This window comes from Pinus tabuliformis, chromosome 1_1, assembly GCF_031772625.1.
Source record: "Pinus tabuliformis cultivar Carrire ecotype Pingquan chromosome 1_1, CPIR1, whole genome shotgun sequence".
NCBI classification, from domain to species: Eukaryota; Viridiplantae; Streptophyta; class Pinopsida; order Pinales; family Pinaceae; genus Pinus; species Pinus tabuliformis.
In genome coordinates, this window is record NC_142297.1 from 880,703,421 (window position 1) to 880,775,509 (window position 72,089).

Below are 72,089 nucleotides of genomic sequence, written 5' to 3' on the forward strand. Positions count from 1 at the left end.
GAACTAAATGAGAACTTTGTTTTGGGGTGTTTCGGGTTTCATACCTCGAATCTATTGATTCATTGGCTCTAACAAAGTCAGTGAACTGTAGAAAATCAGTATTGAGTTTGTGGTTTTCAGGATATTTGTAATTATTATTTTTCTAAATCATGATCATATATTTTTAATTATATTTAATTTAAAACACTAAATTAAAAATTAAATAAAATTTCATCGAATTTTAACTTTTTATTATAATATAAACTCCTTATATATATTACATGGACGTATACTACTTTTTATAATAAGTTGCAAAGTTTTTTACGACTGTATACTGTTGGAAGCTTTGATATTGCATCACCCTCTTCTTAATGGGCTTTATACCAAATTGAAGAACATATGAAGCCTTTTTTGTTGGTTTTTATATTAAACTAAAGAAGTTAGGTTTGAATCACAGTTGCCATTTTATCTCTGGAATTTGTTTTTTCCTTATATAGAATTTACTTTTTTCCTCTTACCTAGAATAAACATATAATGTTGATATTATAATGGTGTTGAACTACACAGCCATTTTTTATGATAACAAGACTCACTTTGATGGACACGGCTCACTTTGATGGACTGACAAGTTTAGAAGCAAAATAAACTAAAAAGATGATCTGAAATACTATTCTATACATTTGAAATAATTATTAATTGGGATTAATATAATTTAATTATTAAATATGTTTAATAGTTTAATTACTATTATTTTTTAATTGTTTTAGTTTTTAATCATAAATATAATTTTTAATTGTGTTATATACACAGGGTTTTACTCAATGAACTTTTGACATATCACGTGGTTTCGTGACATACTAAAAAATACTTCTAATTTCACTACATATTAGAAAATACCTCTAAGAACCATATTATTTAACTCCCTACAATACAAACCCAATATACCTTTCCAATTTAGAAAACCCTTACTTTCACTAGATATTGTACATATCCATTTTTTCATTAACATTTTTTTAACCCCTTTATATTTTTTCATTAAGTGTGGGCTTCATTTTTTATACATGTCAATATAAAAACCCTTTACCCCTTATATATCCCCCAATATATTATGTCATTTTTTCTTCAATATATATCCCCTAATATGAATGGACTTGCTATAGTATTTCTCCCCCAGTGAAGCCCTCATGGTTATATATATAGATATATAAGTTTTAGAGTTTCATACAATTTTAATAAAAAATATATATTTCAATTAATAGTTAAAGAGATAATTGAAAATTGTGTTCAAATTTGAATATGCATACTTTTGTGGGCCACATTGTTAGTAACTTGTTTTTAAATGGTATTTAAGTAAATTATGTCTATATGAAATAGATATATATGATTACTAAAAACCTAAGAGATTAATACTAAAAACCCAAGGGACTATAAATGTAAAGAAATAATATTAAACCCAAGGGATTATAATATTTATCTTAGGGTTTATAATATTAATTTAGATTGGACCATTATGATAATCGTCGTATTTATTATTGTATTATATTTCATATTTATAATTGTATTATATTTCTAGGGTTTAATATCATTTAATTATGGTCAATCATGGTTAATCATGGTCAACAATGGTCCAACGTCACATTGTGACAAAGATTGTCTTAATATGGAAATGAACCATTGTCAACCATGGTCCAATGATGCATTGTGACAAACATTTATCTCAATATAAAAATGAACCATGGTCAACCATGGTTAATCATGGTTAACCATGGTCAACCGTGGTCAAATTGTGAAAAATATTGTCTATTGGTCCAACATCACATTATGAGAAATATAGCCATCGATGCTCAACCATGGTCAACAATGGTCCAACATTGCATTTTGAGAAAGATTGTCTCAATATGCAAAATAAATCATCGTTAAGCATGGTCAATGATGGTCCAACGTCGCATTGTGACAAAGATTGTCTCAATATAAAAATGAACCATGGTTAATCATGGTCAATCATGGTCAACCTAGGTCAATAACCATGGTCACATTATGACAAATATTGTTTCTTAGTCCAATGTCATATTGTGACAACCATGGTCCAATGTCACATTGTGACAAAGATTGTCTCAACATGAAAATCAACCATGGTCCTACGTCGCATTGTGACAAAAATTGTCTCAATAGGAGAATCGACCATGGTTAAAAATGCTCCAACTTTGCATTGTGACAAAGTTTGTGTCAATATGGAAATCAACCATATTTATTTTAGGGTTTATTATAATTATCATTGGGTTTATTTACCTTTGTTTTATAATATTAATCCCCTGGGTTTAATTTTATTCCCTTCGATTTATTATTCACTTGGGTTTATAATATCAATCCCTTGGGTTTATTAATCTAAGGGTTCATATACCTAGGGTATATTATTATTCATATCATTTATAATATTAATCTTAGGGTTTAATATAAATCCCTTGGGTTTATAGTCGTCATCCAACGTCACATTGTGACAAAGATTGTCTCAATATAAAAATCAACCATGTTCAACCATCGTCAACCATGGTCAATAATGGTCAATGTTTGTCAATAATGTTAACCATGTTCAGTCGTGTTTATTTTACCATTGATAATATTTATCGTAGGGTTTATATACCTTGGTTTATAATATTTATCTTAGGATTTATCATAGGATTTTCTCAATATGAAAATAAATCATGGTCAACCATGATTAATGATGGTCAATAATGGTCCAACGTCACATTGCGACAAAAATTGTCTCAATATGAAAATCAATCATGGTCAATGATCGTCCAACGTCACATTGTGACTAAGATTGTCTCAATATGAAAATGAACCATGGTCATCCATGGTCAATCATGGTCAACCATGGTCAATCATGGTCAATAACCATGGTCACATTATGACAAATATTGTCTCTTGGTCCAATGTCACATTGTTTCAACCATGTTATACCATGGTCCAACGTCACATTGTAGCAAATATTGTCTCAATGTGAAAATCAACCATGGCCAACTAGGGTCCAAAGTCGTATAGCGACAAAGATTGTCTCAATATGAAAATCAATCATGGTCAACCATGGTCGAACTTCGCATAATATTATTGCTAAGGTTTAATATTATTCCTAGGGTTTATAATATTAAATTAACCATGGTCAAGCATGCTCAACCATTTCCCAACGTCACATTGTAGCACAGATTGACTCAATATGAAAATCAATCATGGTCAACCATGGTATAATGTGGGATTGTGACAAATATTGTCTCGAGATGAAAATCAACCATGGCTAACCATGTTTAATTTACCGTTTGTAATATTTCTCATTGGGTTTATATATCTTGGTTTATAATATGTCTTAAGGTTTATCATAGGATTTTCTCAATATGATAATCAATCATGGTCATCATTCATCAGACATGGTCGACCATGGTCAATTATGGTCAATCATGGTTAACCATGGTCAACAATGGTATTACGTCACATTGTGACTAAGCTTGTCTCAATATGGAAAGTAACCATGGTCAACCATGGTCCAATGTCCGTTTGTGATAAAGATTGTCTCATTATGAAAATGAACCATGGTCAACCATGATCATCCATGCTGAATAACCATAGTCAACCATGGTCACATTGTGTCAAAGGTTACCTCTTCGTCCAACGTCACATTGTGACAACCATGGTCATCCATGGTCCAACCTCATACTTTGACGAAGATTGTCTCAATGTCAAAATCTATCATGGTCCAACATTGCATTGTGACAAAGATTGTCTCAATATGAAAATCAACTGTAGTTAACCATGATCAATCATGGTCAATAACCATGGTCAGATTATGACAAATATTGTCTCTTGGTGTAAAGTCACATTGTGACAACCATGGTCATCCATGGTTAAGCATGGTCCAACGTCGCACTGTGACAATGTTTGTCTCAATATGAAAATCAACCATGGTCCTACGTCGTATTGTGACAAAGATTGTCTCAATATGAAAATTAATCATGGACACCCATGGTCCAATGTCGCATTATGACAATGATTGTTTCAATATGGAAATGAACCATGGTTAGCCATTGTCAACCATGTTTATTTTAGGGTTTATTATATTTATCTTAGGGTTTATTTACCTTTGGTTTATAATATTAATCCCTTGGGTTTAATATTATTCCCTAAGGTTTTTAGTATTGATCCCTTGGGTTTATAATATAAATCCCTTGGGTTTATTAATCTAAGGGTTCATATTCCTAGGGTAAAATATTATCCATGGGATTTATAATATTAATCCTAGGGTTTAATATAAATCCCTTGGGTTTATAATCATGGTCAACCATGGTCCAACATCACATTGTGACAAAGATTGTCTGAATATGAAAATAAGCCGTGTTCAACCATCATCAAGCATCATTAATAATGGTAAAGCATGGTCCAATGTCACATTGTGACAATGATTGTCTCAATATGAAAATCAACCATGGTCAACCATGTCTGTTTTAGGGTTTACAATATTTACCTTAGGGTTTATATACCTTGGGTTTATAATATTAATCCCTTCGGTTTAATATTATCCCCTTGGTTTTATAATCCCTCAGGATTTTAGTATTAATCCCTTGGGTTTATTAATCTAAGGGTTCATATTGTTGGGGTGTAATATTTTCCATAGGGTTTATACTATTAAGTTTAATATTATGCCTAGGGTTTATAATATTAATGTTATGTTTTAATATTAATCCATTCAGTTTATAATACATTAGGTTTATAATAATAATCCCTTGGGTTTATTAATATTAGGGTTTATATTCTTATGGTTTAATATTAATCCTAGGGTTCAATGTTAATCCCTTGGAGTTATAATCCCTTGGGAGTTTAATATTAATCCTGAGGTTTATAATATTAATGTTAGGGTTTAAAGTTTATTTTAGGGTTTATAATATTTATCTTAAGGTTTATATGCCTTGGGTTTATAATATTAATCCCTTGGGTTTGTGACAAATATTTTCTCAATATGGAAATCAATCATGGTCAACCATGGTCAATAATAGTAACATTAATTATTATTATTGTATCATTATTATATTTATCTATTTATTAATATTAATATTAAATCCATATCCATTGACTCCTTCGGCATATATAAACCACATTTAATAATGTGGTTGTGTATGTGGTTGGTATACACCTATCAGCATATATCAAAAACATTTATTAATGTGGTTGATATACACCTATTTGCGTATATAAACCATGTCCCAATGTCACATTGTGACAAATATTGTCTCAATATGAAAATCAACCATGCTCAACCCTGGTCCAATGTCTCATTGTGACAAATATTGTCTCAAAATGAAAATGAACCATGGTCAACCATGGTCCAAAGTCGCATTGTGACAAATATTGTCTGAAAATGAAAACCAACTATGCTCAACTATGTTCAACCATGTTTATTTTAGGGTTTATAATATTTATCTTCGGTTTTGTATACCTTGGTTTATAATATTAGTCCCATGGGTTTAATATTCTTCCAATGGGTTATGAATACCTTAGGGTTTTAGAATTAATCCCTTGGGTTTATAATATCAATCCCTTAGCTTTATTAATTTAATGGTTCATTCCTAGGGTATAATATTATTCATAGGGTTTAATATAAATCCCTAGGGTTTATAATGATGGTCGACCATGGTCCAATGTCACATTGTGGAAAATATTATCTCAATATGAAAATCAACCACAGTCAACCATGGCCTACCATGGTCCAATGTCCCATTCTGACAAATATTATCTTAATATGAAAATCAACCATGGTCAACCATGTTTATTTTAGGGTTTATAATATTTATACTAGGGTTTTTATACCTTAGGTTTATAATAGTAATCCCTTGGGTGTATAGTCCCTTAAGTTTTTAGTATTAATCCCTTGGGTTTATAATATCAAATCCTCGGGTTTGATAATCTAAGGGTTCATATTGCTAGGGTATTATATTATTCATAGGGTTTAAAATATTGATCCATGGGTTTAATATAAATCCATTGGGTTTATAATCATTGTCAACCATGGTCCAACATCACATTCTGACAAAGATTTTCTCAATAAGAAAATTAACCATAGTCCAACGTCGCATTGTGACAAAAATTGTCCCTATATGAAAATCAACCATGGTCAACTATGGTCCAATGTCCAATTGTGACAAAGATTGTCTCTATATGAAAATAATTAATGTAAACCATGGTCAACCATCATTATCTTAGTGTTTATAATATTTATCTCGGGGTTTATATACCTAGGGTTTATAATATTAATCCCTTGGATTTATTATTCCATTGATTTTATAATCCCTTAGGCTTTTTACTATTAATAAAATTAATTTATTATATTAATATATCTTAATTTATATTTATATAGTTAATATAATTAATTAATGTAAATTAATATAATAAATATAAAATAATATTGATATTAATATTAATATTTATTATAATAGTTATTTTTGTAATATTAATATTATTTTTACTATTATATACTTATCAATATGCATATTAATATTTTCATTAATATTAGATCTATACCATTAACACCTATGGCGTTTTTCAACCACATTTACTAATGTGGTTGTGCTAGCATATATTAAGTTTATGCCTATGACATATATCAACCAAATTTATTAATGTGGTTGTGCTAGTTACTTTTAATCAAGTGGTTGCTAATCGAGATGGATATTTAAAAGTAATGGTTACTTTGAAATGGAAGTGATTGCTAGTATAAAGGATCATTTGCAAGATAATCATTTTTCAAATAAAAATTGTTACTAGTCCACAAAAATCCTATGCGAGAGAATCATTTTATATTTTACAATTATCACATAATCAAAGGAATTGATCCACATGATTATGATTTTTTCGATGATAAACTTAACCATAATTTGAAAACTTGCCTTGAGAAAATAAATCTTTTCATTATAAATATTTCACCAAATATTAATATAAATCTAAACTCCATGCCCAACCTAAATAATGTTGACTCCACTAATGTTAATACTATTATTCATAAACAACTCCTTTTCTATCTTACTTTTATTAAATTTTCAAGACAATATTTTCTTATATATAATATTTTGTTTCATTTTTTTAATCGATGGGAAAATTTATCATAACTTAGTTGTCAAATAAGTAGCGAGGATAATTATCATTCCTTGTTATGTCCAAATACAAGTCTATTCATTATTGTTATTCACAGAAAACCATACCACATAAAATAGCTTGCTAATAATTTGTAAAGAGATAAACTTCTCCTGCTTTCCACTCCTTGAGGACTTATATATTAATTGATTTCTTTATATTAAAAAAAATAAACTCTTAACCCCAAAAATAACTTTTAAATCATTCTCTACAATCAATAACATTATGTACAACTCATTCAAAATATCCATTAGTTTTCATTTGGAATATTTAAGTGAAAATTTTAAGTTATCTTCCGGTCCATTTATGCACTGATTCAATGCCTTTGTTAATTAGTTATTTTGAAATTAAATTAATTTTTTTTGTTATTTATGTATGTATGTATGTATATATATATATATATATATATATATATATATATATATATATATATATATATAGAGAGAGAGAGAGAGAGAGAGATGATTAATTATTGGCCCACACGACCTATAGTAGATGTTGAAAGGTTTTTTGTAAAGGAACAAAGGTCATTAGTTCGAAAACTTCATGGAAAAAATTGAGTCGTTTCAATCATGTCAATATGCATGTAAACTAGCAAAAAAAATATTGGAAATTAAATTTTAATATTTATTGAGAGAGTGTATATTTCCACTGTCATTCATATTGAGAGAAATTTTTCGAATGAAAGTGTGTGGGGGATTTTTAATCATGTCCAAATATATAAAAACAAAATGTTTCAGGTGGACACTCGGTCCACCGTCATGGACCTGAGAATTGAATAATCACAAACAAGCGTTGTGATTTTTTTAATAGAAGGAAGTCTTGAATTAGCTACTAACGAATAATATTAAAATAATAAAATAGTCGTTAGAAAATAACATTAAAATATTAATATAGTCGTTAAAGAATAAAATAAATTAGTGAAATTAAATTAGAATGAAATAATTAGTTTTTAAATGAAAGGGTCGAGTCAATTTTTTTTTTAAATAATTAATTAATTAAAGAAAATTAAATAAATAGATAATTAAAAAAAATGAGGACTATATTGAGACAAAATAGTTAGGATTTAAGAGTAAGGGTCAATACAAAATATTTAAATAGATGATTAATTAATTAAAGGGCAAGATGAGAATTAAAAGAAAATTGAGGATAATAATAATAATTAAGAGAATGAGAGAGAATCAAATCAATGATGCTTGAAAATGAATGAAAATAAACGAAGAAGGAGAAAAAAAATTAACATTGTGAGTGACTGGAGACTTCCACAGTTAATCATATTGTTAGATATTTCTGGACTAACACTGTGTAATGGGTGCAATCTATCCAACGTTTCAGATGGTGGCTCCATCCATCATTGGGGACCACAGAGATCCATATAAGTAAACAAGTGTTGAAGACTTTTTTATAGGAAATAATGGAATGTTGGATAACGGTCAAAATTTGATTTAATTAAATAATATTTGACCAATTTCTGAAATCAGAAATTATTTGAATGTTGGGATAACAGTCCAAATTTGATTTAAATAAATAACTTAAATTTGGTCTATTTTTGAAAATCCCAAAATAATAATGATTAGGATTTGGAGAATTTGAAAAGAATGAAATTAGTAAAAATGGAAAAAGGATATTTTAAATTGAAAATCTAGAGAGTTAATATAAGAATCTAGATAAGAATTAAAAACTTTTATTGTGAATTATAATCATAACTATATGACAATAATAATGATTAGGATCCTAATTATATGAGGCTATAAAAGGGGTAAAAGGATTGATGTCCAATAAGAGGCTATGAATTTAAGGGAAGAAAAAATAAAAAGAGGAAAGGATTAATATAAAAATAAGGTGAAGAATATATGTAACTATAGATATTATATTAAATTTAATAGGATGACCACAAATTTTAATTAAGATGAAGGGAAGGGTAAAGAGGTTAAACATTAAAGAGGTTAGGAGTCATTTGGTGAGATGGTGTATGACAGGTTTCCAGGATTGGCTGAGCTTGTAACCATTCTCCCTATTAAATTTGTTAGGGTTCTTCTCGATTTCGAGGGCTTCTCGATTTCGACAAGAGTTGTAGTATGAAGTAGAGGCTATGATTTTGGATTGATTGAAAAAAGTTAACTGCTTGGATTTACAAGAGTGTTCAGCAATGGAATAATTTGAAAGATAATTGTGGTTGATGTCAGCAAAGTGCTCCTTGAGATGGGCTTTGAAAGGATGACCTGCTTGACTAACGTAAGCTTTACCGCATGAACAAGGAATTTTATAAACCCCTGATCCTTGCATGGGATCCGAAATTTCTTTCACCGATCGGAGAAATTGCTTGATGATTTTCCTATAAAAAGGTCTCCAACACTTGTTTATTCATATGTCTCTTTGGGGTCCCTGATGATGGATGGAGTCACCATATGAAACATTGGATAGATCACACCCATTACAAAATGTTAGTCCGGAAATCTTTAACAATTTAAAATTGAAAAAAAATTATAATTGAATTTTTTTATAATGAATTATAAAAAAATGCATAAATTAAGTATATGATAATTCTAACTCAAGATAATTAAACTAATGATTCCAAAAGTGGATAACTAGTTCCTAAAAATAGCTTAATTTATATCCATTTTCTTGATTAAATTTCTTCAAGTGCTTTTCAATTTCAAGACCTCTCTAATGATTATGGAGTTGTAAAGTGGAATAGAGGTGAGAATTTTGGTTTAATTAAATCAGACCATATGTTTTGAATTGAAAGAGTGCTCAGTTATGGCATACTTCGATAGTCGAAGATGATTGGTGTTTATAATATGTCGAGCTTTGAATGGATTCCCAATATGACCAATGTATGATTTTCCACATGAACAGGGGATATGGTAAACCCCTGAATTCAACATGGGGTCAGACATATCTTTGACTAATCAAAACATCTGCTTAAAATTTTTATGGGGTTTAAAAATGGTCTTAATGTTATTTTTTCACGATATTTTTGTTATAACGTCAATATTTCCTTTTATGTAAGGGAGAGAAACTTGACCTTGAGGAGCAGAGGAAGGAGGGTTAATGGATTTGGAGTTCGAGATGGTCTTGAAAGCTTTATTGAAGGAATAGCCATTAGCTTTGAAGGCTTGGAATAGGTGGGTTTTCTCTGAGGGAAGGAATTAGGGAGCGAAAATTTAAGGGCTTTAAGAATGTCTAATTTTAGGATGGGTGGTGGTGAGAATGGGCATGAAGATAACAATCAATGTGCGTATTTTTTCATAAAATTCTATTTATAATAATTAGTCTAATTTTATATACTTAACCTAATGCATTGATTTAATGTCTTTGTTAATTAGATATTTCAAAGTTAAATTTAAATTCATGTTCATGATTTAGAAAGAATAAAAATAAAATTTATTATAATCTAATGAATGATTAATTATTGGTCCACATAGTGTAGAGTAGATGGTGAAGGGTGTTTTGTAAGGCATTCCATGATGTAAAGGTCACTAGTTGTAAACTCCATGGGAAAAAAATTTGTCGTGATAATCATGTCAACACACATATAAACTAGTAAACAAAAAATATAATTTTAATATTTATGACATATAAATGCAAATTAATCAATTTTTATTATTAAATTTTATGATCTTATTTTTTTTTTCCGAAGGTGGCAAAACCTATCAAACTCAGGTGTCAAACCAACAGTGAGGACAACCATCTCTGGCTGCTATCCGCGAATGTCGATTTGACTCATCACCGTTATCAAGGAAAACCACGCCACCTGTAATAACCCGCTGGTGGTCCGTAAGGGAGCAGGCTTTCACTCCTGCCAGATGCCTCTGGGTCTTGGGCCGTTAACCTGTTTCCTTACGTCCGAGGAAGACGAGCTCTTAGCCAAGCAGAAGCAGTTTTACGGCATACTCCAGGCCAAATTTTATGATCTTATATATATATTAAACTATTTTTTATATTTAATTAATTTTATAATTTTATCAATTAAAATAATTTTTATATTAAAAAGGGCTAAATTTAAATTGATTATGAATACCAATATCATTTGGCAACATGGAAAAGAAGAACTCTCTAAATTCTTACAACACCTTAATAACATCTCTATTGACATTCAAGTTACCATGGAAACTGAAGAGAATGATTACATACCCTTCCTTGACATTTTAATAATAAGGAAACCGGATGGAAATTTAGACCATAAGGTCTACCGAAAGAAGACTCATACCGAAAATTACCTTCATGCTGACTTCCATCACTTCCCTGCCCAAAATATTGGTGTCATTAAAACCCTAGCCACTAGAGCCTTGAAAATATTGTTGAGGATCATAAGGATGATGAAATAAACCATTTGATTGAAGTGTTCAAGTGTCTTGGGTACAACAAAAAAAGATATATTCACTGCCCTTAACAAAGCCACTAATATTATGAATAACAATAACATTAAAACACATGACTCTGGAAAGAAATAATTCCTTCCTTACCTTAAAGGAACCACTGATAAGATTTAAAAAAAATTCAAGCATAAAGATATCATAAATTCTTTCAATCCTATCAAAACTATGAGAAATAATATGAGACATTTCAAGGACAATATAGATAATCTCCAATTTAAAGGTGTTTCTAAAGTCAACTGCTCATGTGGAAAATGCTATATTGGTGAAATTGGACAATCACTAAAGTTAGGATTAAGGAATGTGGTGTTGATATTAAGCATGAAAGGATAAACATTTTTGCATTAACAGAGCATGCCAAGACCACTAAAAATCATATATGTTTGGAAGATGCCAAGATCATCACCAAAGAAGACCACTATTACAAACAAAGAATTAGAGAAGCCTTTGAAATTAAAAAACGCCCTAACAACATTAATAGAGACAATGGCCTTGGTATCAATAATAGTTGGTTTACCTTTCTCTCTAGGAACCATAAATGATAACCTAATATAGAAACCCTTCTATTTTTATTTTTATTTTTAATCCTTCTTTTAGACAACACTTATTAATATTGTTGTCCCTCTATCACCACTCATCCCCTCTCTTCTCCCCTCTATACCTCTCCTCTCTATTTCCCTTCCCTTTCCCAGGTTTACCTCCTTATCTATCCATACCCTTTTAATTAATTGAATGTAATAAATATAACATTAATTATCTGTGTAACATTTAAATTATTTTAATGGTATAAGATATATTATTTAATTAATCAATTAATAATGTAACATTTATTAATTAATTAAATTAAATAACTAAAAATCATTTTCTTTAAATATGTCATAATATGTTATTTTTAATATACATATAAAATTACAAATTCCCGTAGTCAGCTTTAAAACTTAGACTTACCTCTCTACGGTTTATTTTCATTTGCTCTATCTAGTTTTCACATGTCTTGACAATGGAGCAGGATAGTACTCTGAAAGGTCAACAACAAAAATATTATCTGTGGATTTTCCTCTATCAACCAAAACTAAAAACTTTAATAAAATTATATGTATTTAAATAACACATAACCTAATTTTAATTTTAAATTGAATAACACTTTAATTATTTTTTTAAATAATCCTTTTTTGATTTTAATATTGGCTAAAAATAAAATAAATATACACGTGATATACAAATAATAATATTACAATTACAAAGCTTTTGGTTAGGTCCTCAATAAAATTGCAAAGCTTTTGGTTAGGCTTTCTCTTGTCTGTACACATTTTAATTAAAAAGAAATTACACTTGTTGAATGATACTCTATGAAATTTTTAAAGTTTATTATTTTAATTATAATTGATAAATAATAAATTGTATAGATATATCTTAATCACAGATTTAACAAGTGTTCATAAGGATCAAATATCTTAAGGTACAAACTTCTTTTTGAGTGAAAAACTTAAAAAAAGGTCTCATCTAGGATATTTGATTCCTCTCTGCACTTGTTAGATCTATGAGAAAGATGGATCAATACCATTGTTATATTGTTATATATATATATATCTATATATATATATATATATATATATATATATATATAATTCTTATTGAAATATTGTTTTTACAAGCGACATTGTTTACATTAAAATGTTTTTTTTGTTATTAATATATTTTTAAATACATGTTAATATTTCTTAATCTTGTATATTGAAATGTCTTATTTATGGTATATATTGAATTTTTTTATTTATGATTTATATTTTTTTAATGTCACAAATTAATTAAATATTGAGAATTAAATGAATTTTACATTTGTCTCTTATTAAGTAAGTTAGATGATGTAGTTGTGAAAGGTTTAAGTTCTCTGCAAAACCCTAGCTATAAATTATGAAAACCCTGATTATTGTTGCATATTTCATCTTTTCAACCACTCTTCCTATGGTGAATGCCACTAGAGTATTATTCCCTCCTATAGCAAGATTATATCAGAAGGAAAACACCCAAACAACCTATGACTTACATTCTGAATTCTTTAGGGTCTGAGATGGATGGAGATTAGTAGAACCAACAACAAACAACAATCAATGTTAATAAACAAAGACCAATAATTTTATTTCCTAAACAAGCTATAGACGTTATGTTCGAGGTATGATATAGAGTATATGCAATACATGCGAGATCATGCACTCAAAGGAAAGTTTATGGGCACTTGGTTGTATGAAAAATATTTATCCCAATAGGTTTATAACAAATGGAAACCACAAGGTCACGTCAATCTTGAGTTGGGAGCTAAGGATTTTTTTACTATACTTTTCACCATCTTAGAAGATCATAACAGAGTGTTCAAGAAGGGATTGTATATTTTTAAATTTAGCTAGACTCTACTTTTGATTCTAGACTGAATGCTTTGTTATTGACAAATAAGATTTCACGGTAGCCCAAGTATGGATCTGAATGTACTTGGTACAATGGGAGTTCTAGGATAAGGAGACATTGGTTGGAATAGAAATCTCCTTTGGGTGTTTTGTTAAAACATCTGAAACAACTAAGAAAGTGCAGTATAGATCATATTTCCACATATGCATGTACATGAACATTTTGAAGCCTCTCTCGGAATCCCTAGATATTTGTTACCAGGAAAAGTTACAGAGGTAGACGCTTGATTATGAACATATTCCTTTCATATGTTGGAGATATCATAAGTACGGACACTTATACCAACACTTTATGTTGGTAGTCTAGACCGAAACCCCTAAATCAGCATTGAATCAAGAAAATGATGTATTTATAGTGGTTGAGCATATCCACCGAAACCCTAAAATACCCCCCTTGCATTAAAATGAAATAGAGAAGAAGGGAATGCAAGCAAATTGATATTAAACATTTACAACATTGGTCATCTAACAGTACCACTCCAAATCATTTGATGAATGTTGAGATGAAATAACCATCGGGTCCCTCCTCTTCCAAGGAGTTGTCCCTATCTTCAACGACCTCCCCCATGTATCCACTAGAATATTTCATGGTAGCCAAGGAATGGATTTGAATGTACTTACTACAATGGGAGTTCTGGGATGAGGAGACATTGGCTAGAATACGAAATTCCCTTGGATGTTTTGTTAAAAAATCTGAAGCAACTAAGCAAGTGCAGTATAGATCATATTACCACATATGCATGTACATGAAAATTTCCAAGCCTCTCTCGGAATCCCTAGATATTTGTTACAAGGAAGAGTTGCAGAAGTAGACGCTTGATTATGAACATATTCCTTTCATATGTTGCATATAACATAATTATGGACACTTATACCAACACTTTATGTTGGTAGTCCAGACTGAAACCCCTAAATTGACATTGAATCAAGAGAATGATGTATTTACAGTTGTTATGAAACCAGCTCACAAAAAGATAGAAAATATAGATCAACGACTTCAAAATCAATCTCTTCGAGGTGGAAACCTCCTTTACATTACACAAAGGAACAACTATTGGATGATACAAATGAAAAAACCTCATTTCTATATATAGGAGTCTAAGGGGTCACAATATGATCAAAGCCGACATAATAATAATAATATAAGGGCACAACAATAACAATAAGGGCTACAATGACAATAATAATGGGGGAATCACTAGTATTATAGGGACCTAACATGCCCCTCTCCTTCAAAAAAGTCTTGTCCACAATGTTTGAGTAGTTCTAGATGCTTTTGTATAAAATTCTCATCCTACCATGTGGAATCTTCAGTGGGTAAGTTCTTCCACTTTACAAGATACTCTAAAATTGATCGATTTCGTAGCTGTCGAGTTCTTGTTTCTGTGACTACCCTAGGTTCCAATATGATTTTTCCTTCCTCGTCAAGTTCTGGCAATATTGTTTGAACTTGGATCTTATCACCAATAACCTTCTTTAAGCATGAAACATGGAAAACTGGGTACACTCGAGAAGCTGTAAGAAGCTCCAATATGTATGCCATAGTACCAATCTTTTGCAACACCTTGTACGGACCATAATACTTTGGTGATAATTTATTTTCCTTCTTAGCTTGCTTGAGGGACATTTGTTTATATGGTTGTAGTCGTAGAAATACCCAGTCACCTATATCAAAACTTCTTTCATTGTGATGTTGATCTTCCTGTTGTTTCATTCTATTATGTGCCAAAGTTAGGTTATCCTTTAAAAGTTGGAGAACTTGTTGTTGATTGTTGATGTGATTTTCCACTCCTTGAACCTTAGAATTTTCTCTTAACTACGATGTGATGGACGGTGGGTAATATCCATAAATGGGGTCATTTTTGTTGTAGTATGGAAACCATTTGACCCATTGTGTTTTTTTATCATATACAAAGCAACGAAGATATCCTTCCAAACATTTGTTTACAATCTTAGTTTTCCCATTGTTAGGATATTTCGACACATAGGAAATAGTTAAGTATAACTTGGTCTAGTGTAGAGTTAGGTAAAGTGTGTTTCTTTACTATGTACTTTTGTAATTTACAATCCGATGGTCACGATATGTTCTAGACATGAAGTGATCCGATGTTTCATTCTCTCCTCGGTATTAATGACAAAAGATCCATGGCTTAACACCCGATTGGTCCATGATCTTTATTTAAAGACCATGGAGGGTCATTTGTAGGGTGACCATTCATGAGAGAAGCTTATGTAAATTTTCTTTCTTTTATTAATAAATTGCCTGAAGTGTCCGCGTTGGCTCAGGCCGTGGACTGTTTCCCTCTTTGAGGGCTTTAACCACGTCAAGAATACTGGTGTATTGATCTGTGATCTGTTTGTGAACGGTGTGCTTTGGTGTTCTATCTCAGGAACTTACCCTGTAAATTCCAACATGGTATCAGATCTATTTGAGGGCTGCATCCGTTGGTGATACAAATCCGAAGCTGGTACAATTGCATTCGACTATCGTTTCCTAGATCTACTGTTTCTGACTACTTTCAGGCTGAGAGGAGTGCTCTATTGTGTTAGAAGCATTTGTTCTAGTGAGGAACCCCTTTCGTTTCACACGAAAAGGTTTATGTTAGCCCCAGCTACGTCATTTTTAAGATCTAGAGGTATACATTCTTTATTTATAGTTTTAGTTATTCATCTCTCTGTTTATTTCGGTTTATCTAGCTCTCTATTTTTTATTATCGAATCTATACCTTTTAATTCTGTCTATGCTCTTTACTCTGTGAATCTGTGTGATTTGGGCAAATCAGAAACATAAATGAAGGATTTTTCTCATGTGTATGCTCTTTTCCGCCATGCCTTAGTGTGATCTCGGAAAATCAGAAACATTGAGGAAAATATTTAGTTTCCAGTGAAAGCTAACTTCAAGCCATAAGGTTTGGTTTTTTATTTTGCATGTCCATGTTGGGTTGTGTGGTTTTTTGTTTTATAGGGAAAAAGAGTTTTTTCAAGTAAGCACACACCCCAAAGCTTCAGTGACTAAAGAAAAAAAGAAAAAAACCCTTCCTATTTTCCAAAAATTACTAACCTTTTAAACTAGCTCACTTGGTCCAAAGTTACTTTATGAGAATCAAGGTCTTGGGTTCAAGTCTTTCTTTTTGTTGAGTTACTTTTTCAAAAAGCACATATAACTTATGTTTTAAAGTTATTTTATGTAAAACTGTTCTCGCCCATTATAAAAAGTGAGTCACTTATAATTCTAAAGTCTCTTTATCTTTTGTTTAAGTTACAATTTAGTGAGTAGCTCATAAAGTACCATTGTAAAAGTGAATTTCATTTATTTATAAAAGTGGGTCACATAAAAAAATAAAATTAAGTGAGCTAATTAGATTAAGTTTGGAAGGGTGGGGGGGGGGGGGGGGGGGAATTTTTTTAAATATAACATTATCATTTATTTCCACACATTCACACATTTTGTCGGCATCTTCAACAACTTTTCTTCAAAAAGCCATAACTTCTTCATCCAGAAGCCGTTTTCAGAGCCGTTTTTTTAATCGGCTTAATTTTTTGAGATATTTCCATTGAAACACTTAGATTCAACATCTACAGCTTCAGTTTCTATTAAAATGGAAATTCCATGCCAAGTTATTCTTGACAACACCAACTACTTCCAATTACATGGAGGATTTACTAAGAAGTAAAGGTCTTTTTAGAATAGCTTTAGGCCAAGAGTCTAAACCCAAAGATGAAGATAAGGCAGTCAAATGGTAAAATAAGCAAGATCAAGCACGTGAGTTGATAGGGATGTTTATTTCTCCAGACCTTAGATTACATATCGCAAAACTTGATACCCCTGATGAAGCAATGAAACAACTCAATAAAATTTTTGGAATTAAAAATGAAATTAGAGCCCATCAACTCGAAAATGAGTTGCTTACATTGGACCCCAATAATTTTTCTTCCATTGAAGATTTTTTGTCCAAGTTCAAGACCCTTAGACTTCTCTTAGAAGGCTTTAGGGTTAAGAAAGAAGATGGTAGACTTATCTATTCCATTTTTACTAAGTTAGGACCAACCTACTCTATGTTTGTCTCCACCTTCCATTCTACTATAGAAGTCTTTATTTCTCAAGGACAAGCCTACAAGTCCCCCTGTTTTGATGCCTTTTGTGATTCTTTAATAAGAGAACAAGAAAAATTCTTACATCTTGGTCTTCTTAATCTTGGAAACGCTTCTAAGAAAGCCTTAGCCACCCAACAGCAACCAAGTTCAAAGAATCATAAGAAGCAGCTTCCTAAAAGGAATGGTCCCAAACCAACCCACGGGGGCTCCACTGGGGGAGAAATACCATACCACGTGGGTTCATATTGGGGGATATATATTGAGGAAAAAATGGCATAATATATTTGGGGATATATAGGGGGTAAACGGTTTTTATATTGGAAGGTATAAAAAATGGAGTTCAAAGTTAATGAAAAAATATAAAGGGGTATCAAAAATGTTAATGAAAAATGGATACCTACAATATCTAGTGGAAGTAGGGGTTTTTTAATTGGGAAGGTGTATTGGGTTCGTATTGGTAGGGGGTTAAATAATGTGATTTTTAGGGTTATTTTCCAATATGTAGTCAAATTAAGGGTATTGTTTAATATGTTGTGAACGCATGTGATAGGACAAAGGTTCATTGAGTGAAGCCCCCATGAGCCAACCAAGGTTCCTAAGCACTTTCAATCTCAAAATGAAAAATCTATTCAACAAAATGATAAGGAAAATAAAAACAAAGGGAAGAAGACTGATAGACATTGCAACTTTTGTAATCAAAATGGTCACTTAGAATCCAAATGATTTAAGAAGATGGAAGCCTTGGAAGCAACAATGAAGAAGCATAACATCCATTTGGAGCACTCTTCAACTTCAACTTCATCTTTAGGAATAACACTTTTTGCATGTGGTTGTCAAGCATCTCAGTCTGGTTATGCACTAAATGTATCTTCTTCTTCTCATTCTCATAAGTGGCTCAATGATTATGGAGCTTCTTATCACATGGCCAAAAACAAAGCCATGTTTTCTTCTTTCAATGATTGTAACACCAAAAATATGTATGTTAGTGATGATAGATCTCTTAGTGTTGCAAGGACTAGAACTATTCATCTAAGCAATGGTTAATTTAATGATGTATTATGTGTTCCAACCATATCCTGCAACCTTCTATCTGTATATCAGATAACTCATTCAGGTGAAGGTAAAATCATTGAATTTTCACCTCATGATGTTGTAATTAAGGACCTAAGAGATCCTAGACAGATTTTAGCTATTGGAATTGTTGATGATTCTAAAAGGTTGTATAAGTTTAACAACTTTGGTTCATCAACTCTTCCATCGGTATTTGTTGCTCATAATGATGAAGTGAGCAAACTTTGGCATGAGAAAGTTGGTCACTTAAACTATCGCTCCCTTCAAAATCTATGTAAAGAAAATATGGTGACATGTCTTCCTATGGTATCTTGCAGAGATGGTGTTTGTTCCGGATGTGTAGTTAGAAAAAATCATTGGGATAGTTTTGAAAAACGTGCCTCTTGGCACGCCTCAACCCCTTTACAGCTTGTGCATAGTGATTTATGTGGTCCATTTCTAGTTGTTTCATTCTCTGGCTACAAGTATTTCTTATCTTTCATTGATGACGTCTCCACACGCACTTGGGTATACTTCTTAAAACTCAAGAGTGAAGTATTTAACAAGTTCTTGGCCTTTAAGGCCTTTGTTGAGAAACAATTTTGACATCAAACTCTTAAGTTAAGATATGATAATGGCGGAGAATATGTTAACAACAAATTCATCAACTTTTTCACTGAGCATGGAATTCAAATGAAACATATTGTTCCATATAATCCACAAAAAAATGGTGTAGCTAAAAGGAAGAATCACACCTTAAAGGAAATGGCTAATTGTATGCTTCAATCTAAAGGACTTAGTCTTAATTTTTGGGCAGAAGCAATTAACTGTGCAAATTACATAGTAAATCGCACTCCCACTAAGGTTTTAAAGAATATCACTCCAGAAGAAGCTTGGAGCTCAATTAAACCAGATGTAAGTCACTTTCATGTTTTTGGAAGTGAAGCATGGGCCCATATTCCCGATGAGAAACATAAACCCTTAGAACCTAAGAGTAAATAATGTATTTTTTTGGATATTCTGAAGATGTCAAAGGATATAGACTTCTTTCACCAGACTCCAAAAATGTTATCATTAGAAGAGATGTAAATTTTGTTGAAAACATAACGGCCTACGAGCCTAGTTTGGCGAATGTGCCACCTCTCTTTATCCCTTCTACTTTTGAAAATATTTCTTCTTCAGATGATCACAGCGAGGATGACAATCCTCCCCCACCTTCTCAGGATCCTCCTTCAGCTCCTCAGCTTCCAAATGGATCTGTGCTACTCGGGATGCAGCAGGTTCTCTTACAGCTAATCCTACAGATCAACAACATACACATTCTCAGTTCCATAGAGCCTCTTCTTTACTGGCTCAAGCTTTAGCAAATTATGATCCTGACAACTTTGTAGAAACTTCAGGCCATCCAGATTGGGATGTAGCTATGAATGAATAATATTCTTCATTATTGGAAAATGATACATGGGATCTTGTTCCTCTTCCAAAGGGAAGAAAACTTGTTAGATGTAAATTGGTTTACAGAACCAAGTTTGGACCAGATGGAAAAGTTGATAAACATAAAGCTCGTCTTGTTGCTAAGGGTTTTTCACAAGTTGAAGGCATTGACTATATTGAAACTTTCTCCCCTATTGCCAAAATGAACTCTATATGCCTTGTTCTTTCCCTTGCTGCCTCTTTCAAATGGGAAGTCCATCATATGGATGTTAAATCTGCCTTCTTGCATGGGTACTTGCATGAAGAAATCTATATGGAACAACCTCTTGGCTTTATACAAATAGAATCCAGCTTTGTATGTCGGCTTAAGAAATCCCTTTATGGTCTCAAGCAAGCCCCACGAGCTTGGTATGACAAAATGGATAACTTTCTTTTAGATACTAGATTTTGTAGGTGTCATTATGACAATACTGTCTAAACCAAGAAAATGGATAAGTCGCTTATCATTCTTGTTCTTTATGTTGATGATCTTATCCTTACTAGTAGTGATCCCAACCTTATAAACCATGTGAAGTCCAACCTTAAAAACCAATTTGAAATGAAAGACATAGGACACTTGCATTATTTTCTTGGTCTTCGAGTCTTGCAATCCAAGGAAGGTATTTCCTTTTCCCAGTCCAAGTATGCTTGTGATATTCTACGCCACTTCCACATGGAAGACTGTAATCCAACCCCTTCTCCCTTTGAGTCTAGAGCCAAACTTTTAGTCACTTGTACTTCCTCTGAAGTTGATGCTACCTTATATCGTCAACTTGTAGGAAAACTTTTGTATCTAACCCATACCTATCCTGACCTTTCCTTTGTTGTTGGCCTTATTGCTCAGTTTATGCAAAACCCATGTGAAAGTCATTGGAAATCAACTAAAAGAATACTTCGTTATGTTCGAGGTAAAGTTTAGTTTGGGATTCACTACAGTGTAGAAGCATCTCCTCTATTGGTTGGTTTCACTAATTCTAATTGGGCTGGTGACCCTGGTGATAGAAAGTCTACTACAAGTTATGTCTTCACTCTTGGTTCTGGACCTATTACATGGGCTTGCAAGAAACAAAGTGCCATTTCTCTTTCTTCAGTAGAAGTAGAGTATAGTGGCATCGTAGAAGCTAGTAAGGAAGCCTTGTGGCTTTGTCAGATCTTGTTAGAGTTTGGCTTTCAATAGCAGCATCCGACTACACTTTGGTGTGATAATCAAAGTGCCATTCAACTATGAAAAGATCCAATCCAAGATCAGTGCAGGAAACACATTGAACTACACATGAACTTCATCAAAAATCTCATTCATGACCATGTTCTTGAAGTGCAATATTGTTCAACCAATGATCAAGTTGTAGACATCTTTACAAAGGCTCTTACAGAGGTGAAGTTTACTAAACTTCAATTTATGGTTGGAGTTCAGGAAGTTTTCACTAAGGGGGGGTAGGCTCTAATGCCTCCTTCCTTCTCTTATTGTGTCATATTTGTATATCCTTCAATCCTATCCCAAGTTGTTCTTAAGGGAGGATGTTAGGATATTCTGACACATAGGAAATAGTTAAGTATAACTTGGTCTAGTGTAGAGTTACGTAAAGTGTGTTTATTTACTATGTACTTCTGTAACTTACAATCTGACGGTCACGATATGTTCTAGACATAAAGTGATCTGATGGTTCATTCTCTCCTTGATATTACCGACACTTAACACCCAATTGGTCCATGATATCTATTTAAAGAGCATGGAGGGTCATTTGTAGGGTGACTGTTCATGAGAGAAGCTTATGTAAATTTTCTTTCTTTTATTAATAAATTGCCTGAAGTGGCCATGTTGGATCAGGCCATGGACTGTTTCCCTCTTTGAGAGTTTTAACCACGTCAAGAATATTGGTGTATTGATCTGTGATCTATTTGTGAGTGGTGTCCTTTGGTATTCTATTTGAGGAACTTACCCTGTAAATTCCTACACCCATCATATTGAGGATCATAAGATGAGTTATGAGCTAACTAGGTACCAAGAAAATAAAATAATTTTGTCCAAAAATTTCCAGTGAAAATGGGATCTCTGTCGCTTACAATAATCTTTTGGTTTCCATGTAGCTTTTAAATTGTTTCCATAAATGTAGTAGAAACTGTACTAGCTTTAAATGGATGAGATAATGCACAAAAGTGTGCATACTTGGTAAGTCTATCAACTACCACCATGATGACACTCTTTCCTTCGGACTTGGGTAAACCTATGATAAAATCCATTGAAACCTCCTCCCAACGTTGACTTGGAATGGATAAAAGTTGTAATAGACCCGGGGTCTTAATTGTTTCAACTTTATTTTGTTGGAAAACCAAACATTCCGCCACAAACTTTTGAATATTAGATTTAAGGCCATCCCAAAAAAATTCCTTCTTAACCCTGTGGTAAGTTTTTAAAAATCCCGAGTTCCCTCCTAAGGGAGAGGCGTGCAATTCCATAAGAATCTTTTGTTTGAGTTTGGAATTCTGACATAGGTATAAGCGATCTTTGTACCATAACGAATCATTTTTCCAGCTAAATGTATCAGATGTACTGGGATATTGTTGTAACTTTTGAATGAGTGCCCACACTTCTTCATCATTCTTCCATTCATCCCTTGCTTCGTTTATCCAATCTGGTTGGATAATAGAAATGGCACAAAACAATGCTTCCACATCCTCATCCTTTCTTGAGAGTGCATCTGCCACAACATTTTGCTTCCCTTTTTTGTATATGATTTCAAAGTCATAACCCAACATATTTGTGACCCATTTTTGCTGCTCTTCTGAAGATAATCTTTGTTCTAAAAAGTATTTAAGACTATCATGATCCGTTTTTACCTTGAAGTGTCTTCCCGTTAGGTAGGGTCACCATTTCTTAAGTCCATGTATTATTTCCAACATTTCCTTCTCATAAATAGCTTTGTGTAAATACTTTCCTTTGATTGGACGACTTTCGAAAGCAATGGGTCTTTCTTCTTGCACTAAAACAACACCAATTCCATTTCTTGAGGCATCACATTCCATAATAAAGGCCTTTATGAAGTTCGATGTAGCTAAGACCTATGCTTGACACATTGCCCTTTTAAGATGTTCAAAGGCCTTCGTTGCTTCTAGAGTCCATAAAAATGTATCTTTCTTCAATAATGTTGTTAGAGGTGCTGCTATTCTCCCATAATTATTAACAAACTTGTGATAATACCCTATCAACCTAAGAAATCCTCGCAGACGCTTTGTGGATGTGGGGATTTTCCATTCCTTAATGACTTTAATTTTTTTAGGGTCTACCTTAACACCTTCATGAGATACAATATGACCCAGATATTCCACCTCTTGTACTCCAAAGAAACATTTGGAGTTTTTTGCATATAATAGTTTCTCCTCCAATAGTTTGAGCACCCTGTCAACATGTTGAATATGATCCATCCAAGACTTGCTATAGATTAGTATATCATCAAAAAATACTAACACAAATTTTCTAATGAAGGGTTTGAAAATGGAATTCATCAAACCTTGAAATGTATAAGGTGCATTGGTAAGGCCAAAAGGCATGACCAAAAATTCATAATGACCTTCATGAGTTATAAATGTTGTTTTCGGAATGTCTTCAGTCTTCATTCTGATTTGATGATATCCTGAACGAAGATCCAACTTGGTGAAGTAAATTGATCCATCCAATTCATCCCATAGCTCATCAATGATAGGAATGAGAAATTTATCTTTAATAGTGATCTTGTTGAGCTACCTATAATTCGGACACATGCACCATGATCCATCCTTCTTGTGCACCAATACTACTGGAGCAAAGAAAGAACTTTGACTAGGTTGAATTATACTAGCCTCTAGCATTTCTACAACCATATGTTCAATTTCACTCTTTTGGGCATAGGGATATCTGTGAGGCTTAATGTTTAGAGGACACTTCATGGAATCAAATGAATAGCATGATCATGATCATGAATAGGTGGGAGACCTTTGGGAGTGTCAAATACCTTGGAATGATTGTCCAAGAATTTTTTGAGATCAGGAGAAATAGATGATTTTGATGTGGGAACCTCTAGCGAACATAATTGTGCAATTACGCCTCGTTGTTATTTCTTTAGAAGCTTTGTCATTCCATTAGAGCTGATTATCTTTCTTGGTTTCCCTGTGATACCTCTTAATTCAACTTCCTTTCCTTCCGAAGAAAATTTCATGAAAAGTTGTTGAAAATTAAAAGCTATTGTACCCAAGGATTGTAGCCGTCGGACTCCTAGTACAACATCAACACCACCCATTGGAATGGAAAGCATTGGACTATTCAATACATATTCTCCCATGGATAGCTTGATATTATGGCACTTTCCAGAGCAATTTATGGTTCCTCCACTTGTAGCCATGACTTGACACTTTGGTGCTGGATATAGGAAGCAATTCAATTCCTTGGCTATCTCACAATGAATAAAATTATGGGTACTGCCAGAATCAATCAACACTATTACCTTTTTCTTCTTGATATGTCCTTCTATATTGATAGTTTGAGGAGTGGTAATTCGGCCAACGCATTACAAGATATTGTCAGATTCATTTCTTCTTTCTCTAGGGTTTGTTCCTGGTGTATATCTTATTTTTTTTACATTTCTTGTTCCTTTTCTTCCTCCTCTTCACAATCTATGTAAAATATTTTCTTCTCAGCACACTTATGACCTTTAGTATATTTGCTATCACAACTGTAACAAAGCCCTTTTGTTCTTTTTTTTTTCCCAATTTTTGGGTTTTCAACCTTGTAGGTTGTGGAAGGCTAGGGGAAACAACTCTTCCATCCTTATAGTTGTGAGTGGTAGGCTTCCTTGTTGCCATAATTTTTCTTTCCATTTTTCTTGCCAACCTAAATGCCTTCTCCAATGAGTCAGGTTCCCAAAGGCGAACCTCATGTTGGATGTTATCCTTTAAAGTCCCTATGAACACATCAATCCTATGCTCCTAATGAATATTTTTTAGCCCTATATTCAATTTTTGGAAGTCCTCAATGTGCTCCATCATTAAAGCATTTTGTTTGAGGTTTATTAATTGGCTAAAAAAAGTATTGATTTTTGTATCCTCATAATGTGCTATCATTTCTTCTGTAAAAATTGCCCAAGTGACAATTTGTTTAAGAGAGAAAAGTCATCGATACCATACAAACTGATTTGGTTTCAAATATAAAGTTGCAATGCGTACCTTTTGTGTGTTTTTCACATTATGGAGATTGAAATATTGCTCCATCTGTAGTATCCATGTTACATGATCCTTGCCATCAAAATTCCTCATATCGATCTTTGGAACATGGTGGGTCTTCAATCCGATGTTAAAGTCTATGAAATCATGATTAACATTTCTTTTGTTCTCATCATGACTTTCCTTTACTGGCCTTTCACCATTAGTAAGCATTTCTTGCAACAACTTAGTCAAAACTGTCTTCAAATATTCCATGTCTCCTTTCAGTTTTTCTTCTATACCATCCATGTTAGCATCCATGCCATTCATCTTAGCATCTGTTCCATCCATATTAGCTTTCACACCATCCATATTAACTTGCACGCCATTCATATTAGCTTCCACGACATTCATCTTAGCTTCCACGCCTTTCTTTAAACCATCAATCTTAGCTTCTGTTACCTTTTGTGAGAGTGAAATTTGTTACACTTGATCTCATAATTTTGATATATCATGTTGCATTTCTTCCTCTTCTTCATGAGTCATGCTAGAGCTTTCAGGTAGCTTACTAGGTGTTTCAATTTTCTTTCTTCAGGGAATCAATTAATGATAATTATGCTTCACTATGCCCTTTGAAGTTCAAACTAATTTTTCAACCAAACTTATGCAAAATTTTAAAAAGAATACACACCTTTTTTTGCTTTCTAGTAGCTTGATATTGAATATGTTAGATCTCTGTAATTTCGGATCTCCAAGGTCTGAAATTGCTTCTTGTGGTAACTCTCTGCGTCCTCTTTCTAATGCCACCAGTATGATCAAAATTGGATTCTCCAAGAAAGAGTTATGCCCAAATGCCCAAGATGACCTGATTATATAAATTTTCAGTAGAGCAAACTTATACGATGTGCCACATGTCACTGTTTCAAACTTCGGATCTGAAAAAGATACACAAAAAACTAAAGTCCGACCTCTTTCTATAACTTCTTACCAAGTTTCATTCTGATGCTGAGAGAGAATGTTATGATGATTTTCCCAAGGTCACCTGTTTGGAATGTAATTCGGGAGTCTACAAAAACCCTAACTTCCTCATATCATATCTCTAAAAATATAGTGAGACAAGATCTGAAATTCAGACCTGAGGTTCAAAATGAATTCGGATCAAATGGATTTTTTGTTTTAGCTTCTGAAACTTCGTAGAGAAAACGTTATAGCGAAAATTCCACGATGGCCTCTTTGGAGCAGCGAAACCCTAGAATCCAAACCTAGATCAATGACTTCAAAATCAGCCTCTTCGAGGGGTAAAACTCCTTTACATTACACAAATGAACAATTCTTGGATGATACAAATGACAAAACCTCATTTCTATATATTGGAGTCTAAGGGGTCACAATATAATCAATTCAACATAACAATAATAATATAAGGACACAACAATAACAATAGTGGGCTTCTATGGGGAAAAATAATAACAATATGGGGACAATATGAGCACAACAATAACAATAAGTGTTACAATGACAATAGTAATTGGGGAATCACTAATATTATAGGGACCTAACAACAGTGGTTGAGCATAACCATCGAAACCCTAAACAACCCCCATCGCATTAAAATGAAATAGAGAAGAAGGGAGTGGAAGCAAGTTGATATTAAACACTTACAACATTGGTCATCTAAAAATACCACTCCAAAGCATTTAATGAATGTTGAAATGAAATAACCATCGGGTCCCTCCTCTTCTAAGGAGTTGACCCCATCTTCAACAACCTCCCCATGTATCCGCTAGAAATCTCTTTTTATTATACTCTGTCTCCCCATAAATCCTCAATCCAACCACCTTTTACCCCTATTGTTCTCCATGTAGTGCGAGAGGAAGTAGAAGCTGTACTATATCAAGCTAAGATATGGATTTGGACGTACTCAATGTGTTGGAATACTGAAGGCCTGGAAAGGTAAATCCCCTTTACTCTTCCAGAGGATCAATTATATTTAATAGTTCAATCAGATTCAAACTATATATATGTAACACCAAAATTGAACTCTATAAATTGCAACAATTGGCCCTTGGGGGTCCAAATGCACAGTTCATTAAATGGTATAGGAAAGCTTCATATGGAGGAGAAGGAATGGGGCAGAAAAAGTAATCTATAATTACTAGATGAATTGGATGGTATGTTACTTAATTTAATATGACTTAGGATTATCACAAAAGTGCTCCATAGAATCCAAAAAATCTCAGCCATGAAATAGTGTCATAGAATATGAAGGGCCTTAGTAGTAAATCCAAGCAAAGGATCCTGAGAAAAAAATGGATCGGGGAGAAACTAATAATAATGATGATTCAAGAAACTATAATATGAGTTGGTGTTTTTTCTAGAATAACCAGCAACTGGTGGCGAACATGTCAAACAAAAATAATATGTGCCCAAGGGCACTCCAGAGGATTAGTCATTTTTTGGGATGATTAAGATATTAGATTCACCAATATGTTCACCGCATTTTGCATTTTGACAATTCAGCTCTAGATAGTGGCTTCAGGGGAATACTATCATCTTTCCAATTTTTATAGTCTGGATCTTCCAAACGGAAATTCATTTTTCCTTAAATATATTATCCAGAACAATAATCTAATTTCTCCTTCTCCATGGATTATTGGAGGATATTTTAACATTATCAAGTTTCTTGATTGAAATAAGGGTGAGGTCTAGAGGCTAAAAGAGGATTAAAAATTGTTTCAGAAGAAAATAGACTCCTTTGTTTATTTTTCCTTGTAACTTAACAATCGAGTATATGTTTAAAATACGATCACAAACACAATAAAATTCCAGAACACCAAGCCACTTTTCATAGTGAAAAATGTAGAGTAGTGAATCAATGAAGTAGACAAGAATCTTTACAACCCAAAACTTTCTTGTATTATAAATTTATTACAACAAGCATAGGGCTCCCATACCAGGTATCATGGACCTTATAATTATCCCTGATACAAGGAAACTAGCATTAGATGTCAACAACACATGATAATAAGTCTACCCAAAATCGTTAAAAAACTTTACTTACTTGCTGAAAAAGTACTTACACTAGACCTTTCAGTCCACTTGTCTTCAACACCTAGCAGGTCCTTTGCCACCTATACTTGTAGAGAATATGTTGCTACAATACCTTTTTCATAGGTGCTCATAAGGTCTTTTGTTACTTCAAATTTTCTTACACACATCAACTGATCCAACTTCCTTCTTATATTTATTTTCTACACTAAATGTGACTGTGCACAAGGTCTTCAAAATTATTCCTCCTAATAGTCTGTTTGCTACTTCAATATTACTGAACATAGGCTACATATGTTTCCCTCACATAATTTCTATGTTTCTTGTTATGTCATTGCTCATGGGCTACGAAGGCCTTCCTTCTAACAATGAAAAATCTCCTTAAATATCATTGTATATATGAACCCAACACTCTTTCCATTAACCTCTTGGATGAACATACCTCACACATCACTTTAACATTCAATCTCTAATGGTTAGCCCTTCACTAGCCCTTCTTCCCTCATATAGAAACAACCCTTCCCTTTTTCCTTTCTTCATTCCTATACCCACAACCTAAGCTTGTTTTGGCCCTCTTTAGGATCATATATCACCACAAAACCAATGCACAGTCATTGAGGTTTTGTGTCCCTTAACACAAAGACAACACAAACTTCTAGTCACCTCCTTTAGGGTTTCAACCATCTCTTTCATGCACATAATCTGATTTCACTCAAACAGAACTTTAGGAAAGACTTTAATGTGGTTGAGAAAACATATAAAGATCCCTAATAGGGTACAACACGATGTCCTCAAACCTACACAACATACCTCCTTTAAAGGCGTGAAAATAAAAGAGATAGACATCCTCTTACCTAGGAAAATTGCCTTCATTTAGACATACAATAGACCATAGAAGCTCCAAAATTATCCCTTCTTAAGATCTATGGCTCACTGAGGTAACTTGATATTCATTAGGAATATATCACTTGAGAAGAGATGTTTTCTTGATATCAAATGAACTCACTTTAATTTGTACTTGTAGTGCACTTGGTGGAGTCATTTTTCACCAAGGGTCATGTCCTCTAGCTAAAGCCAACTTAAGCCTACATGTCCAAACACCACTAACATAAGAAATAAAATGTGTTTCATTGACATTCTCACACTTCATTATAGCCATAGGTTCCCCTTGTCCCATTAAGGGTGGCCCTCATGCATCCAATGAATAAAAAATAACTTTTCACTTGGGTCTTTCGCCAACAACTTTAGGTATAAACCCCAATACTTTGGCACATTTCCCACAAAACCACACTTTTGTTGTTAAAATCCTCACAAACTCAGTACCCCAAGGGTTGTGGGGGTACCTCTCAAGCTACATCTCTCAACACTCCCTTTTATCGAGGGATATACTTCCACTACTAGGAAGTAACTCATTAGCAACACTAGCCCAATCATTAGCATCTACTACTGTAGCATACCTTATAGAATGAACCACTCTATCCTTGGTAGTGTCCCTGCTTCCAGAAGATTCCCACTTCTTTATATCATGATAGGCCTTCATCCCATTACATGGTTCCTTCTTTTCAGTTGTATAAGTCTCCTCACTCCCCACTAACTATGTGCTCTTCTTGGGTTGAAAATTCTTCCTCTAAACCACTCAAAACTTGAGTACCCTTGGATCTAAGGAACCTAATTATTCCCTTGATATATAGGCTTTCTCAAAATATGGTATATACCATTATCTATAACTCTAATGATAGCTCCAACAAAATTAGAGCCTTTCTACATGAGCATCAATTTCCCTTCTCGAAATATCACCTCAAACCCCTTTGCCTCTATCACTAAGACAAAAAACACACTGTATATGAGCTCTGATACATACAATACATCTTAAATTCATAGTATCCCACATGAATCCATCTTGAATGGCTCAACACCTGACCCTCTAACAACTTTCTTAATCTTGTCACCAACCTCCATGTGTAACTTGGAGTCCCATTCAGTTAAAGTCTCAAAAACTTCATGTGAACCTGTCATATGCTTTGACACTCTGCTGTCCATGTATCATGCATGGTTTTTTATGGTACTCTTGGAGAAATAAGAGAATAAAGGAATAATTTCAACCTTCTTGAGAATTCATTGACCTCACCTGAGGATGTAGCATCCCTAGCTATCTCCTTCCTCTTCTCATTATCTCCCTTCTTCTTTCATAAACACTTTCTCGCATAATGACCATAATCACCACATGTAAAACATTTCAACTTTCTCAAGTGCTTCTTGGATTTTCCCTTCATATTTCTCACAAGAGCCACATTATCTTCAAAAAAATTCTTCTTCCTGTGAATATCTTCATCTCATAGTTCTTCTTAGATGAACTTGTCCCATAACCTGTTCCAATATAGCATCTTATCTTGAGCAATGATCCATTTGAAAAATGGCTTCCATTCCTCGGAGAATCCCTTCAAAGCAGTCCTCACTAGCTCAGAACCCGAAAGGTTATCTCCATTGGCAATTAGCTCTTCTAGAACCTAATAAATCCCCATCAAATAGAGAGCCACACCTTTGCCATCCAACATCTTAGTGTTCTTCAACTCCTCTCTCAATACCATAAATTGTTTCTTATTCCTATTCTGGAACAATTCCTAAAGAGCCTTCCACGTCTCTCATGCAGTCTTCTTCCTGGTAAAATGAGGTATCAATTGATCTTTGACACCGTCTAGAATGATGAGCTTCACCTTTGAATCCAACTCTTCATATAATACTTCCAACTCCTTCGGGTCAATTGGCTTTTGAATCTCCTTGTCAACGAACTCCCACATCTTGTTCACCAACAAGACCAACTTGATCATTTCCCTCCAAGTACTATAGTTGGACAAGCCATCCAAACTATCTTCATACCTCATATTAGTGACCAATTTCACCATGTTATTAGTCCTTTAACAACAAGGAAACTAACTCCCTATTGAGTTGTATATTATGCACCCTCTGATTTAGTTGTCCCTTCAAAGTAGTTATGATTCCATGTTGATTTTTTCTTAGCACTTTAGAATCATTTCTATGTCTAAAACATGGTCACAAAAACACTAAAATCCCACAACACCAAGCACTTTACACAATAGAAAATGTACAATTGTGATTCAATTAAGTACACAAGAATTTTTACAAACCAAAACTTGCTTGTATTACAATTTTGATAATAAAAAAAACATAGGGCTCCTATACCAGGGATCATAGCCCTTACAATTATCCATGATACAAGGAATCTAGGACTTGATTTTAATAACACATGATAATCAGCCTACCCAAGAACAAGGGAAAACTTGACTTAGTTGTTGAAGAAGTGCTTCTTCAACAAGTAAGTCAAGCTTGTTCTTGTTATTGGATAGATTGATTCTCAAGTGTTGTTGGCATCAATCCCTATCTTTCCTTATATCGAGGCTAATGTAACACCCCTAGGAAAAGGACTGTATGACTTATTTTTATTTATTTTATTTTTATCTAATTATTGGATGATGAAATTGAACAAAAAAAAAGAAAAAAAATGTGATGAGTATTATAATTTAAATATCTGAGACACTGAATTCAGATATTCCACAGTGTTCATCTTTTCATTTGTCGACGTTTCGAGCCTAGACCAAGACTCATCATCAGGACTGATTTACAGAGAAGAGAAAAGTGTGTGATAAATATGGTGTAGGTGGGCTGCTGAGTTGATAAGCCGACCAATTGATTATTTAATAATATTTTAATCTTATTTTAATTAATTCTTGTAATATTATCATATTATATTTATTGAATGTATTACTATCTATGCGCTATTTTTAATAAGTTTTATTGTTACTAATTTTATTTTCTATTTTATTTTATTTTATTTTATTTTATTTTATTTTATTTATAATTTTTTAGGTTAATGTTTGTTGATTTTGTGCAATGTTAATAAGGTTTGATTTTTATAATTGTATTAATTTTTTAGTAAATAACTGCTTAACCTAGTCTAATTTTTGTTAAAGTGCAAAGTCTAATTTTTGTTAAAGTGCAAAGATAATAGGATTATGTTCTATATGTTAATAAGGTATTTATTATTATTAATATAATAAGTTTTTAATATTGTTAATTTAACTATTAATTAAAATTAAAAATGTGAGATTAGTTTTATATTGTTTATTTAATTAATAAGAGTTTGAGTTAAAGGATTAGGTTTGATTTTTATAATTGTATCAATTTTTAGTAACCAAATTCTTTTTGAGTAGTTTTATCTTTATTTAAAGATAAGCCTAGATATATTAAGACACAAAGGCCCTATATCTTATAGTTCTATAGGAAGCTTTAGGTTAAGCGAGGGATTTGCTTTGACTGGGAAAGATGAGGGGAGGAAGGGGTATGAGGAAGGGAGGGATAACTTATTCATGGGGGGTAAGCAGAGAGTTCCAATTTTTACTAATTTCCAAGCCTCCATCCCTATTAAGGTTACGAGGGTGTTTTATGATTTCAATAGCCTCACGAACTTTCCACTTGAAATGGTGTTTTTCATTAGCAATGACTTTAGTGTCTTCAAGGCATATATGATGGTTTGTTTTACCTGCATGCTCAGCTAAAGCTGAAGAGCGTGTTCTTTCTTTACGGATATCTGCACTATGCTCTTTGAGCCTAATCCTCACAGACCTGCCAGTTTCCCCTATATATTGTTCTCCACAAGAGCAGTTGATGATATAAACACCTTTCTGTTGTAGTTGTTCCTGGCTGTCCTTTACCGATTTCATTCTTTGTTTGATAGTTGACAAGGGTTTGAATGAAGTTTTGATATCTTTCTTTCTGAGAATTTTGGCTAGCTTGTCAGTGACACCTTGAATGTATGGAAGGTAGGCATTAGAAGTCATGGGGTTTTTTGATTTGTTTATATTGTTTCCAGATTTGGCCTTTTGAATGGCTTTGAAGATGCTTTTATTATTGTATCCTAAGTTGGCAAATGTTCTTTTTAAGTATGTAATCTCTTCTTCAGTGTGGTTTTCATCTGAAATTCTACAAGCTCTAGTGAAGAGGGTTTGCAGTACCCCCATCTTTTGAGCTGGGTGGTGATGTGAATCAGCATGGAGGTAGTTATCGGTATGAGCCTTCTTTCTGAATACTTTATGACCTATGGAACCATCCTTGTTTCTTATGAGGAGTATGTCCAAGAATGGTATGCAATTATTCTCCTCCATCTCCATTGTAAACTTGATGTCCTCAGATATGCTATTGAGATGGTTCAAAAAGTTTTTAAGCTTATTATCACCATGAGGCCAATTGACACCGGTGTCATCCACAAACCTGGCCCAGAACTTAGGTTTTAATGGGTATGTATCAAGAGCCTTCTTTTCAAATTTTTCCATGAAGGGATTAGCTACAATAAGTGAAAGAGGTGATCCCATAACAACACCCGAAGTTTGTTCAAAGATTTCACACCTTGGAAGGAGAAGAAATTATTCTCCTCCGTCTCCATTGTAAACTTGATGTCATCAGATATGCTATTGAGATGGTTCAAAAAAAATTTAAGTTCATTATCACCATGAGGCCAATTGACACTGGTGTCATCCACAAACCTGACCCAGAACTTAGGTTTTAATGGGTATGTATCAAGAGCCTTCTTTTCAAATTTTTCCATGAAGAGATTAGCTACAATCGGTGAAAGAGGTGATCCCATAGCAACACCCGAAGTTTGTTCAAATATTTCACCTTGGAAGGAGAAGAAATTATTCTCCTCCATCTCCATTGTAAACTTGATGTCATCAGATATGCTATTGAGATGGTTCAAAAAGTTTTTAAGTTCATTATCACCATGAGGCCAATTGACACTGGTGTCATCCATAAACCTGACCCGGAACTTAGGTTTTAATGGGTATGTATCAAGAGCCTTCTTTTCAAATTTTTCCATGAAGAGATTAGCTACAATCGGTGAAAGAGGTCATCCCATAGCAACCCCTGAAGTTTGTTCAAAGATTTCACCTTGGAAGGAGAAGAAATTATTCTCCTCCATCTCCATTGTAAATTTGATGTCATTAGATATGCTATTGAGATGGTTCGAAAAGTTTTTAAGTTCATTATCACCATGAGGCCAATTGACACTAGTGTCATCCACAAACCTGACCCAGAACTTAGGTTTTAATGGGTATGCATCAAGAGCCTTCTTTTGCAAGAATTAATTAAAATAAGATTAAAATATTATTAAATAATCAATAGGTTGGCTTATCAACTCAGCAGCCCACCACACCATATTTATCACACACTTTTCTCTTCTCTATAAATTAGTCCTAATGATGAGTCTTGGTCTAGGCTCGAAACGTCGACAAATGAAAAGATTAACACTACGGAATATCTGAATTCAGTCTCTCAGAAACCACTCCACAGAAATCTACAAACCAATTTAAATATCATTTGGCAATAAGGAGTTAGGAACTATTTTTAATGTATGAATCCTTTCAAGAAAATGTTAAAGACTAAATGAGAGATTAACCCCTAACTGTTGGGAACAAAATAGTTGGAATTGGTTGTGCTTAGTGAGGAAGTAATAAAACAAATAAATCGTCCTTCTGTTAGTTTCTTCTGGGAGACAGAGAATAAAAACATAATACAAACCACAATACATGCTTTTCTAAGGTTGGAGATAAATGTCATAGTTTGAGTTCTATGATAAGAATTGTGGGAGATAAAGGTAGCTCTTGATTAAATACCAGTGGGAGAGAAAGACTAGTGGAACCCAGATAATTTAGTAGGATGTTGCTAATGGTTCAGGAGGTACAAAACCAAAGAATAACTCTACAGAGTTACTATTTTTTTCCTGAACTTGGAATATAGCTTGGGGGGGGGAAGTGAATCCTTGGTTCAGGTTTGGATGCAATGTGAAGGCCTTAGCCTGTTCTTGAGAGGACCCAGATAAGTGTAGGTTAATTTTGTGAAAGTAGGAGTTACTGTGAATGTCTTGTTATGTGAATGAAAGTTATTGTATGGATAACTAGCTACTTAAATTAAAATTTATATATAGAGCTGATTTTCATATGTGACACAAGATTTTGTGCAAGAAGGAGATAATATTTGCGAAATAACGTGTGGGTAATAACTATGTGTTTTGCTGGAAAGATAGACACTATGCGAAGAAAGAAAATAGTGCTTATAGAATAAGGAATTTATGTGTTTAATATATTCACTATTGTTGGTGACCAATAGTGTACAAGTTATAGGAAATGACTTACTAGAACTATTCTTATATAATTTGTACATATATAGTACTTAGAGTAGTTGTTTGTTTCACAAAAGTAAATGTATTTTTGTAAAAGTTAGAAAGTAAACTGGAGGACAGAATCCCACAATTAAAACCTTTAATCCTAAACAAAAATGGTTAGGACCTAGTGGGAATAACAAGGGCTCTCCATTACAAAAATCCCCTGAGACACTTTTGTCTAGAATATTTTATTAAAAAAAAATATTATATAAGATAAACTAGAACCTCAAAGGTGTTTTGGGCATAGATATAAATGGTGTAAACAAAATAATTTACAGTGAACTAATGGTGTAGAATTTGTAGGTTTATAAATATTTAAAGAAGTATAACTATGAAATCAGGTAGCTACTAAATAATAAATTAACACTGTAATAAGTAGGAGAAATAGTTATCTATCTCTTTAAATGAAGAATACAACCGTGCTCAGAATAACTCTTTTAGAATTCGAGATATCCATTTATACACACTTATATTTCTTTATTGAGATAAAAGAAAGAAAAAGAAAAATAAAGGGAAAATAATAGTAACGAATTACATTCGAGGTGTTGGTATTAACATCTAACCCTTGTATCATATATAGGAAGCATGTGGCCATGAATTTTATTTTTTTTAAAGAAACATAATTACATTACAATGTATATGGCATAAAAGCTTTTAATTGAAAAAACTAAATGAAGAGTTAATATACATTAAAAATCCTTGGTATCGTGGCTTCAGACATAGTACATAAAAAAATAAACAGTTTGGACTCAATAGTCCTCCATGCATGGAATAGGATAAATAGAGGCTTGTGGCCGATTACCCAAATTACAACTTGACAGTACTCATACAGTGCGAGTGAAAGGGAATGTAAAAATTGGAACTAGAACCAGCCCCCATCTAGAGAGGGTTTCACAATTAACAATAGCAAACGACTCCAAATCACAGGTGGTAGCAACCACAACCTAGAGAAAAATAAAAGAAAAATAATTGTGTAAGAACCTGTAGGTTGGAGTCGAGCCCTTTTTTATAACAACAACGACAGGAAATGAGTCGAAAACATCTCCCTCTATAACTTAACTGCATCAAGAATTTCCATATCTACCATATGACCAAGGTAACATTATTAACAGAGACAGAGGAGTATTTATTCTAAAATAATTCATGCAAAATATTAAAAATTTATAGAACGGGGTTTACCTATTATACTTGTGAGGGGCTGTTAGATGTGGTCACCATCCATGCTTGCAATTCCATCTAAAATAAGAGTTTGTAAGACAATCATCTTGGAAATCAAACTCTAGAGAGAAATTATAACTGGCCCAGTGGTATTCATTTAAAAGGAACTAAAAATAAAAGTTATTTTGGCCACGCCATCAAATTATCTAATCATGGAGAGAACTGAGTCGATTTACCTAAAGAAACAGACCCAATTTGTGTGTGAATGAGAAAAACCTTACATACGCAACACTTTTCATATGTCAACACCGCAATGAAAAAAATATTAAGAATCCTTTATAAGAAAAATAAAAGAAGAATCTTATGTAAAATCTAGAGAGGAATATACAATTAAGTGATAGAGGGTCACTGAAGTTATCCGAGGAATGGGTATTGTGTGTTGTGGTAGTAGCTTAAAACTCTGGTAAAAGAACATTAGCATCATGTTGCTCTTGAATGCTAGGGATTTTAGTAAACTTTCCAAGGAAAATCCCTTATGGTTTGCATATTTACCCTAACCCTTGCATAGTGTCTTTCACCTAGAGGCTTCAAAAGGAAAGAGATCCATCAATGGAAATGGGTAAGGTGGTTTCCCTAACCACTGCCCAACCAATCCCCATTGTCCATATACAATATTAAATCATGATCGTTAACATGAAAACCATCACAAAGTACCACAAAAGAGACATTTCGATGCCAACTTACAAATTGCATGTAAATGTATCGATGGGATACAATATGCAATGGCTAGAATAAACTAAATTGAAACCATACAGTGTGACTATATTATGAAGTGATATAAAAAATAATTACATGTTCTATAACGTATGGGTGGAGTCCATTCTAATCCCAGGTTGAGGATGTGCATACATTAAACAAACTTTGTAGTAATATATGATGTATGTGTGTGTGTGTGTTTGTTTGTTAGTCAAAGGTTGTCGAGACCAGAAGGTCTACTACTACCTTAGATTAGAATAACACTATTTGAAACAGAATGTTTGGACTACAATGTAGGCTAAATCGGTAACCTATAGGGATATGAATGGAATTCTCTTGCATAGAATAAAAAATCGTCATGGTTGTTTTTCTAAAGACAAAAGGGTAAAGAGCAGTTCCTCCTTATATTATTACCAATGTTATATTTAAATTTCTATAAAGATTTAAGTATAAATCATAATTGAAGTCCTATGCATAGATATATGAATTATTGTAGAGAACTGAGAATTATTACTGATCATTGGATTCTACAGAGAAGTTCTCAAGCTATATATATATATATATATATATATATATATATATATATATATATATATATATATATATATATATTCTAAACTTGACAAGAAAAAATCGTGAAGATGAACTAAGGAAATTAAGAGAACTAGTAGGTATGGAGTACAATAAATAAATAAAAAATTACTGTCTTTTTTATTTACAAAATTGTAGTGTGGAGGTTTAATTACTTGGAAGGATAGATGTAATGGGTGGTATTAGAGACCATGTTGCAAAGGTGTGGCCTTTTGAGCTGACTACAATTTCATTTATTACTAAATTATTGTGTGTGTAGAAAAGAGAGAGTGAGTGTGTAGTAAAGGGAGCTACACAAAATAAGCAATATGGACGAACCACAGGACACACATATTAGAGAAGGTGAATTTTATGACCACTTGGGACGACAAACAAAAATTCCTACTAGAAAACTATTAGATAAGATGAGAAACCTACAGGCCGAATTAATAAATTTGTGCTCAAGGAATGAGTAATTGATGAAATCTAGTGTGGAACATGAACAATTGATTAAAAATTTAATTAATAAGTCAACCCCCAAAATAGTAGAAACGGTAAGGCATGAAGAAAAATGAGGGGATCAATCCAAGCACAAAAATATGAAGTGTAATAAATTTAAGAGGAAAAAAATGATGAAGCAAAAGAGCATAGTTCCTCCAAAATGCAAGAACGAGTGGGAAAGAAGCCAAGGGTGGAACTTCACAAAGAATTTCTGAAAATCATACCCCCAAATTTTGATGGGGAAACAAAATAAGCAATCAAAGCTCGGTTGTCGAATATTAATAGATATTTCAAGTACATGATTACTCCATAGAGTTAAAAGCAAAGTTGGCCACTTATTAGTTACAAGGTAAGGCCTCCTTATGGTGGGAAGAAATGAGGATTGTCCATAATTTAGAAAGCAAAGAGGTTGATTGGGAGGAATTTTAGAGTTTGTTTAAAGAGAAGTATTTATTGTACTGTTATTTTGATGATAGAGAAAAGGAATTCCATGATGTAAAATTAGGACAAATTTTGATGGATGAAATGGTAACAAAATTTATCTATTTATTGCACTCGATTCCCTATCTTAAAGAGGAAAAGGAAATGGTACAACTTTTTATGAATTATGTCCCACCTTCATTTAAAGAAAGAGTTGAATATGATAATCCAAAGAATATGGATGAAGTAATAAAAAAAGTATGATTTTTTTATCAGCAAGCCAAACAAAGGAGTGATGGTCAGAAGTCCTAGTCATGCAAGGAAAAAGATAAGATGCATATAGGACTGGGTGGGAAGTATGGACTGCCTAAATAGTTTGGAAAGATCATTTAGAGGGGGAACTGGAACATAAATGGTAATCAAACATCCAAGGCACATAATCACTCTCAAGTTGGGACTAAGCAAGAAGAAGTTAATAAAGACGACAATGGTAAGGACAAGGAACCTTTGAGGTGTCGAGGTTGCATAGAACACCATTTATTGAGAAATTGTCCTTATGCAAACAAAATTGTGTAAAATTTACAACATTTAATTGAATCTTCTAACGTCAATGACATAGCCAGGAGCATACCATGCATTAATGGAGTGTGGGAAGGAAATCAAGTAGAACATCAGTCCACAATGGTGGAACCTAAAGGTACCATTTTTAACCAAAACATTTCTATATTAATTGATCATGGCACTACTTCAAGTTCTATTAGCCCTCAAGTAGTAGAAAAAAGTAAGCTTAAACTTAAAAAATACATTAATTCCTGGTTAGTTCATCTAGCTAAGAGAATAAAAAGGAAGGTGACAATTTGGGTATGTTCCTACCCAGTGGCCTTGAATGGAAATCATACCACAATAAATATGAATATATTACCTTTGGGCTCCTATGATATGTTGATAGGGATGGACTAGTTGGAGGGACACCAAGATGTTGTGGATTGTTTAAATAAAATTGTTACATGTACATTATAAAGTGGAGGAGTTGGATGCTATTAGAGGTTTATGAGATGTGTTTCCAGATGATATTTTGGGTCTTCCACCAAAAAGGGAGATATATTTCTCCATAGAGTTGATACTGAGAGCAGCTCTGGTATAAAAGGCCTAATTGAATGAGTGTGTCACAACTTATAGAGTTGAAAATGAAATTGCAAGAAATGATTAATAAAGGATATATATATGACCTAGTGTGTCACCATGGGGCGCATCAGTCCTCTTTGTTAAAAACAAATATGGTATCTTTAGATTATGCATTGATTACCATCAATTAAACAAGTTGACCATTAAAAATAAGTATCCCCTTCCGAGGATTGATGACTTGTTTGATCAAGTCAAAGGAACATTGATATTTTCAAAAAAAATTAACCAAATATTAGGGTACCATCAGCTAAGGATTAAGGAAGAATATATTCGAAGGACATCCTTTCGAACAAGATACGAGCATTATGAATTTATAGATTTACCCTTTGGGCTCACAAACACCCCCAAAACGTTTATGTGTTTAATGAATAGTTTATTCAACAAATGTTTAGATAAGTTTGTGCTTATTTTTATAGATGATATTTTTGTACTCCAAGACATTGGAAGAGCACAAACAACATTTATAAATAGTGATGTGAACTTTGCATGACCACCATATTTATGCAAAATTTAGTAAGTGATATTGCTACCAAGATAAGATACAATATATCGGTCATGTTATATCTGAATATGACATAGTTATAGACACGTAAAAAGTAAAATCTATACTTGACTGGCCAATCCCCAAATATGTGGCAGGAATAAGGTCATTTATGGGAATAACCAGATATTATTGCATATTTATAGAAGAGTTTTCAAGAATATCGCATCCCATAACTTATTCACAGAAAAAATGGGTAAAGTTCGAATGGATCCAAAGATGCCAAGAAAGCTTTGAAAAACTAAAGCATTTGTTAACAGTTGCACCCATATTACAAATAGAAGGCCCAAATAAGGAACTTGTGGTCTGCATTGATGACTATTTGGTAGGGTTAGGAGGATTCATCATGCAAGAAGGACATGTGATAGCATACAAATCTTGAAAGTTAAATGAGCATGGGAGAAATTATGCATTTTATGACTTGGAGTTAGTATTTGTCATTCATGCCCTGAAAATATGGAGGTACTACATAATGGGTAAGAGATTTACAATAATAAATGACTACATTAGTCTAAAGTATTTTTTAGCCAACCCAACATGAATGCTAGGCAGGCTAGGTGGATGGTGTTCTTGACTAAATATGATTTTGATATTAAACATATAAAAGTAAATGAAAACATGGTGGCTAAATCTTTGAGCCATAATTTGAACCCATTATGTGAGGTAGGGGTGAGTAAAATCAAGACATGTTTTTCTAAACAAGTAAAGAGGGCAATAGTAAGTGATCAAAATTATAAAATTATTTTTGACAAAGTAAAAAGTGAAACTACACAAGGTAAATATTCGGAATATGAAATTAACAAAGAAGGTCCACCAGTATATAAAAACATACTCTACATTCCAAAGGAGCATGAAATTAAAAATTTGATTCAGACCGAAATTTAAATATAACAATAAACCATATGCATCATACCCAAGATACCAAAAGATTCTTTATGCACTTAAAAAGGAATTTTATTGGCCTAGAGTGAAAAGGGAGGTTATAAAGTACCTAGAAAAGTGTCAATAATGTCAATTGGTAAAGGTAGAACATGTTAGTTCCCTATAATACTAGTGTCTACCCTTTATTATTATTGTTGTGCCCATGTAACCCCCATATTTCTATTGTTGTGGCACATACAATCCCACTATTTTTATTTTTGTGCCCTTGCATTATTACTTTTATGTAGGCTCTGATTATATTTTGACCCCTTAGACTCTATATATAGAGGTCTTGTAATTTGTATCATCCAAGAATTTTTCATTTATGTAATGTAAAGGAGGTTTCCCCCTCGAAGAAGATAATTTTTAAGTCGTTGATCTATATATTTGTGAGATGGTTGTATAACATTTGGTATTACAGCTTTGGATTCTAGGATTTCTCTGCTTCAAAGAAGTCATCGTGGAATTTTTACTATAAATTTGTTTCTACGAAGCTTCAGACCCTGAAATTGAAACCATGTGGATTTTTTTGGGATGGCCTTAAATATAATATTTAGAAGTTTGTGGCAAAATTTTTGGTTTTCCAACAAAATAAAGTTGCGACAATTAAGACCTCGGGTTTGTTACAACCTTTAGCCATTCCAAATAAACATTGGGAGGAGATCTCAATGGATTTTATCACAGGTTTACCCAAGTCTGAATGAAAGAGTGTCATCATGGTGGTAGTTGATAGAATTACCAAGTATGCACACTTTATTGCATTATCTCATCCTTTTAAAGCCAATACATTTGCTACTTCATTTATGGAAACAAATCGAAAGCTTCATGGAAATTCAAATATTATAGTAAGTGACATAGATCCCATTGTCACTGGAAATTTTTGGACGGAATTATTTTCTTGTCTTGCTACTCAATTATCTCATAGCTCATCTTATCATATCCTCAATTTTATGGGAAATCTGAGATAGTGAACAGATGTTTGGAAGGATATCTTCATTTCTTTGTATATGATAAATAAACACAATGGGTCAAGTGGTTACCTCTAGTTGAATGGTGGTATAAAACTTCCTTCCATACTGCAACAAAAATGACCCCATTTATGGCACTTTATGGATATCATCCACCATCCATCACATCATCTTTAAGAGAAAATTCTAAGGTTCAAGAAGTTGAATACCACATTGAACATCAACAACAAGTTCTCCAACTCTTAAAGGATAACCTCACTCTGGCGCAGAATTGAATGAAACAACGGGCAGATCAACATCGTGGTGAAAGAAGTTTTGATGTAGGTGAATGGATATTTTTACGGATACAACCATACAAACAAATGTCTCTCAAGATAGGTAAGAAGTATAATAAATTATCACCCACGTATTACGGTCCTTACAAGGTGTTGCAAAATATTGGTACTATGGCACAAAAATTTGAGTTCCCTGCATCCTCTTGAGTACACCTAGTTTTCCATGTTTCATGCTTTAAGAAGGTTATTGGTGATAAGCTTCCAATTCAAATAGTGCTTCTAGAACTTGACAAAGGAGGAAAAATCATATTTGAGCCTAAAGAAGTCACGGAAACAAGAACCCAACAACTATGAAGTCGATCAATTTCATAGTATCTCATTAAGTGGAGAAACTTACCTGTTGAATATTCCATATGGGAGGATGAAAATTTCATACAGAAGCATCTAGAACTACTCAAGCGTTGAGGACAACAATTTTTTGAAGGAGAGGGGCATGTTAGGTCCCTATAATACTAGTGTATCCCCCTTGTTATTATTGTTGTGATCATGTAGCCCCCATACTGTTATTTTTGTGCCCCATAGAAGCCCACTATTGTTATTGTTGTGCCCTTACATTATTATCATTATGTAGGCTCTGATTATATTGTGTCCCCTTAGACTCCTATATATATAAAGGAGGTCTTTTCATTTGTATCATCCAAGAATTATTCATTTATGTAATGTAAAGGATGTTCCCCTTCGAAGAGGATAATTTTAAGTTGTTGGTCTAATGACCAGGACAAAACACTAGCATCCGGAAGTGTTGTTGAATCCTCTACCAATATCAAAATGGAAATGGGAGGTGACATTCCTAGACTTTATAACTAGGCTACCAAACACAAGAAGACAACATGATTCCATTATGGTAGTTGTGGAAAAATTAACAAAGTCCACTCAATTTATTCCTGTATAGTCCACTTATAAGGCTAGACAAGTGGAATATGTTTTTATGACAAAAATATTTTGACTAAACAGAATACCTAAGACAGTGATGATAAGGATGCAAAGTTCACATCAAACTTCTAGAAATATTTGATTGTTGGATTAAGAACACAATTAAACTTTAGCACCGCATATCATCCTAAAAAGGATGGACAAACAAGAAGAGTTAATTAAGTGTTGGAAGATATGTTATGAATGTATGTTATGAACCAACCCACTAAGTGGGAAGATTATTTTTACCTAGTGGAGTTCGCTTACAACAATGGTTATCAAGCCTCACTTAAGATGAGTCCCTTTGAATCCTTGTATCGAAGAAGATGTCATGTGTCTGTAAACTGGTGTCGACCAAAGGATAGACTCTTATTGGGACCAGATAAGTTGCAAGAAATGGAGGATGTGATAAAAAAGATCAGATAGTATCTAAAGCCTAACCAAGATAGGCAAAAGAGATATGTTGACCATAAAAGAATACATAAAGAATTTAATGTAGGATAATTTGTTTAAGTTAAATTAAAGCAAAATAATATCACTTTAAATTTGGGAAAATTTCTAAATTGGTGCCACGATTTTGTGGACCATTTGAGATTTTAGCCAAAGTTGGGCTAGTAGCTTACCAGTTGGAATTACCAGGACATGTTAAATTTCATAATGTTTTTCATATGTCTATGTTAAATAAGTATATACATGATCTGTCTCACATCATTAATTGGCATGTGGTAAAAGTTGAACTGAGAGGAGAGTTCCCATTCAAACCATAGCAAATGTTGGATCGAAGGAAGATTACACTCTGGAATCGATTCATTGCCCAGGTTAAAGTGCAACAGAAGCACTTCAGACCTGAAGAGGCCACATAGGAGTTAGAGAATGAGATGAGAAACACCTTCTCAATGTTATTTAAATGAGTATGAATACACGAAAGTACACTGAGGAGGATGTGTTTCTTTATAGGGGTAGTCTAGATGTGACACCTATGGGAAAATGACTATATGGCTTTATGAAAAGGAGGCCCACGCATATGCGTGAAGCCAACCTTTGGCTTGGTCTTACGCATATGTGTAGGCCTCCAATCCATGCAAATACCCATGCACTGCAATAAGAAAAAAAGGAACCTTCTCTTTTCCATATTCGGTCTTCCTCAAGCAACAGTTATTAGAAATCAATTTAAAAAGTTGCGGAGACAGACAATGAAGGTGTATCAGATGAAGAAACTACTGATGAAGAAAAGATTGCAGATTGTTGATGAAGAGAAGATTGCAGATTCCATTGCAGGTAATTGGAATAAGGGTGATCAATCTGAACTTCTCTATGAGAGACAAGCCACTATACATCAAAACCTGCAAATAAAAAAATCAAACCACAACAATTTTAGTTTGTTGCAGAAGTAATTGCCAGAAAACGAAATTGCCAAAAATGCGTAACTATTAAAAACACATGATTTTAAAACAATTTTTCTGAAAAAACCGAGCCGAATTAGAAAAAACTGAAACATGGGGTTATTTGGGAACAGTGTGAGTTAGGTAACCCAGAAATGGTTTTCCTAATTTCACAACCATTTGGGAGAAATTCAAGGTTCTTCAGAGCTCCATTTTGTAGATTGCATGAGGAAAAAACAATTTGTTTTGAATTGTTTTAACATGGCAAGTTGAAAGAAGAAAAATCCAAGTGAATAACAAACTCTGCTCCACATGGCATGTGGTCTAAGAGTCCAATTTGATTTAATAAATTTGATTTTAGAAGAATCCAAGTGAATAACAAACTCTGCTTCACATGGCATGAGGTCTAAGAGTCCAATTTGATTTAATAAATTTGATTTTAGACACATATGTGTTTCATTCCCTATGTGTCTCATGATTAAAAAATAAATAATAATAATAATAATAAAATCATTTTCTTTAATAATTTATTTTTGATAAAAAAATATATAAATAAATTTTATTTTATTTTTTATTTTTTTTTGCAATGATGCAATCAATTTTTTTTTTAAGCAATTTATAAAAAACAAAAAATACTTGCAAAATTTGATTGAAATAAATTTTTTTATACAAGTACTTTTCCATATTTTTGTCGCTTCAAATATTTTTTTTGACAGCTTGTTATTTTTGCAACACAGATGATGATTCAATAATGGCTTGCAGAACAATTGGAAAATTATTTAGACAATTTCTGAACATTTGGCATTAATATTGTTGCTATGTATTTTTCTATGAAGTTTTAACTTGCAGGGCACAACAAATCTTTGTGATGCCAGTCGTTTTACTAAGCACAGTGCATGAAGCCATCCGACAACAAGGAGCTGATTTATTTTTCATGGTTATTTCTTAAAAATGGATTGTTATCAATATCATAAATTGGACCGCATATAACATTTTTTATTTTCCTTAATCTGTTTCATTTGACATTCAATTTTTGCATAAGAATCAGAAAGAAATTGGCTATTTCTTTTTGAACAAACTTATGTTCTTTGTGTCAAGTTTTTTTGCAGGTTTAGGATGATTGAATGATCAACAAAGAGATTAAATTGTGACGACAATTGGTATTCAAAAGACCAATCTCATGAGAAACATAAGAACAAGTCCATGCCCATATTCATCAAAACCATTACTCTTCCTCCCTTTTGAATAATAAAGCCAACCAAGAACTTCGAATCAAGCCACAGTTATTTTCCCAGCAAGAGTCAGTTGTTCATTTTCATTTATTCACATACAATTCCCATTACTTTTTGTCTACTCCTGACCCACCAATAAAATCAAGAAGCTCACTGACATGCTTATTGCTCATTGTCATTTTTGTTTTCCAATGTCATCTTCCATTTTCATTTTTTCTTTCCTATCCTTTTCATTTCGCAAATAAACCCTGCTTCAATGCAAATTATTGAGTCCATAGTCCTTTGAGTCCAAAATCCTTGCAAAAACACCTTGAGGCTTGCATGCCTTAATGGCAAGTCCTCATGCCGGTGAACAATGGGAATACATTAATGTCCCTTGTTCATCGGATCTTCTAAGTACTCGACAACAGCAAAATCATTTGTACCTAGAAAGATGTGTTTGGGAATCTTGACTCTCATTTTCATCAATGGTGAGAGTTCTCATGTTGACTAGTGGCATCTATTAATGGCCACTAAGTCAATAATTTCCTGCTATGTTCGACATCAGAACATCTATTCACATAGAAAGAATTGTGCCAATGAGTTTTGAAGACATGAAGACTATCATTTTCAGCATTTTGGAGCAAATGTAGAAGACATTCAGCTGCGGAATTAGATGACAGTTGCAGAATCAAATAACAACTGTTGAATCAGATGGTAGCAACAGAATCATCAGTATTCCGCAGCAAATTCAACAAGTTTTAATAAAAGCAATAAAAAGTCATCTTGACTCTTTTCTCCATGACTTGTCCAGCCACTTGAAGAAGATTATGATCAGAATTTTGCAACCACCACACATGTAGCTCATCCATTTCCAAAGGGTAAGTTAAGGTATGTCATTTTCTAACATTTTACCATAAAATTCCTTGAAAAGCTAGAATGATAATTTTTGGAAAAAAATATTTCTCTTCCTCATCTCATAAAATTGCCAATATCATTAGTTGGGGGGGAATAGATTCATATCTATATTTTTCCATATTCATACCACATTCAAAAGCCCACATACTTTCAAAAGATATTAACTATTACATTATTGTTATGAGCATATAAAGGCTTTTCAAAAGTACTGAAAATATAATTGGATACAAACACAATCATGGTTCTCACACAAGAACCAACTATGATGCAATCCAATAAATATATACTTTGCAACAATAATCAAATTATCATTATGCAAAGTTCAAAGATCAAAAATGAATGCAACAACATGGTTGTAACACAAGAACCAACCATGTTGCAATTCAAATAAAAGACTTTGCAAAAGTATGAAGTTATCAAATGATATCATGCAAAGTTAAGCCAAAGCTTAAGGATCAAAAAGAATTAATGTAATAGATTGAATGAGGACATGCAATAGCTTCAGTTTGGGTGTATGTTGGGCCTTGAAATTTTCATTCACTTCCATTACATTTTCACTTATATATCCATATTGTCACCTTCACTCCACCTCTATTTCATTACATTTATTTCCATTTCATTACACTTACCTTACCATTATCATTATTGGGTCACATTTATGTTTTTCCAAACTTTATTAATTCTTAGCATTTTTAAATGAATTTATGGTTAAAAATTAGAAAATAATGTGCATATGCTTATACCTAACAAATGGGATAAGATTGTTGACATGTGTAGGTCAAAAGGAAGCTTCTAAAAGACCTTTATGTGACCTCCCAAAACCAAATTCAAATTTGAGTGGAGAAAATCATGGAATCATAAGGATATGTGTCTCATTTCCTATTTGTATTGAAACTCTAAGAAGACATGTGTCTTATCATTTCCTATTTTGATTGTAACTCTAGAGATATAGGGAGAGATTCATGGACTCTCATTAATGATATAGCTTCTCATCTTTTTGTATAAATAGGGGAAGTTTTCTCCTATCATGAGGGGAAAAATGGAGGAAAAGAAGAAAAAGAATTAAAGAATGTTTTGTAACAAGGCTTGAGATGGAATGGGATGTAAAGTGAAAAGCTATTGATGTAATGAGATTAAGAGTGTAGATTTCCATTGTGTAAAGTTGTGAGTTTCTCAATAAAGAAGGTTCTTTTCTATTATTGAATTTTAGAATGTGAGTTTTGTGAGTTGGAATGCTATTGGACAATGGAAGAGCCCCCATCAACCATGTGCATCCCTTTGTAAATTTGTAAGATTAATTAGTTTGTTTTAATTTGATTCATGTAAATAGTTTAGCTTTCCATTGCAAATGTTATTTTATTTTTCAAATGTAGATTTACCTCACTGTGTAATTTTATGTTTCCTAAGAGTATCTCAAGAAAGTAGTGTTTTATCTATTTTCTAAAATTGGATTTCTTGAAGCATTAGAGCATACAGTGACTTAGTTTTCTCTCACATGTCTTTACAATGCTTTCTTAGATTCAACTTTACATTCAATGTTTAACCCTATGTTTTCCAAAGATATTCTCAAGAAGGTAGCATTCAGTTATTTTCCAATATTGGTTTCTTGAGGCATTAAGAATAAACAGTGATTTAATTTCTTTCCTTATGATTTTGTCATGTTTTTTATTTAATCTTTCATCTATTGTGTAATCTCATGGTCAGCAAGTTCAAGAAGGTAGTTCTTCTAATTTGGGTTGCCTAAGACACATCAGATCACATAGTAGCTGCAAGATTTCCTTTCCATGATTTTATGATGCTTTCTTATATCACATCTAATGTATACTCAATTGCTTAAGTCATTTCAAGAAGATGATTTCGACATCTTCTTATATTGAATGTTCACTTAGTATTTGAGCATGCAATAGATCATAGTTGTTTTTATATTGCTTTCTTTCATTTCATAGAATAAGATTAGTTTTATTTTTTATCAAGAGTTTTCAAGGATAGGATAGGAAGTGATTTCATTTTCATCTTATCAATGAATACAATTGTATCTAGAATAATGTTCTACTTTTCATAGACACAGTGTCGGCCTAGATTAGACTAACCATTCAAGTTTTTTATATGATTTTATGCAAATTAAGTTAGTTGAAGTACATTTCCTTTTCTTCCTTCTTAGAAATTAGTTTTGATATTAAACATCCATTAGACATAGTTGATCATTGATACTTAACATCCATTAAAATCATTAGGCATAAAAGACAAAACCCGCAAAATAATACAAAACCATACTCAACGAAGTAAGAAATAAGGTTAACTAAGCACATATTGTGCACCACACTTCATTAGTTTACTAACCCTGGTCGATAATTTATGTTAGCAATTTAAGACATTAAATTGACTGAACAAATGGCATGCCCCCAAAAACGTTGCAGACATTCGATCTTTCATGGGTCTAGCTAGGTATTATCATCACTTTATAGAGGCATTATCTAGAATTTCTTACCCTATAACTTCTTTGTAAAAAAAAAGAAGAACCTTGAAGTGGATAGCAAACTGCCGGCACATTTTTGAACAATTAAAACATTTATTAACTACATCCCAAATGCTAAAAATTGCAGACCCATAAAATAAATTTGTAGTCTGCGTAGATGCATGCCAACAAAGTGTAGGAGGGGTTCTGATGCAAGAAGGAAGCATAATAGCTTATTAATCGCATACCTTTAAGGGTTATGATAAAATATATTATGCCTATGACTTATAATTGACTGTTGTAGTTCATGCCTTGAAGGTATGGCGACATTACCTACTAGGTAAAAAAAATATTTATTTTAATGATTGATCATAGCAGTCTAACAAGTTTCTTTAAGCAACCTAATCTTAATGCACGTCAAGCCAAATGGAATGCTTTTTTGAGTGAATTGATTTTGATATAAATCATCTTAAAGGAAAAAATAAGCGAGTGGCTTATGCACTAAGTAGGAAGTTACATTGTGTGTATGAAATCTCCTATAATCAAATAGAATTTAATTTTTCTAAACAAATCAAAGAGGTTTCCCCAAAAGATCTAGAATATAAATTCTTATGACAACAAGCTAAATAAGAAAATAGTTCTAAAAATTGGTCTGAATGTGGTATAAATAAAGATAATTTATTGAATTTTTGTGGAAGGGTATATGCTCCTAATCAGATGAGTGTTAGGAAATTAATTTTGGATGAGTTTCACAAAATTACCTATGTCTCCCATCTCGGATATCAAAAATTATTTTCTACAATGAAGAAAGACTACTTTTGGCCAAGCATGAGGAAGCACATTGCAAAATATTTGGCCAATTGTCTAAAGTCTCAGCAAGTTAAGGCTTAGCACCATCATGCAACTGGTATGCCCCACCCATTATCCATTCTTGAGTCGAAATGGAATACCATTACATTAGATCTTATAACAGATTTGCCTAGATCCAAGAAAAAAAATGATTCAATTATGGTGGTGGTCGATAAATTGAGAAAAGAGGCCCATTTCATCCTTATCTAGTCCATATATAAGATTGTTCAAATTACAAATATATTTATGAAAGAAATATTTCAGTTACATGGTATGCCAAAAGTGATGATCTTTTATAGGATTGTGAAGTTCACTTCTACATTTTAGGAGGCTCTTTTTACTGGATTGGGTACCCAGGTTCAGTTCAATACCGCATATCACCCGCAAACAGATGGGAAAATTGAACGAGTGAATCAGGTACTTGAGGACATTTTAAGAATGTATGTCATGCAATAGCCAACCAAGTGGGAAGAATACCTTCACCTGGTTGAGTTTGCATATAATAATATCTTTCATGAATCATTGAAAATAAGTCCTTTCGAAGTATTGCATGGAAGGAGGTGCAGAACATCTACTAAATGGAAAAACCATGAAGATAAGTTAATATTAGGACCTAATATGCTAGCATAATTGGAAAATACTTTGAAATTTTTTTGACAAAACTTGAAATATGTTCAAGACAGACAAAAGGCTTATGCAAATAAAAAAAGGTCTTATTAAAAATGTCTAGTGGGAGACCATGTATATGTGCGAGTTAAACCCAAGAAAAGTACCTTGAGGTGGGGTGGTTGTGCAAAACTAGCTCCCTGATATTGTGGTCCTTTCCATATTTTGGAAAGAGTTAGACCCTTAGTATATCATCTTGCATTGCCTAGTCATATACGAGTCCATAATGTGTTTCATGTTTAATTGTTAAATAAGTATGTATATGATTCCAAACATATCATTAAATGGAAATATTTGCATGTAAAATTTAATGTTGGAATTCTAACATGTGTATGTCTTTTGGTTGATTATCAATATGCACTAATGATAGTCTTATGATTATGAAAACAGATCGAACCAGATGGAGATTTCCTAGTAGAGCCTCTATGTATTCTTGATCAGAGAGAAACAATGTTACAGAGGTGAGCTATCACCCAGGTTAAAGTGCAGTGGAGGCACTTTAGCTTGGAAGAGGCCACCTGGGAGGATGAAAGCTTTATGTGGAAAGCATATCCTGACCCATTCCAAGGGCTACAATGAACTTCGAGAATGGCGTTTCGCACAGGGGGTGGGGGGGGGGGGGGGGGGGACGTAACACCCCCAGGTATTGTTAATATTTTGTTATTTACTTTTACTGTAACATACTCGGTAACTTATGGGCTTGGTGAAAATCCTAGTGAAACTTTAGTGTCTCAATAGTTTTATTTTAATTTATTTGTTTTTGTTTAAAAGAAAAATTTATGATAAGTCTTGGAATTCATGGGAAAATACCCTAGATGAAATTTTCAATTAGTAGCTAGTTAGAGACAGTTATTTCCTCTCTCCATCCCTAGAGATAAAACATCTCAGTGGGAAATGAAACCAAGGAAGGAAAGAGGAGAAGGTTGGAGGTATGTTGGATTAAAGAGAGAAGGAGTTGAAAACCGGAATAGGAAGTCATGAAGGTGAGGCATGTTGCTACCAATGGGGTATTCTTGAGCTAGACTGAGAGCCAGTGGAAACCCTAAGAGAGAATGGAGTCTGTAAGATCTATGTTGGATTGTGTGGTCTTGATTCTTGTGAACCAACCTTGTTAGGTCATTATCAAATCTGTTGTTTTGGAATTGAGAAGCTCGGCGAGAGAATTGGTCATAATTTCCATTCTCGTTGGTTGGGAGGTGTGGTATTTCCTTTGTGAATTCTCAATCATCTTAGCACAACATATAAGTATTATGTAGTGATGTCGTTTTTATAGAAATAAAGGATTTTGTTGTAATAAAGATTACTCATGGATCCTAGTGGATGCTTTGTTCTAAATTCTTTTGTGGAACATAATTAATGGAAAATGTTGCATCCTGTTTGAAATTGTGTTAAAGATTTTGGTGTAATATCATTAACCCTCTGTGAAATATAATGATATAATCTCTCAGGAGGGAACTCTGTATGATAACAAGGGAGCCAATTTACAAGTTTCTTTTGAATTAATACACAGAAGTTAAATAGAAACGAAAGAGAAGTCCTTATTGTTTTACATGTTATGAGTAAAAACAAAAAGATATAACAGCAGATACTGATAACCATAGACCATACGCAAATAATATAGGTCTCTACATCTGAATATGTATATTTTTGAGGGGAGAGTGTGGGTAATGTTGAATAAAGTGTAACTAGGTTCGGTCTTCATATTGACTAACTAATTATGTAATGAAGAGACAAAGATAATAAAATGTATTTTGTAAATCTTGCATCATGGGTTTCATGAGAAAGAAGTTTTTATAGGTCAAAGACTTCTTCTTGATGTCTTTATGGATTTGTCATCCAATAATAAATATATTTTAGAGTCATGTATATGAAGTTTTTTTACACTTGAAAAAGGGAAATTTATTGAAGTAATTGTATGCTCCAAGACCTTGTCAAGAAGCTCCATAAAATTTGGCTCAAATATGATTAAACATACCTCTTGATGAAGTCAACCTACCCACTACAGCCTCATTCAAAGAGATAAGATTTGGTCAAGATGTGATATAAAAGTGCGATGAAAATTCAACATTCTGGTTCATTAGGAAAAGGAAATTCAACGAAGAATAAAAGAAGTATAGAGAAATAATAAGGGCGTTATGTTTTGGGTTTGTGCCTATATTGCATCTCTGAAATAGGTCGAAGTTCACTTCAGGAAAGAATAGTAAAGAGTCTGATATCTAGTGCTGAAAGGAATTACGAAAAGGAAGGACCATACAACAAGAAGTAAGGGACTGCGAAGTGTGAGAAAGAGAGACAATATTAGTCTCTGTCTTGATCTCAGATATTCCTAGAAGAGATCGAAAATATACATAGTGTGAAGGAATGTTTCCACAATGAGAAAGAGAACTTGACATGGTGCATCAAGTGTGTACAAAAAGGGATCATAAAAGGAATCTCTAGAAGGTTGAGCTTAAAACTAAGGAAGGCTGGAAAGAAGCCTATTGTAAAGGGCTATTAGACTAGGGACTGAGTTTCCCTAGTCCTAGTGCAAAGTAGTGTAGAAAAGAAGATCAACATAAGGTGACTAAGAAGAGCAGTGACAAGTTCTTGGAAGCATACTAAAGTCAAGGGTCTATTGTTTGGAATTTGTCAATCAAAGCTTCAATAAGAAAAATTTTCAGAAGGGTTTTCCTCTCTAGGTGAGAGAGGTTTTTCTCTGGCCAAGAGCCAACATCTTGTGTTCTTATCTCTTTTATTTTGGTAACTATTTGATGAAGTAAGAAAACACACCCTAATAACAATAAGATTAGAATGTGCTAGTAAGAAAAGAAAAAGTGCTTCACAAATAGTCATCATTGTCAATATAATCTCACCATAACCCAATATGCCCTAGATTCTTCAACATGGTATCAAAACTATGGTTATAGTCTAAGGAAAGGAAGGGAATCAAAGTCAAGGTAATAGTGACATCAAGCTCAGATCACAACATTAATGTCTCAGCACAATCACAAGTAGGAGGATCTCAGTAAATCTTAGATAGGCAACTCATTTTTGTTGGGAAAAATTGCAGTGATTACAGTGTCACTCTATGCAGTAGTTCGAAGGCTCTGCAATACATACCTTTATAATTGGATGACATACCACAAATGTGCCAAACAATGATTGGTTCAACCTAGATTACAGTACACAGAACTTGGACAAAGTTTCGATGCTAAATCACAGTGCACAAAAGTGGATTACAGTAAGGATAATAAAACAGAGTTTCGGTGACATATTAGAGTATGGTTCAATGTTGAAGTTATCAACAAAGAAAGGACATCAATATCATCATAGTCACATGTTCTTGATCCTACATTTTGGTGATACAATCTCGATGGAATCCTGGTAAGAGTCTCGATGCTATCTCAATCAAGCATAAGGGCACAAGTAATCTCGGTTCAGTGCAGAATGGTACAAATAATGCCACAGTAATATGCCTCAAGGATCTACAAATAAAAGTATCTAGGATTCTATACCAGCAAGAAGGATTAAACTCTATAACAAGACCACAAGGATCTACAATGTATAGAGAAACAAAATCACATCAACTCGAAGATCACCCAGAGGAAGCATCAGTGCATCTTCAACGTGATCAAGGTGAATATTTCATCTTCACTTGCCAAGTAAGTATTTTTCATTCTATAATCAAGTTTGGTTAAATGACTTCATGTTTGCAAGGAGATCTATAAATTGGTTGGGTCATCAAAATTCCTTGCATGATAAAGGAGGATAGATATAGTCCCCGAAAGAGAATTCATTGATATATATGGAAAAGTCTTTGAAGGTCAAGCATTGTTTGAATGCATGGAAAAGGATAAAGGGACTCATAGGATTTTGATGAAATCAATCAAAGTTCCTCCCATCCCTATGTAGCAGGAGAAGAGACATCAAAGACATTTGTGAAATGCTAGAAGATATATTCTCTGGAAATGCAGAAAAGAAGGTCATATCTGTTAGACCTAATCTAGACAAAATTAAAGGTATCAAAGAATCAAGGGATATCTTCACAAGATCTCAATTGGAATATTTGTGGGAGATGATAAGAATATAATCATCATTTTTCTTAAATAAACTAACTGATAAGCAAGGTAACAAGTGTCCTTGGGACAAGAATGTTACCTCATTTAACAACTTGTGGTATCTATGCAGGATAGAAAAAGGACAAGTTGTGGACAAAAGTGCTAAAGTCTAAAGGACTCAAAAATTTATAGACAATATTCCACATTTTGTAGCTCCTTCAAGCATAATTTGAGATAGTAGTATGCCACCTCTATCTCTTGTGATTTCTTCTTTTTACCAGCCCAAGTGATGCAATCCCCTTTGCTGTCATAACATATCCCTGCCTCTTTTAGTAATTTTACAAACTTTAGCCAATCCAATTTGTGTTGTCTTGTAAGGTACATTGTCATTGAATTTATTGCCATTTGGTGTACGAGGATCTGTCACTGAAATTATCGACATTGTAGCAATAGATTATCTCTCGGTTACACTAGAATTGAATTTTGTAGTAGATAGGTTCTTACTAATGAATTATATGAAATAGGGATTTCTGATTCCTATCATTTCTCCATTGCTTATGTCCTAAGCATCAATAGATATTTGAAATTATCTTCTATTTTGTAGTTTTTTCTATGAATTGTTCATATTGTAACTGCCCTAACATGCCCTAAGATGGGCATAGCAATCAAAAAGCTCTTTTGGGAGACTCTCAACCTGCCACCAAAGAAAGGATTCAACATTATGCGCTACAAGGAAAAGAAATAAGGAAAGAAAAAAGAAATAAACAAGTGAAAGTTGAAACCAAAGAATGTGTTGTGAACTTATTGCCGATGTTCAATGATATTAGTGAAACATCCATATACAATATTATGCAACTAGGCTTCTGCCTCACGCAGTATAGTCTCCATGGTGTGATTGTGTTAATCTTCTGTGACATTATCAAAAGAAAATGAAATGGGCTCCGAAGACATTGTTTATGATTGCAAAAACAAACATACTTTAAATGTTATAAAAATGCTAAAAACAAAAATCCAATCAATAACATCACACATATCATAAATAATTTTTCTTTTAAACCACATAGTTAGAGATCTTAAATCTTTTTAAATTGTTTTCCTAGATGTTCAAGGATATTTAAATTTATGTTTAATTGAATGTTTGAAGATAAGCATCATATAGCAAAATCTCAAAAACCAACGAACATGATAGAGATCACAAAACTTTTTGAATTGTTCTTTTTAAGGACGTTTAACGTTGAACATGATATTTTGTCTTAAATTTGTTGGTTATCCTTTTCAGGGACATGATAGATGTCATAAAGTAAGAATCAAGATATTTTAAACCATATAAAAATGTTAAAAACAAAAAACCAGTCACTAACATCACACAGATAATAAATACATTTTCTTTTAAACCATGCACGATAATAAAATAAAAAAAAATTTAACCATGCACTTCTTTAACTGCTCCACACCCATATATTAACTGTATTTTTATTTTTTGCAGTTTGAAAGCATTAACTAATTTTGTTTTATCCTCGAAAACACATAAACACTACCTCGACCAGCACGATTGCTCCACCCCAGCTGGTTATGAGTGATTACTTCTCTTCCATGTCAAGTTTATAGCTATGGCTTTTCTCCGGGTGAATAAAGTTTTACAATAAATTAATTAATAGTAGCAAAAATATTTTAGCTTTTTAAATAATTGAAAATTAAAAATAATAAATTATATATAATTAGTTAAAATAAATAAATATTTTTTTTAATTAAATAAAATTCACTTAATAATGCCACTTATTTTTATATTTTAATTTACCATGATAAATTTTCCAACTTCGGTGTTTCCACCCAACATGTATTATTTCCAATTGTTTGTTCTATCCATATAAGAAAACGACCCATAGATTGGCACATATTTCAAAAAATAGGAAGTGAAAAATAAGTAACACCATAAACACATCCAATAAGGTTACTAGCATACACCTAATTTGTAAGAATGAATAAGGGGCAATAATGAAAGTAAAAAAGAATTTCCTAATATAATTAGGAAAAGATAAACTATATTTCACAACATAATAAATTGCATAAAAGATTTTATCTATAAAATTTCACATGTTTATTGATGGGACTAGCCCAACATTATTTGGATTAATCAACAATTAAATGATTTAAATGTGAGTAATTATGGATTAATTTATGATTACGACTCGATCTCGGATTTTTCTGGAAAATGATAAGGTGGCAATTATGTGGCAATTAATATACTATACTGTATCTCGGGTCGCGTTTCCCGCTCCTCGTTTCACACCAAAACCCTTCCACCGTCTTTCATTCAACCATTTCTGTTCTTTGCACTTTGTCGTCGAGGGTTTGCTCTGGTGTGGTTTTGCTGCCTGTGTATGCAGCTGCGCTGCAACTGTTGGGCGCGCTTTCAGGGTTTTCTTGTCCGACAGTGTGACTCTTATATTTGCTTGGATAACTTTTGGTCCTGGTTCATTATGCAACCAAAAATGGTTCTGCCACCTGTGTAAGTATATTTCTGTGCTCTTTTTGCAATTGTTTCAACTGGTCTTTGCCCCACGGGCTCAGTTTCTGGTATGAGGTTGTCTTGCTTGTAAATCTCAGTGGGTTGGCATGCACTTAGGTTGCAAAACAATGGTGCTCTCCGGTCTTTGGCTTCAATGGAGGTAACCTCTTCCGTCCATGATTCAATTTGCTTTTTTTGTTCTTCTGTTCCTAATGTGGCCACTCATTTTCTCAGTCATTGTTTGGAATTCGAGGTTCAAGGGCTTGTACTCTATTCTTTCTGTGAACCCTTCAGGTAGGGAAATGTATCCCTCTTACACTTACATTCATGCACTTGTTTTTTCCCCTCTGTCGACAGGTTGCTAACAACTATGTTTTGGCTCTTTTGCAGGTGATAGGGTTTGCAGTTGAGTATGCTTGGAACAATCACGTCGGCCTCTGCCTGGTAGGCTCTGTCAACGCAACTAATCTTCAGTTTTAGGATTAGGCCTGTGAGATTGAGGGTTTGGTTTTCCTCAATGCTTGGTCAGTGTTGTCTCTTGGCTGTAGCCCAGCGTCCTGGTTGTTTTGTTTAGCGTAGGCTTCCTCGATTCTATGCTTGTTGACTGTAACTTATAACATATGGGAGCTGCTTCCCAAAACCCTCACCTAGGGTTTGTCGACCGTCGGCTATGTGACTGTTCGTGGGTTATTTTGGAACTCTGCTATGTATGCTCATACATTTCATATTATAATTAAAAGAAAAATTCCAGGGAAATGTTGGTTTTGATTACCTTTGTTTTAATGGTGATTGTTGGCTATCGTTCCTTTCATTCCGGCTTAAACGCCCTCGAATTATGATTGTTAATTTGCAGCTGTGTTTGTAATTTCTTCCACGAACAGAAAGCACTGTAGTTGCTCTGGTATTCATTCTGGTGGTCGATTTCGAAGTTAGGAAAATAATGTATGGCTCGTATGTGCTTAACTCGTCCAATTTGTTTGTCTGCGTTCACTCCTGTTCATTCACTATCGATTTCTTTCACGGGTTACAAACCCTCGTTCTGGAAATACATCTCTGTCTCGCTGTCTGGACTCTGTTTCTTAGAAAAAAGAAATTAAACAAACTTGTGTGCATGCATTGTATCAATTACTCTAATGTTCGACAAAATTAGGAAGCAAAAACGAAAACGTTAAGATTACACAAATGGATTCGAATTGTCTGTTCTTTTATTGTTATTGCTTAAATGCTAAAAATGTTGAACCCTTTCAATGGGTTTTCATGTACATTTATAGTCTCTATCCACAGTTATCTGAACTGTATAGTTATTGTTTTCAGTTGTATTTCTATTTAGTTACATAACGATGCTTGTATTCGGTTTTGCTTTTTGACAAGATTTTACATTAAACACATTTTGTTTTTTTCTAAAAAATGACATAACAGTTATTAAATTTCTATTGATTAAAGACAAACAAACTAATGACCCTAACCGACCAAACTGTCCCTAACTAGTACTGAAACTAAAAGTAAACAAAATCTTACATCCTACTTTGACAAACTGAACATAGACAAACTAATTTGTTAACACAACTTCCACCTTGGCGGAGACCAACACCCGGTCATGGTGCCCTAGTTGGATACTCCTGCATCAGGCTCCTAGGGTAAAAAGAAATCATGACTCTGATCCATGAACTTCTCGACTGAAGAACCCGCCTGCTCAATTTGCCTAGCATCAAGCCACAAATTGTCCTCAATAGGACAGTTCTTCCACTTGACCAGGTATTGCAGATACTCCTTCCGCCGAGTTCATTTGGCCACCTGAGTGTCGAGGATTCTCTCGATCTCAAGAGGCTGAACGTAAGGCATCTATCTCATCCAAGTTTCTCCTCCATCCTGGGTATTCCATGTAGGCCATGTGGTTCTGTCTTCTTCTTCTGGGTCAGCAGTGTAAGGAAACAGGTCTACTACATTAAAGATGGGTGAAATGACTATCCCTGGTGGCAACTGTATCTCATAGGCATTCGTTGAAAATTCCTGGAGGAATTTATAGGGACCTATCTTCTTATACTTCAGCTTATTGTATGCACCTCTGGGGAAGCGTTCCTTGTGCAAATGTGCGAGGACTTCATCTCCTACATTGAACTGTACTTCCCTTCTTTTCAAATCTGCTTGTTGTTTATACTTTTGGCTATTGTCCTGCAATTTAATTTTCACCTACTCATGCAAATCTCTCATCGCGTTAGCAAAATCTTCTCCATCTGTGCTTCGCCTTTCTTGCTATTCGAGATTTTGCAACTCATGCACTCTGCGAGGATGCATGCCGTATAGGATCTGAAATGGACTACAACCTGTGCTACGATTAGGCGAGTCATTATAAGCAAACTCTGCCTGGGCAAGCACTTCATCCCACATCTGCGAATTCTCACCAATCAAGATTCGTAGCAGGTTTCCCAGACTCTTGTTTACCACCTCTGTTTATCCATCAGTTTGCGGGTGATAAGCAGAGCTGTAACTCAACTATGTTTAAATATTCTTCCATAGGATACGCCAAAAGTTCCCTGTAAACTTCACATCCCTGTCTGAAAGAATAGACTTAGGCAAACCATGTAGCCTGACAATCTCCGTGAAAAACAAGTGGGCCACGTGAGTGGCATCACTGGTTTTTCTGCAAGGGATAAAATGCACCATCTTCGAGAATCTGTCCACTACTACCATCACTGAGTCATAACCTCGTTGTGTCCTAGGTAGACCCAAGACAAAGTCCAAGCTGACTGAGTCCCATAGTCTGCTTGGAACAGGCAATGGTGTATACAGTCTCGTGTTTTGACTGTGACCCTTTGCCAACTGGCACACTTTACATCTAGTCACAAATCGCTATACATCCCTTCGCATCTTTGGCCAAAAGTAAAAATGACTTAGCTGCTTGAGTGTCTTGTCTATGCCGAAATGTCCGACTAGACCTCCACTATGCTTCTCCCGAATAATGTTCTCTCTCATCAAGCAGTCAGGAATGCATTGTCGTCCTCTAAATAGCAGTTTCTCTTGCAAGTTGTAGTCCAACCATGGACTGTTATCTCTCACCAAGGGATTTTGACATGCTTCATAGGGCTCTTTAAAATCTGTGTCAGTCTTATATAAATCTTTCAAGTGCTCAAAACCCAACACTTGTACAGTACTCTCCTACAAAAGTAAGGCCCTCCTACTCAACGCATTCACCACCTTGTTGGCCTGCCCGCTGATGTGTTTCAACACAAAGGTGAAACTCTGCAAATATTCCACCCACTTGGCGTATTTGTGATTCAGCTTATGTTGTTGCATCACATACTATAGTGCAGAATTATCCGAAAACAACACAAATTCATTTCCCAACAAATAGTGTCTCTAGTGCTTCAATGCCTAGATGACAGCATAGAACTCCTTGTCATAGGACGAATATTTTTGCCTACTTTCATTTAGCTTCTCACTGAAAAATGCAACAGGTTTATCCTCCTGGCTGAGTACAACTCCAATAGTCATACCGCTAGCATCACAACGAACCTGAAAGAGCTTTTTAAAATCTGGCAATCTCAGGATCGGTCTCTCTGTGATCTTCTTCTTTAGTAGCTGAAAACTCCTCTCCACTGCATCAGTCCATCGAAAAGGCTGACTAGCCTTTTTAATAGTGTCCAACATAGGTGCACAAATTTCGCTAAAATTTCTTATGAATTTCCGGTAAAAACTCACCAGCCCATGAAAACTATGTACCTCAAATAAGCTTTTCAGGGATGGCCAATTAACTATCGCAACAATATTCTCTGGATCCATCTTCAACTTGTTTTCTGCTATTACGAAGCCCAAATAAATCAATTCTTTTTGCAGAAAAGTACACTTTTTCAGATTTATCAGCAGTTTATTCTGCTGCAATTTTTCTAGCACTTTCCGGACATGTTGAAGGTGCTCCTCCCTTGTCTTGCTGAAAAATTAGTATGTTGTCTAGGTATACTATCACAAATTTTCCAATGTGTTCTTTCAGCATTTCATTCATTAACCGCATAAATGTACTGGTGCATTGCTCAGTCCGAATGGCATAACCAGCCATTCATACAGTCCCTCATTCATCTTAAACGTTGTCTTCCACTCGTCCCCCTCTCGAATTTGGATCTGATGATACCCGCTCTTCATATCTATCTTAGAAAAATATGCTGCCTCGCTTAGGCAATCCATCATGTCGTCCATCCGTGGTAGTGGAAACCTATATCAGATGGTGATTTTGTTGATGGCCCTTGAGTCTATGCACATTCGCCATTCTCCTCCTTTCTTGGGAGCGAGAACCGTTGGAACTGCGCAAGGGCTCAACCTCTCCCTTATCAATCCTTTGGCTAGCAATTCCTACACCTGCTTCCCAATCTCCTCATTGTCCTTAGGGCTTTGAATTCGATATGCTGCCTTATTCGGCAAACTTGCTCTGGGTACAAAGTCAATATGGTGGCTTATGCTTCTTTTGGGGGGCAGTTTATTTGGCAAGTCATCCACCACTATGTTTGTAAATTCCTGCAACATCTGTTGAATTTCTGGGGGTAAATCTGATACCTCTATATGCAACAGTACCATTTTTGCTCTTCTTACAACTGCATAACTCACCTCACTATCCTCAACGTGTTTCAGAAGCTATTTTCCACTGACCAACAATGCTCTTGGCTCACTTGTCCCTGTTGTTCCTACCTCCTTGATGGGCACAAGCATGTGCTTCATTCCATCCTTGACAAATTTATAGCAGTTCGTCATTCCGTCATGTACCACCTTTCTGTCATACTGCCATGACCTGCCTAGCAGTATGTGACATACATCCATCGGCTTGATTTCATAAATGACCTTGTCCTTATATCTACCTATTTGAAACTCCACCTCACATTGCTCATCCACCAGCAACTGATGGCCTTTTTGCAGCCATGAAACTTTGTAAGGGGTGGGATGTTTCAATCGCTTCAATTCCAACTTTTCCACCATCTCTGTGGCCACTAAGTTATTTGTACTACCGATGTTAATAATTATCTTACAGCACTTACCGTGTGACTTACAAACCGTTCGAAACAAAGCCTTCTGCTGAGTTTGTTCGGTGGTTTCTTTTGCTGGTTTTAACAACACCTTGTTCAACACCAGGGCTTCCCCTGTTTCTGGAGCATTCTCTGCTTCTTAGGGAGGTGCCTCTGCTTCTTCTAGTTGTGCGACATACGCACCCCTCTGTCCAGCTTGGTCTGCCTCAAGACACTCAAATGATCTATGTCCCCACTTATGACACCTGTAACATTGGTAACCAGCTCCTCTGCCTTGGCCATTTCCCCTGCCTCACTGATATGGCCTACCACCTTTCACATTATCACCTCTGTCTGATGATCTGGAAACTTTAGAACTGTTGCCTTCCTCATTACTACTAGCAGTTCGCCCTCTGCCATATGACTGACCTCTTCCTCTGCCGATTCCTCATCCTCTCCTGGCATTTTTCTTTCTATAAATTTTCTCTTCAGCTTACATAGCACTCTGATATGCTTCTTCAATGTTCTTTGGAGACAGAATACTAATTTCATCTAAAATTTCTAGCCATAAAACATTTACATACTTGGTTGTCTTCTCCGAGGTATCCTCTGTATAACCGGACCTTAAGTTCACTTGATAAAACTCCTCAGTGTACTCCCTTACTGTCATTCCTTTATGTTTCAAATTTTGCACTTGCCTGTGTAGTGCAATCTAATAGTCTTTCGGCAAAAATCTGCCCTTCAACTTGGCTACCAGCCTTGACCAAGTTTTGATCGGCAACTAGTTGTTCAATCTCCTTCTCTCTGTTTGGACACTATCCCACCACAGGACTGCGTGTCCCTTCAACTTTGTCGCAGCGAACTTAACTCTGCGGTCTTCACTGACCTACTCACACTCGAAATACTTATCCAGCTCACTGATCCAGTCCAATAGAACCTCTATGGGCAGGTTGTCATCATAATTTGGGAGTTCTGGTTTGGGTTTACTTCTTGCCACTAAGATCGATCTCAACAGTCTCATTTCTGGGCCCTCTCCATCCGATCCATCTATTGTCACTTCATCTTCCTCTTCGCTATCATCACCTACCCCTAGATCCCTTCTTCTCCCTGCTTCAACTGCCTCCAAACACGCAATAAGAATCCCGATCTCCTCTCTCAGTCCTTCCTCTGCTATCCTCCGAACACCTCTTCCATGACCTCTCCTTCCTACCTCCATTTCTTCAGTCAATTTCAACCTGCTCTGATACCACTATGATGGGACCAGCCCAACACTATTTGGATTAATCAACAATTAAATGATTTAAATGTGATTAACCATGGATTAGTTTATGATTACGACTCGATCTCAGATTTTTCTGGAAAATGATAAGGTGGCAATTATGTGGCAATTAATACACTATATTGTATCTCAGGTCGCGTTTCCTGCTCCTCATTTCATGCCAAAACCCTTCCACCATCTTTCATTCAACCATTTCTGTTCTTTGCACGTTATCATCGAGGGTTTGCTCAGGTGTGGTTTTGCTGCCTGTGTATGCAGCTGCGCTGCAACTATCGCGCTTTTAGTGTTTTCTTGTCCGACAGTGTGACTGTTATATTTGCTTGGATAACTTTTGGTCCTGGTTCATTAGGTAACCAAAAATGGTTCTGCCGCCTATGTAAGTATATTTTTGTACTCTTTTTGCAATTGTTTTAACTGGTCTTTGCTCCACAGGCTCAGTTTCTGGTATGAGGTTGTCTTGCTTGTAAATCTCAGTGGGTTGGCATGCACTCAGGTTGCAAAACAATGGCGCTCTCTGGTCTTCGGCTTCAATGCAAGTAGCCTCTTACGTCCATGATTCAATTTTCTTTTTCCATTCTTCTGTTCCTAATGTGGCCACTCCTTTATCTCAGTCGTCGTTTGGAATTCAAGGTTCAAAGGCTTGTACTCTATTCTTGCTGTGAACCCTTCACGTAGGGGAAATGTATCCCTCTTACACTTACATTCATACACTTGTTTTTTCCCCTCTGTCGACAGGTTGCTAACAATTGTGTTTTGGTTCTTTTGCAGGTGATAGGGTTTGCAGTTAGGTATGCTTGGAACAATCACGTCAGCCTCTGCCTGGTAGGCTCTGTCAACGCAACTAATCTTCAGTTTTAGGATTAGGCCTGTGAGATTGAGGGTTTGGTTTTCCTCAATGCTTGGTCAGTGTTGTCTCTCGGTTGTAGCCCAGCGTCCTGGTCATTTTGTTTAGCGTAGGCTTCCTCGATTTTGTGCTTGTTGACTGTAATTTATAACGTATGGGAGCCGCTTCCCAAAACCCTCACCTAGGGTTTGTCGACCATCGGATATGTGACTGTTCGTGGGTTATTTTGGAACTCTGCTATGTATGCTCATACATTTCATATTATAATTAAAAGAAAAATTCTAGGGAAATGTTGGTTTTGATTACCTTTGTTTTAATGGTGATTGTTGGTTGTTGTTCCTTTCATTCCGGCTTAAACGCCCTTGAATTATGATTGTTAATTTGCAGCTGTGTTTGTAATTTCTTCCACGAACAGAAAGCACTATAGTTGCTTTGGTATTCGTTCTGGTGGTTGATTTCGAAGTTAGGAAAATAATGTATGGCTTGTATGTGCTTAACTCGTCCAATTTGTTTGTCTGTGTTTTCTCCTATTCATTCACTGTCGATTTCTTTCACGGGTTACAAACCCTCGTTCTAGAAATACATCTTTGTCTCGCTGTCTGGACTCTATTTCTTAGAAAAAAGAAGTTAAACAAACTTGTATGCATGCATTGTATCAATTACTCTGATGTTCGATAAAATTAGGAAGCAAAAACGAAAACGTTAAGGTTACACAGATGGATTCGAATCGTCTGTTCTTTTATTGTTATTGCTTGAATGCTAAAAATGTTGAACCCTTTCAATGGGTTTTCATGTAAATTTATAGTCTCTGTCCGCAGTTACCTCAACTGTGTAGTTATTGTTTTCAGTTGTAATTCTATTTAGTTACATAACGATGCTTTTATTCGGTTCTACTTTTTGACAAGATTTTACATTAAACACATTTTGTTTTTTCCTCCAAAATGACAGAACAGTTATTAAATTTCTATTGATTAAAGACAGACAAACTAATGACCCTAACTGACCAGATTGTCTCTAACTAGTACTGAAACTAAAAGTAAACAAAATCTTACATCCTACTTTGACAAACTGAACATAAAGAAACCAATTTGTTAACACAACTTCCACCTTGGCGGAGACCAACACCCGGTCATGGTGCCCTAGCTGGATGCTCCTGCATCATTTATGGCATCTCCACATGCACAAAGGAATATCGTAGATTGGCCTAATCACTACAGTACAGATAGGACAAGTGTATAACCCTGTGATTATTTCTTAATAGTCGAAGAAAAACATATTCCTCGGGAAATCGAAGCAATAATGATGATTATCAATAGTAGGGTTTTTTTTTTAAATAAAAGTCACAAATAAATTGGATCGAAACAATAATGAGGAAAGATTGGTTCCATTTTTTACTTTTATGCTCACCTATATGTTCTTGAAATAATCCGGCTATGAGGTATTTATGAATATAGAAGAAAGAAAGAAATAAATTATTTTAACATCCACGAGGCTAAAGATAGCTTACGAGAAAGATTGCTTCTTCATTTGCTTGATTTATTCGACCCTTTTTCTGTGAAGCTTCACGATAAATGCTCCCAACTTCCCGACAAAACCTCACTAAATAGATTATCCCAAGATCTAGCTACCAGCATATCTACATAACTTTCCTTGTTGTCTTTGAAACCCTCACATTCTAAAATGAAATGATTTTATGTTTCTACTTTTTCGGAGGAACAAAAAATGCATACTCTTTCCTCCCACACTTCTTTTGGACTTTTTCCAGCGCCCTGTTTCACAACAGAGTTGATGAGAATTAGTCCTTAACTGAGAAATAAGAATTTTGGCTCTCCAAGAGACATTGGCCTCAATGTATGCTTTTGGTTGATGACTTTGAGTGGGATTAAACACTTCAATATAGTACTTTTTCTTTCTTCCTAGCTCCTTATCCCAAGTACTCTTGTGGTACTTATCCATAACAAAAAAATTTATCTCTTTGTTGTTTAAGGGACACATGTTCAAGAAAATACCCCATTTACTAAACCATTTGTTATTTTGTTGCATCCAAATTTTTTTTCTATTGCACAATCTGCCATCAAAGACAACCTTAAGCCATCTACCCTCTTCCACTTGCTCAATTTTTTTTAAATACCTTATGAATCGCACCATAGCAATTGCTTCAATAAGAGTAGCCCCTATTTCACTTAACAAGATAGCATAAGGAACTACACTTTTAATGTTGAATTTGTTTGTAATCAAACGCTTCTGAATTTTCTTAATTTGCCTCCACTGCATGTCAGATGTACTGCTGGCCCATAGTTCATAACCATAGAGAAACACCCGAATCACTAGAAGCCCAAAAAGAGTTTGAGTGGTTTTCCACTCCCATAAATCTACCTCTCTACACCTATTTTGAAAAGCATAAAATTCTTTCCAACCCCCCAAAGTTATTTTATTTCTACAACAATCCCAGCTTAGATTTTTGTTGAAGTCAATTATGAGGTGTTTGTAATCCACAACTTCTTCTAGATTGTTGCCTTCAAAGTAGAACTTATGCTGGTTATGCTTTTGTTTTTTAGAGAAAACCACTACTTTCGTTTCGCTGATATTGACTTGCATCGCCACACTTCTAAAAAAATGCTCAAGGGATAGTAAGTGCTCTTGCAAACAAAGAGTTGATTTAGCAATCAAAATAAGGTCATCTACATACAAAAGAAGCCTTATAACAAACTTTCCCAAATAAATACCATCACCCACTTGTGAATTCAACCACTCCTCAAGCTTGTCGATATATAAACCAAAAAGGGTAGGAGACAATGACTAACCTTTCTTGACCCCGATATCGCTTATAAAACATTTAGAAATGCCTGCTGAAGTTCTAATTTTGACTTTCACCTCTTCATATAGCCTATGCACAACTTCTCTCAAAATTTTAGGCACCCCAAGTTCCTCCATTCTGTGCCAAAGCTTATCCCTAGGAACCGTGTCAAACACTTTCCTAAAATCAACAAAACAACAAAAGACTTTTTTCTTTTTCTTCCAAAAATTTTCAATGATGTTCCTTAAAGTTATACAATGATCAATTGTGGAATGGTTAGGTCTAAAACCTACTTTCCCTTTAGCACGCTTATCTCTTTCTTCTGCCCACTTGCTAATTTTATTTCCTATCATGTTTCCAAATAGCTTTGCAAACAAAGGGTCTATCATGATGGTCCTATAATTGGAGGGATTATTGACACCACAGCACTTGAAAAGATGTATTGCCAAACTAGTTGTCCAATCTGAGGGGAGCCCCTATTGTATGATGTTGTTGAAATTTTTTGTATTGTGAGGTGTAAGGATCTTTGAGCCCCACTTTAGATATTTTTCTTGGAGTTCAGCTAAGTCTTTTGCTTTTCCAACACCCAACTTCTTGATACCCATCTCTACCTCTTGCGCCGTGAAGAGTTCAATATCAGTGTTGACTACGGGGGGAAGGTCAACCTTGGGATGTTGCTCAAAGAGTTGTCTTGCATAGTCAAACCATTTAGAAGTTGTAACACAATTTCCAATTTATATCATTCTCGTTTGGGCCTCCTTCCAAAAAAAATTGGGATTATTTTTCCCAAGGAACATTAGTTCTTCCCTCCTTGAAACCATGAAATCGACCTTTTTCTTGCTTAATAATTTCTTGTAGTATTTGAGCTTTATGTTATCCTTGTTTTTCTCTTTCCACATTCTCCTTCCATTTTTGCATTCCTCATCAAACCAAGCATTAACTGGAAATAAATTTGTTTCAGACTTCTTAATTTTTGCTCTTTTGCACTCTGAAAGTGCGCATTGAATTAAATTTCTTGATTCATGACCATGAAGGATGTGAATTTTGATTTTCTCCTTCTCGAAGAGCCTCTCTAGCATCATTTTGAAGGTATCACAATTTTCTGGAGTCAAAAGAATTCTGCCCTGTGGGAGATTTTGTTGGACATGCTGAATTTTTTACTCTAATTATTTCTTTCCAGACCAAGAGAAACTTAAATAAATTGGCTTGTGATCTGATTTTAAGTCCCAAGCTGATCTCCAATCAAAACTTCTTCCATTTTCTCACACAAACCATGCAAGAAAAATACGTAATCTACTACACTTGCTCCATTATAAGTATTGCAAGTGAAATTACTAGACTTTGCCCATCTAGTCAAGCCATTACAAATGACTAAATCAAAGGCCCCACATAGAGTAAGCAATTTTTCACCAAAGAGATTGCATCCCTTGTCCTCTGAAATTCTTTCCCATTGATGATTACTTTCTTATGCAAGCCAAATAGGGTCGCAATCTTCTTTACAACAAAGAATGCTAGCTTTCTCACTTGCAATCCTAGCATTGAAATCACCCACTATAAGGACTTCACCTAGATGAGAATATGTTGCAATATCTACTTTTAAGGCTGAAAATTGATCTTTGTGGTCAAGCCCTCTAACTTTGTAGATTTTTTAAACTTGCGGCGCAAAATAACATGTTGCAATTCTGATATGGTTTCCATTTTCTGATATTTTAAACCAAATGAATTGCTTATTTGAGTCTTCTTTTTCTAACTAAATGAGATGACCTTCTTTATCCCTCACTAAAACCATGATACCCCTGTGCCCTTTGTCATTCCCTACTACCTTGTTCCATATTGCCATCTTCCAGTATCCTTCAAATAGAGGTGTCTTGCACCCTTCATGCTTATGTGTTTCTATGAGGCAAATTATGTCTCTATCTTCTGCAATAGGCCCTAACATAGGTCCTCATCTCCATGGATAACCTTTGGAGTTCCAACAATATAATCTTAAGGAAACCTGGGTATGAATTGATTATTATTTATTTTGACATACAAGGCTCACATTTGAGTCTTTGTCCCTGCTTTCCCGTACTAACCTTGCTTCTTGATTTCCCGTTGAAGAGTTTGTTGCCTCTTCTTTATTTCCATCTTGTTGCTCTGTTTTGAAAGCAGGTCCAAATCGTGCTATCACAACTTTACCTTTATAAATCCATGCTCTCTTGCCTTCATCTCTTGCTGCCCTAACCTTTAATATTTCATCCCTCCTTTCCTCCTGTCGTCTTACAGTTAAATCTTCTTCTAGGAAAAAGAAAGAACCCCTCAAGAGATGCTTCTTGCTTAAAATGATATATTTATAATTCAAGCTAGTCATGATGAATTTTATGGGCCTGGCTCTCTCACCGTTAAACTTACCCACCCTCCATGCTTGGCATATTTGTCCTTGCCATAAAAACTTGGTTTTCAAGAAGTCTCTTGCAAGGTCAAGAGTACATTAATTTTTCACATAGTCTTTCACCCCTTTAATAATTATGTTTGTTTCCCTATATTGTCTTTCGTTGCCTTCTCTATCTTGCATGTTGTCAACCTGAATCTTTGATTCTCCTTCTTTATTAGCAGAATTGCTAATAACTTGAGCCCAAGTTTTGGAAACTTTGGTGGAATCTCCTTTCCTTTCTTATCTTTCTTTCTCTTCATGATTGTCTATTTGGGCAATCATTTTCCCTTTATCCTAGGATGATTTCGTATTCACCACCTATGTACTTTCCACTACATATTTCTTTATGTTTTGCACATCTGCCTTCATGTCTTTCCATTCTGTCTTCCCTATCAAGAGAGCTTCATGTAGCAATGCCACTTTTTTTTTTGAAACTTTATTGCTTTCTGTTAAAGCCTTGTTCTTAGCGATTATTATATGAATTTTATGATATCTTTCATGCTCTTTAGCTTCTAAGACCTCCAACCTGTGTTTTTCATTTAGCAATTATTTCACATAAAGATCGGATGACCAGGTGAGAGGTATGGATGTGGGACTATATAAAGAAGAATCATCAATGACTTTTCCTTTGGACTTCTTGTTGCCACATGCTTGTAGAGGGGACTTGTTTGAGTGCTTATTGAAAAAGGATCAAGTACTTTCCTTTTGAGACCATTTTTTCCTTGTCTGTGCCCATTTTAGACGGGCTAGTCTTCGTTTTAAAATGCCCCGATATTGTTTGACATTGGCCCAAACCCACTTCCCAGCTTTGGCAGATGAGGCAATTTTCACTTATCCTAAATCATTTGTCTCCATATGTTCTGAAATTTCTTGTCCTGTTGTCATGCTTGAATGGATTTGTCATCCAACCTATTCCAAGAAAGATGTAGGTCTATAAAATGTCAAAATTACTTCACACTACTCCCCATTGTTCAGGTTATCGGTGTTCCCTGCTTAGGCTATAGGTTGCTCCCTACTCAATAATTCTGCTGCATAAAAGCTCCCTACTCCCACATTGCTCGTTGTTCTCACTATTGACCACATTGCTCACACTGTTTTCCACGCTGGTCGCCGCTTGTCAATAGAAAACTAAATCATCTCAGTGAAGATATATTACAAGAGTGTCATAAACTGGCTACATTCCATTGTATTTCTCCCTCGTAAGTGTACTTCTTGTATGAATAATTATACACTTCCCAAGGGAATATCTAATATTTTCACCGAACTATTTTCTTTTCCACCAGAAGATTGAGAAGTTTCAAAACCTTTAAGTCCCAAATTGTGAAAATATGAAAGTCCAGTCAGCTGAAATTTATGTTCATGGAGTCGTATTCAAATATCTATAGCAACATTTGAGTACTTACATTCCA